The 67,735-nt window shown below is 40.2% G+C and overlaps 1 protein-coding gene across 1 annotated transcript; it reads left to right on the top strand.

Moving 5' to 3' along the window:
• The first annotated feature begins 636 nt into the window (after positions 1–636).
• Positions 637–47,487, top strand: LOC126291897 (persulfide dioxygenase ETHE1, mitochondrial). Its single transcript, XM_049985626.1, has 7 exons — positions 637–653; positions 1,215–1,392; positions 1,578–1,722; positions 14,307–14,492; positions 15,733–15,915; positions 27,713–27,829; positions 46,708–47,487. The coding sequence occupies exons 2-7, from the start codon at positions 1,219–1,221 to the stop codon at positions 46,824–46,826; spliced, it is 924 nt and encodes a 307-aa protein (XP_049841583.1). The 5' UTR covers positions 637–653; positions 1,215–1,218; the 3' UTR covers positions 46,827–47,487.
• Positions 47,488–67,735: the final 20,248 nt, after the last annotated feature.

Genomic DNA, 67,735 nt, shown 5'->3' on the forward strand with positions numbered 1-67,735 from the left:
TTGCACGAATAATCATTATGATGTGGAACTAGTCACTTTATATGCACATCACTAATTATTTGGTAAATACGGCTACATGCTGATCGTTTACATGCAAGTGAGATTTTGTTTTTAAGTGCAATCCGGCCCAAATTTCCTTTCTTTTATGTGTATTTATCACTGTAATAATAAATTATAAAATTTGCGATATTTGACGAAAAAGTACTGCGCATCAAGTTCCAGGACATTTCTATAACAATAACAAGCCTCTACAGGTAAATATTATTTTTGGGGTGGTATTTACATGGATGGCGCTAAAGATATTACGTTTAAGGTCAAAGAAGAACAACAAAAATCAGAAAAAAACGCTCAGAATTATCCTAAGCGTCACAGTTCCAACGGAGAGAGCCCGTATACAGCTCGCACGTCACACTCCCTCGGTTCCTGCTATATTTTTAGTTGTCAAACGTAAACACAGCAGTTGTCTGAAGACCAAATTGCGAGGGACAGGGCAGTATTCTTGTCAGTCTAATTGTATAAGACAAGCAGGTGTGTAGTTGTCTTCTTTTAGCGATACGGTAGTTTAATAAAATACGTAGGACAGTGAAATACTAAGGAGCGATAATTAACTGGTCGTCTCACCACAAGTTGAGACTATATGTTTACTTAAACGAGTACGTTAATTATAACTCACTTCATTTCGTGTGTTTACATTTTCACCTTATGCTTCCAAAGGGTAGCCACCATGGCACAGTCATCCAATACACTGTATATTCGTGAGGATGGAATTTACTCTATCTGGCCACCCTGGTTAAGGTTTTTTCATAACGTAAATAAATATGTTAGTTCACTCACGAATCAGAGGCGGCCGTGACGGAGCCATACTCTAAAAAGAGAGACCAGTCACCTGTTAGCCCCTTTGATCCCACTTTACCACTAAGTAATCCACCCACAGACTGAGGAAGATAATTTACTTTCTGCCTGTCATTCGTGACGTCTTATCTATTCCGAGAAACAAAACACAACCTAGCTAGTCATGCTAAATAATGCGTCGAACGTCGTTTGTTTAGGTACATAGCGTGAACAGTTCACACGAAAAATTCTAAGTGTGATGGCATGATATTCATGCTGTCCCTTCGTTATCTGCCAGAAAACATGACATGATAAATTCCGGCTTACTATGTTGTTACCAGATAATATATAGAGGTGTTGACACCGCGATTCTGCTGTTGCAGTGAAATGCTTTTTAAGAAAAGCTATCTCGTCGTTTGTGTGGGGAAACGGGTTATTCATAACAGCATCAAGAACGTAAATAGTGGACCGAAACGTTCAATTTTTGGAACCGGTCTCGACACTACTTATATAAAAATGACGGAAACGATACCATTATCGAAGGATTTCTTTTTCCGACAGGTGAGAGACACAGAATGTGTATATATCGTACATATATATATATATATATATATATATATATATATATATATATATATATATATATATATATATATATATATATATATGTAAGTTAGTCATTTTAGATGCTGCTCAATGAAATGTTTTGATACTCATGATTAATACTTTTTCTCCAAAATATCTAGTTATATGATCATGAAAGCAGTACATACACATATCTACTGGCTGACGTAAAGTCAAAAGAAGCTGTTCTTATTGACCCTGTACTGGAAATGGCCGAGAGAGATGCAAAGCTCATTACAGAGCTAGGACTCACATTGAAATATGCAAGTAAGTAAAGAATGAGCTTAGTGAATGTGAGACAAACTATCTTCAAACTAACAGATTCCATCAAATGTTCGTATTTATGTCTATCAGGAAATACCATTAAACATTAAGAGACAAAAATTTACCAGTAAATGCTGTGTAGGAACAGACATATGGTTGACTAAAATTGAGAGACATTAAAAATAAATGTAAATTCTTAAACTTCTTGATTGCTTAAGCTAATTACCCTGTAGAAATCAGGAATGATATGTTACTTTTATGTTTAATTCAAAGTAAGTTTGCTTGAAGTCAGTACTACAGATACTGTAAGATATGACATCCTTTTTTAATTACTGTGAACATAGGATACATTTTCTTAAGATACATTTGGCATAACTCATTTCACGGACAACTCTTTTTAATTCCAATATTTTTTGCAGTACTATGGAAAGTGTCCCCTTATGTATTATTCAACATGCAAAAAAAGCAAATTGTAGTGAGAATGAGAATGAAACAAGACAAATAAAATGTTATTACAACTTTGGAGATATCGTCTCCCTGCCACCCGGATCTACAACAAGCAGTCACATTCAGTTTATTTACAGTATAAATGCTGGTTGATATACACAAATCCAGTAACATGTAAACATAGTTATATAACTGTATAAGCACACTAGCCTACAGAATTAAAATAAGAAGGAATATTTGGCTTGTAGGCTTTTGTATCTTCAGGAGGTGAAATTGTATTTCTTTTGATAGAGACATAAATAACAAAAGCTACCCTAGCTTGCGAAACTATTGGTTCCATGCTCAGTGAGGAAAAGTTAGAAACAAGGGACACATGAATCATATTCCTCTTTTCTTCATGAGAAAGGAACTAACAGTTCTAAAAAGTAAGATAATTTTTGCACCTTTAAATGTGTGTATTGGCAGTAGGCCTACTGGAGTTTCACCTCATGAAGATAAGCCATTCTGCCTCCTTGTAATTTTGTAGTTTTCTTACATTAAACATAACTCGGCATACAAAAATAATTTTAAAAAAACTGGGCTATTAGCATCTTTATGGAATAACACACTTCATATTGTGACATTACCCCAATGTGTACTTCAGCATAATATATTTTTCATAGCATTAATTCTTTATAACATTTAATTTTTAATACATTACACTATCTTCATTGAAACATATAAGTACAAGCAGTCAGTGACAAATTTTGCCATGGATACGTGTTTTCATATCCAGTTAAACTAATAAGCTCACTTATGAATGTGTTTCAAAAAACTTTCCTGTTTTTGAAGTCAGAAAAATGATGTAGAGTAAAGTGTATCTACTGAAAAAGTTGCAGTTATTTCAGTCACTGTTGTCAGTGGTCGAATAAATGAACTAACAAGATGGTTGAATGCACATACGTTATTTATTAGTTGAATGTTACATGCATGAAAAACACATGCAAACAGAAATGTGGAATAACATAGACTAAAATCAAAAAACATAGTCACATAAGTTTTGGTGGAAAGGTGATGTTTGGCTATTGTTAGTCACCTCAAAGTTTAAATTTATTAATTACATTAGAAAAAGTTAGCAATTCTCATGTGACAGAATAAAAATATTTGGACAAAATTTCATCTGTCGCAGTTTATACAGAAGATGCTGCCACAGTTTACCGACACACTTTCATGTGCTGATCGTGAGAATTTTTTGTGTGAAGAACTCATCACAAGTCACATATTATAGAGTAATCTAGCTTATTGGTGCATTGTCTTTTATGGCTGTATTGCACAGACAAGTCTGCCCAGCTGCATGAATGTATGTATTACAGAATGTGTAGTATGTCTGCAAATAAAACGCATCAGTTGACTCGTGTTACTGTGGACAAATTAGTTAAATGTGCTTCTGGCTTTTCTTCCTCGAACTTCAAATTATGCCCTGTTCAGATGTTTTTTTTCTGTTGGGTTTATATATATGTCATTGGCTAATAGGAACCTTTTGTATGGGATGGACTAGAAAAGAGGCATGAAAATATTATGAAGTGCTGGTAGTCATGCAACTTTGTCATAGTACATTTGCATCTTTATACCAGCATATATGAAAGCCACATAATATTCCATTTAATGTGGTCAGAGTGAGGTATATCAAAACATTGTATCCTGAAGAGTGTGTGTTAATTCACTCGTTCCCCTTAATATTTTGAATACCTCCTATAAATAAATGGTTGTTGTTAGCATTGAGTACCACAGTTAAAACATTTATTTATTTATTTTATTTATTAATTTAGGGACTCTGTCACACACCGTCAGGTGGCTTTCGGAGTATGGATGTAGATGTAGATATATGATTTGTCACCATAATAAAGTGAAAATAAATGCTCAGAAATATACAGAAACATTGAGTATGTATGAATGCTTTTAGGAGGATAGGACAGGTGGTCGGACATGACCTTTATGAAGGAACCATCCCATGATTTGCCTGAAATGATTCGGGAAAACCTCAGTCAGGGTGGCCAGATAATGTAAACGCCAGCGCCCTGTATAAGAAGTCAGTGTATTAACAGTTCCAGTGCCTAATTCCATTGTTCTCTATTGTACAGCGTTCTTTAATATATTCAGTTTGCTCCAGGTAAATTATTTTGTAAACAAAAGTTTTGCTCTTTGTCACTGCACATATCAGGGATACCAGCCGATGACTGCTGAACCCTGAACGTTCAGAAAACTGATTCCAGGTTTGTAAACATGCCGCTATAACCTATGAATGTCTTCATGTCCTCCCCTCAGTCCTCCTGAAAATCTGAGTCAGCAAGAGGAAGATGTTAAACTCTGGAGAATGATGAGGTATTATTATTGTGCACTACAGATTATGGCACTCATTTTTCTTGCAAAAGTATTATAATGTGACAGGATGGTGTAGTTATTCCTTTTATAAAGATTAACTACTACTCTTGAGTCCACAAGTAGTATTTGATCATGTATTATGCATAACTTATGAAAATTGTTGTAGCTGTTTCTATTTTTATTTAAAAAACAGTTGTTTTAGTTATATTTTTCATTTCCATGGGCAATTTTTACACAATTTTACTCCCTTATAGAAAATACTGTTTTGAGTTTTTTGTTCATTATTCCTTGGCAAATGTAAATTCCTTGATGATGAATAGAACTATTAGTGAAATACCTAGTAATATTTTGTAACATACCTCATGTTGAGAAATGTGGCGCATGTTCTACACATCAAAAAAAGTTTTGTATCACCCCGGTTCCCAGAACTCCTGGAGATAGACATTGACTGTGGATGTTTTGCATCAAACACAGTCCCTTTGACTGTTCAGAGATGTCATTAAAAACTGCCCGAAGATGTCAACAACCATGCATGAGCAGTGCCTATCAGCCAGAGGGGGCCGATAGCCAATCAGTTCCAAACATTCTACCAGGAAGGAGGTACACGGCTTGTGTTGTCTGTAGGTAAATCATGCCTAGACAGACAGTACTGTGGTTCGATCATGTCCACATTGTTACTTTGTGCCGGGAAAGGCTCTCAACAGGGGAAGTGTCTAGGCATCTCGAAGTGAACCAATGTGATATTGTTCAGACATGGAGGAGATTCAGAGAGACAGGAACTGTCGATGACACGCCTTGCTCAGGGGCTACTACTGCAGTGGATGACCGCTACCTATGGATTATCGCTCAGAGGAACCCTGACAGCAATGCCACCATGTTGAATAATTTCTTTTCGTGCAGCCGCAGGATGTTGTGTTATGACTCAAACTGTGTGCATAGGCTACATGATGTGCAACTTCACTCCTGACATCCATGGCAAGGTCCATCTTTGCAACGATGACACCATGCAGTGCAGTACAAATGGGTCCAGCAACATGCCAAATGGACCACTCAGGATTGGCATCACATTCTCTTCACTGATGAGTGTCACATATACCTTCAACCAGATGATTATCGGAGACGTGTTTGGAGGCAAACTGGTCAGACTGAATGCCTTAGACACACTGTCTGGTGAGTGCAGCAAGGTGGAGGTTCCCTGCTGTTTTGGGGTGGGGCCGACGTAGACCGCAGGTGGTCATGGAAGGCGCTGTAATGACTGTACTATACGTGAATGCCATCCTCTGACGGATAGTGCAACCATACCGGCAGCATATTGCTGAGGCCTTCGTCTTCATGGACGACAATTCACACCCCCATTGTGCACATCTTCTGAATGACTACCTTCAGGGTAACGACATCACTCGACTAGAGTGGCCAATATGTTCTCCAGACATGAACCCTGTAGAACATGCATTGATAGGGACTCTTTATGAACAACATGATCCACCAACCACTCTGAGGGATCTGTGCCAAACTGCCATTGAGGAGTGGAACAATCTGGACCAACAGTGCCTTGATGGACTTGTGGATAGTATGGCACAACGAATACAGGCATGCATCAGTACAAGAGGACATGATACTGGGTATTAGATGTACTGGTGTGTAGAGCAATCTGGACCACCACCTCTGAAGGTCTCGCTGTATGGTCGTACAACAAATAATGTGTCATTTTCGTGAGCAATAAAAAGGGTGGAAATGGCATTTATGTTGATCTCTACTCCAATTTTCTGTACAGGTTCCAGAGCTCTTGATGAAATTCAGATGTACACGAATGTGTTGCGTAAAAACTATAGTCTTAGAAGTTTGGGTTTGTTCAGATATAGAGGACTAATTGTTTTTCTGTGCACCATTCAGAAGTGTAACAGGAGTGAGGAGAATGTACTGTGCATCATAGTGTGAGTTATGGGTCTCAGTTCTAGATGCAGTTAAGGTTCAGCAACATTATGATCTGGATTATTTCACCATAGACTGTGTATTCAGTATAAAAGACTTGAATATATTCATAGTGTGTGAGTAAAGTTGTCATTCTGTTGTCTAATATTACTGCAATTGTCAAAATATTTAAGAACAAGGATGTATTTTATAAGTAGCACTTGCAGTACCATCAAGCAATATTCTTAGGGGACACTAGAGCACAACTGGATCCTAAGTCTGAGGGATTAAGCCACGTCATTAAATTTGAGAGACTAAAAGTTGCTTGGTGTATGAGACACAAAAAGACGTGGAGAAACCAGTCAAGAAAACTTGTGGATGAGGCATTGTGTTTCGGTGTGCCATCCCCCTGCATACCATCACCCCATTTTCAGATAGAATGATCATGCATCGGTAGGAAGACGAGTGGTCAAAGGTGGTAAATAACGAATTGCACACGATCAAATTGACCATCCAGGCACGGTGAGCCTCCTCCTAGACATACTGACGGAAGGAAGTTACAGTCACTGGGTTGAGAGTAGGATACTGTCCACTCACATAGTGTTTCATCCTCCAGTGAGATGATCAACCAATATGTGAAGCTTCTGGAATGTCACTTCTGGTACCACACATTTAAACTGCAGGTATATCACACGCTGACATAAAGGTAACCCTCAGTTTGGCTGGAGATTTGTCTGCCATCCTAGCTCATAATGGCAACAGTGTGACTCGCATTCTAAAAATTTTTGCAGTGTCATACCAACTACCTACAGGTTGATAAGAGGTTAATTCATTGTTAGTGGATGAATGGGAGCCTGGTCAGCTGCCCAAATATAACAAGCAGTTTTAGCATTTTTATTCAGCTGTTAATTGTTCTAGTAAGTGTCCACTCAAACTAGAAACAGTATAGTTTTCTTCAACTATGAAGATACCAGTAGATACTCTAACTACTCACCATGAACACTGTGAGGTGAACATTTGTGTCACAGTTTAAGATACTTAATTCAGCCCAGACTAGATATTCACAAATAAAGACAGAAGCCCTCGCCATTGTTTATACCATAAAGAAGTTTTATGTTTTCCTGTATAGTGCAAAATTCCATCTTATAATGGGTCACAAGCTGTTATTTTTGCTGTAACCTCTCAGCATTGTTGCCAGACAAAGCAGCACATTGCCTTCAATGTTGGGTGCTGTTCCTCCCTCGGTACAGCTACTAGGTCAACTTCTGCTCCAGGCTAAACGTGTGAATTCTGACATACTTTCCTGTTTTCTGGCTGGTCCAGACACAGTGTGCATCATGGCAAGCTGCCCTGAGGACAGTGTTGCCTCCTTGGCTGCAACCTTTGCAGGCCTGGGACCATCTCCTCATCAATTTTGCCAGCTGTTTCCTTAATGTATACTGGCTAATAGTAATTGATGCATTTTCTCGATTCCTATATGGTCTCCATTGCACATCAACTTGCCCTCTGCCAATGTGGCAGCCATACTGAATTTTTTTTCCATTAAAGGACTTCCAGCACAGTTGGTCTCTGATAATGGCCCTCAGTTTGTGTCACAGTAGTTTGCCTCCTGCTGCAATGCCAGTGGCATTCGCCACATTTTTGCCCCACCCTTCCACCTGCAGTCCAGTGGTGTGGCCGAAAGGTGAACACAAATGAACGAGTACGTGAGTCGGTCCAAGTCCAACGTTGCCTCAGATCAGTTTCTATCTTTCTATCGGTTCACACCATTCGGCGACAACAGCCTCACTGAAACGCTCCATGGGCGTCATCCCCGGACGCTCCTGCATCTCTTGTGGCCTGGCCAGGGATACCGACCCGTGTAGCCATCATCTCATTTCCAGCCTGGGGTGGCTATCTGGGCACAGGGGTTTGGTCATCGCCCAAAATGGATTCTCGTTGTCATCTCCTGATGCCACGTGCACTGTCTCTGTGATGTCTATATGGAGAAGGACCTCTGTGCATGTTATTATAATAAGTTGTGCCTGTGCAAAGATGACCGGACAACCCCAGCTGGGACATCGATGTTGCCCACCAGTCTGTGTCACTAGATGGATCACCTGATGCGGCTGGGTCCTTGCCACGACATATGAGGGGTCCCCCATCACCAGTGGACGAACCAAGCACAGCTTTTCCACTATTGCTACCAGTACTGATGCAGCTGCTATCTATGTCGGAGCCTTCTCCTCTGCCTCAGCCAGCAACTGTGGGAGCACCTTCAGCACCAGGTCCTGAACCTGATGGGGGCACGGAGCTGGTGCCATCGTCACCCATCTTACCGTACGGGTTGACTCGAGAAGGCGGACTAGTGTGCTGCCCGTGCCGCAAGTTCTTCCGACCGTATGCTCCAGTATCGACATGTCATCTCGGTCAGGGTCTCTCAGTGGAAGACGCCCTGGACATCTCACAAATTTGAGTTGTTCCCTGAGGGAAGAGGAATGAAGTGTGCACGCATTAGCTGTGTGTTGTCACCCAGTTAGTGCGCTGCAAAAGAGCAATACTGTGAACTTCTTGCCGGCTGGTGTGGCCGTGCGGTTCTAGGCGCTTCAGTCTGGAACCGCGTGACCGCTACGGTCGCAGGTTTGAATCCTGCCTCGGGCATGGATGTGTGTGATGTCCTTAGGTTAGTTAGGTTTAAGTAGTTCTAAGTTCTAGGGGACTGATGACCACAGATGTTAAGTCCCATAGTGCTCAGAGCCATTGGAACCTTTTGGTGAACTTCTTATAGAGCCTGCCACAGGCAAGGGTCTATTTAAACCCTGTCAAGCTACACTCTTGCATTCATCTGCCTTGTCTTATTGAGTTCAGTGTATGTTATGGTGAGAGGCGTACATGCGACGGTATCATAAAGTTGTACTAACATTCTCGGTTGTGTTGGGTGTCTGAGTTACAACAGTTGACTCACTCAGTAATGGTACCTATTGTTTCAAAGTATGGGTGACTTCTGAAAAAGACAACCTTCACTATTGACTGTGCAATGCTGCAGATTACATTATTGTTTGGCCACTAAGGTGGGTAGTGGTTGGGAACTAGGGAGCAGGGCATTAACAAAAAAGTTTAAGAGTTAATACTGTCATCTTGACAGAGGCGGTGTATTTTACTAATCATACAGTTTCATTTGGCCCCTCTCTTATTGGTGAAAGTCGGCCAGTTTTGTGCTGCTTCAGAATGTTTATGGTTGCCATCAACCTTAACGTACATAACAATATTGTGTGCTGGAAAAGTAAGTAGCTATTCTGAAAGTAGTGTTTATTCATTTGTAGTGTCACATATAGGGTTTATTGTTGTTGTTATTATTATTATCATTTCTTTCTTATCTCAGACGTTATGTCTGGTCAAAAGTAGAAAGTGACGTGGACCTTGATCAAGTGTCACTTCCTTTTAACTGTACGGTATATGTTATATTGCATTTAGGAACTTTCGGGTAATTGAACATGTATCAATAATTATGGATTTCTGTAGTTGTATATACAAGTTTGGATGTAGCTGTATTGCATTGATGTACTGGTGGATATTGTGTGGTATAATGTCAACTTTATCCTGATGCCACATATCCTTGACTTCCTCAGCTAATTGGATGTATTTTTCAATTTTTTTTCTCCTGTTTTCTTTTGTATATTTGTTGTATTGGGTATGGATATTTCGATTAGTTGTGTTAATTTCTTCTTTTTATTGCTGAGTATGATGTCAGGTTTGTTATGTGGTGTTGTTTTATCTGTTATAATGGTTCTGTTCCAGTATAATTTGTATTCATCATTCTCCAGTACATTTTGTGGTGCATACTTGTATGTGGGAACGTGTTGTTTTATAAGTTTATGTTGTAAGGCAAGCTGTTGGTGTATTATTTTTGCTACATTGTCATGTCTTCTGGGGTATCCTGTATTTGCTAGTATTGTACATCCGCTTGTGTTGTGATCTACTGTTTCTATTTGTTGTTTGCAAAGTCTGCATTTATCTGTTGTGGTATTGGGATCTTTAATAATATGCTTGCTGTAATATCTGGTGTTTATTGTTTGATCCTGTATTGCAATCGTGAATCCTTCCGTCTCACTGTATATATTGCCTTTTCTTAGCCATGTGTTGGATGCGTCTTGATCGATGTGTGGCTGTATTAGGTGGTACGGGTGATTACCATGTAGTGTTTTCGTTTTACAATTTACTTTCTTTGTATCTGTTGATGTTATGTGATCTAAAGGGTTGTAGAAGTGGTTATGAAATTACAGTGGTGTAGCCGATGTATTTATATGAGTGATTGCTTTGTGTATTTTGCTAGTTTCTGCTCATTCTAGAAAGAATTTTCTTAAAATGTCTACCTGTCCATAATGTAGGTTTTTTATGTCGATAAATCTCCTTCCTCCTTCCTTTCTGCTTAATGTGAATCTTTCTGTTGCTGAATGTATGTGATGTATTCTATATTTGTGACATTATGATCGTGTAAGTGTATTGAATGCTTCTAGGTCTGTGTTACTCCATTTCACTACTCCAATTGTTTCTTGCTGTCAATTCTGTTTTCAGTATTTTTGTTAGTCTTTGTCTATATTTTTCTTTTAGTTCTTCTTTAATATTTGTATTATCTATTCCTATTTTTTGTCTGTATCCTAGATATTTATAGGCATCTGTTTTTTCCATCGCTTCTATGCAGTCGCTGTGGTTATCCAATACATAATCTTCTTGTTAAGTGTGTTTTCCCTTGACTATGCTATTTTTCTTACATTTGTCTGTTCCAAAAGCCATATTTATGTCATTGCTGAATACTTCTGTTATCTTTAGTAATTGGTTGAGTTGTTGATTTGTTGCTGCCAGTAGTTTTAGATCATCCATGTATAGCAAATGTGTGATTTTGTGTGGGTATGTTCCAGTAATATATTGTATCCATAATTTGTATTATTTAGCATGTTGGATAGTGGGTTCAGAGCAAGGCAGAACCAGAAAGGACTTAGTCTCCTTGGTATATTCCACGCTTAATCTGTATTGGCTGTGATGTGATATTATTTGAATTTGTTTGGATGTTAAGTGTGGTTTTCCAATTTTGCATTACTATGTTTAGGAACTGTATCAATTTAGGATCTACTTTGTATATTTCCAATATTTCTAGTAACCATGAGTGGGGTACACTATCAAAAGCTTTTCGGTAATCAATGTATGTGTAGTGTAGCGACCTTTGTTTAGTTTTAGCTTGATATGTCACCTCTGCATCTATTATCAGTTGCTCTTTACATCCTCGTGCTCCTTTGCAACAGCCTTTTTGTTCTTCATTTATAATTTTGTTTTGTGTTGTATGTGTCATTAATTTCTGTGTAATGACTGAAGTTAATATTTTGTATATTGTTGGTAGGCATGTTATGGGGCGGTATTTAGCTGGGTTTGCTATGTCTGCTTGATTTTTAGGTTTCACATAAGTTATTCCATGTGTAAGTGTATCAGGGAATGTGTATGGGTCTGCAATGCAACTGTTAAATAATTTATATTCCAAGACTTACCAAGCGGGAAAGTGCCGGTAGACAGGCACAATAAAATAACACACAAACACACACACAAAATTTCGGCTTTCGCAACCGGCGGTTGCTTCGTCGTCTTTCCTGATGAAGCAACCGCCGGTTGCGAAGGCTCGAAATTTTGTGTGTGTGTTTGTGTGTTATTTTATTGTGCCTGTCTACCGGCACTTTCCCGCTTGGTAAGTCTTGGAATCTTTGTTTTAATATATTTTTCCCATGTGGAAGTTTCTTTCTATTTTATTTACATCATTATGTTAAATAATTTAGTTAGATGTGAATGTGTTGAGGTGAACTTCTTTAGCCAGAAATTTGCTATTTATCTTTTCCAGGGGCTTTCCAAATGTGAGTAGAATTAATTGCTTTGGTGACTTCATGTTGCAAAATTATCACTTCAGGCATTTGTCGTATCATCTTGTATGTGTCTGTTTCTGCTTCTGCTTCTATCCTCCGTGCATGCCTGTTATGTTGTACCGTGTTTGACCATATATTGCTCCAGAAGTGTTCCATGTCTGTTATGTTTGGTGGATTGTCTATTTTAATGTGTGTGTTATCTATTGTCTGGTAAAATTTCTTTTGGTTTGTGTTGAACGTTTGGTTTTGTTTTCTACTGTTTTCACTTTTTTTTGTATCTTCTAAGTCGTTTGGCCAATGCTTGTAATTTCTGCTTCTTTTCATCTAACTGCTCTATCGCTTCTTGTTGTGAGATTTTACCTTACCTTTTTCGTTTGTTTTTTTCTGACATTTGATGTCTTATAAATTGTGTTAGCTGTCCAATGTCTTTTCTCAGTTTTTCTATTCTGATCTGTAGCCTGTGTTGCCATGCTGGTTTTGTGGGTTTCTTCTGTGTGTTGGTTGGTTCTGATCTCTGCCTAGTGTGTATATTTAGTGTAGTTATATAAACCAGTAGTTGTAACTTTTCCATAGTTCTGTTTTCATTTATTTTGTTGTGTATGATTGTGTTGATGGTTTTTATTGTTGTTTCGACTTGTGGGTTATTTGACGTCCTATGCAAGAATGGTCTAATGTCTGTATTTGTGTCTTTGTATTCTATATATGTCAGCTGAAATTTTTCTTCTATATCTAACATGCGTCTCACTTCGTGTTCTATTTGTACTTGTTCTGGTGGCAGTCTTAAGATTTCGTTTTCCTCTGATTGTTTAATTGATGTGTGTTGTTCTTTGTTTGTTTGCTCTGAGAAGTTTGAGTCCATTACTGTATTTTCTTCTTCTTCTTCTGATTGCACATTATTTTGTTCCAGTATTTATTGTACTTGTTGTTTGATGTTTTGTAATTCTGACTGGGGTATCCTGTTATTTTTGATTATTACACAGATCTGATCAGCTAGTTGTTGTTCTGTTAAAAATTTTAATTCTGTGTATTTGGTAATAAATGTTGTGTATACTTGTGATCTGTATCCAGTTGTGCTGGTTCGTAGGTTTGTTGCTTGATAACAACAGAACATAAGGTGTCGATTAACTTCATCTGACCATCTCATCCTCTGTCTTTGTTTTCCTTCTAGGGTGGTTGCAGGAAGCATATCCTGCAAAACAACTCTATTTGGATTTAAATCATTTTCCAGTTGGCTAGCAGTGTCGTTACCATTGTGGGCGGGCATAGGGTTCAAGCGTTGTCCCCGACCATGACAGCACTTGTCCGAGACTTCTTTAGGTGTGTCCTGAACCAACTAATCACACTAAAAGGAGGGATAGCCCTATTAGTGGTTTGTTCTTTTCGTCGCCTTTTACAACTGGCAGAACATACCGGAGGCCTATTCTTTTCCCGGGCCTCCACAGGGTTTATTATTATCCAGGAAAATGAGGGAAAAGACTTCCTAGTCCATATAGCAATTCGCCATCGACTTTCGTGTCACTTCTACAACATCTTGACACATTACATGTATTTTTCTTTTGTAAGCTGTAAAATGGCTGCCCATGGATGAGGTGGTGGGACTTGTCCCAACAGCCAATTTGCTACAAGCCAGTCAAAAACATCACTCCCAGCACTTTCCACATGGGTATAGGGGCCACGTGAAAGTGTGTGATTAGTACAAACTGTGTGTGTGTGTGTGTGTGGTTTTTTTTTTTTCCCCCCAGCATAACCCGCCCCACACCTCTGTTCATCCTTCCCTGTTAATTTAGCGTCCTTTCATCTATGAGACAAATTCAACATGTGTGATGTGCAGTTGCTTCAGTTAGGTCTTGTGAGAAATTCAAAGATGGGATGAGGAGACATCTGTTAATCATAGAGAAGAAGACAGGCTAAAATAAAGTTTTTGAACTGCTGTTGTCCTCAATTGGTTTCGCCATACTAAAGAAATTCCATCTTTTGTTGCAGTGAATACACATGTACATGCTGACCATATAACTGGAACTGGCCTTCTAAAGAGACTCCTGCCTGGTTCTCGTAGTCTGATATCACGTGCCAGCGGTGCAATGGCTGATGTGTTCGTTGATCCATACCAGAATGTTGAATTTGGGAGGCACAAACTTGAAGTCCGACCGACTCCAGGGCATACCAATGGTTGGTAAAATTTTAAACATTTGTTGTCAAATGTTACTGCAATTTTTGTTTTCTATTTTGTATTATGTAGCCTATGTTCTTATTAATAACTGATAATTGGCTCATGGAAACAATTGTTTATGTTAAATCTTGAGCTAGGCAGTACAGGTACGCATTAGAATATGGTTTTTGTGTGTAGTACTCTGACCTGGTGTCCAAGACTTGCAAGTAAAGTGACAGTTACTTACAAAGGTTCACCTGTATACAAGACAGCATGACCTTGAAAAAATATTTTAGAATCATATCATAGTAACACAGTGTCTTTGCATATAGTTGTCAGCTTCCACAAGGGCTATGGAGCTTAAGCTGAGTTCAGAAATCTTTGAAGTGCCATATGATAAACTGCTTGTACCCTTACAGTAATCTCGTGAATCTGTGATTGAAGGTCTTACATAGTTATATTGCAGTTTCAAGCAAACAAAAGTAACATATTTGTACCACAAATTTAACATTAATGATTACATACTAAATTATCATCACATGTAAAATTCTTGGAGAGACCAGCTGTGTAAGGTACTAAAATGGAATCGGCATGTTGATAAAGTAGTCATTTAGCAGCATTGAGCAGTGAGGCTACTTTGTATAGTAGACAGCTGTACACCTTGTAAAGGCCTCTTAGGAGATATAGAATTCTTACATTTAATGCACAGTATGTTTACTTCTTAATACTAGTGCTGGAACTGTAATTTCCAGACACAAATAATTTCCATGCAGACTTGGGCCACTGAGTAATGTCCTGTGTGGGGGATATATATTCTTGTTCAAAGGCCATCAACAAGTTCCTATCACACACAAGGCAAGAAAATTCAGAAGAATTATATTGTCATGTGGAGTGAAGAGTTGAGGATTTGGTGAAATACATGATAAGTGACAATATTCTCTGTTAACAGACCTGCCTTGTTGCAAGTGTAGACAACTGCTATTCTATGATAAATGCCATTGTGTGTATTAAGTATTAAGAAAGCAGTAAGACATTAAACCAGTTGTTTAACAAAACTGAAGGAACAGGAGCTGTTTTCAAAGTGGCAGTTACCAGCTGAATTTTCTACGTAAAATGTGCTCTGAGTAAGCAGCAGCAGTTCAGAGTAATTTAATGGTAATTGTTAATGCAATTTGTAACAGTTTATTTTCAGTGTTAATGTCCACATCTGTAATTGTAGCTATGGAACACCGTGGTTGACAAATAGTTTTTTCTCTACAGGGTGTGTTACATATGTCAGCCACGATCAAGGGCTCGTGTTTACTGGTGATGCTGTCCTTATCCGTGGTTGTGGGCGGACAGATTTCCAGGAGGGTAACCCCCATACATTGTACCACTCAGTGCACACGCAGATCTTCACTCTGCCAGATACGTTCCGCATCTTCCCTGCTCATGACTATAAAGGTAAGGAACTTGTCATATGATAAGAGACTTCAGTGAAGCTGTAATAGTATCTTACTTACTCATCTAAAGATGCACCCATTTACACAATATAACACATTTGTCCAGTTTTGACAAAATCCTTAATATACATTGACAGAAAATTCCAGATGAAATAAAATATGCTTGTGGTGGTAGGTAACAACTAGTCATCTAGAGCATTCAGTTGTGAAGCCTGCTGTGCAACATAATATAGTTGATGGCCACTCCTTACCATGAGGAGATGAAATGTGTAGTTTTAATTAAAGTTTTGCAGGATGTACATCTAGGCCTTACATGAAACTGTACCAGATTGCAGCTCGGTATGTAGTACAGTGTGGTCAGTTTTTCTCTATTGTGACAGATACGAATAAATCACCCAGTTTGCTTTACTGTTGCTCGTGATTTAGGGGATTCTCACGCTGAAACTTGGTGATTTTCCTCAACTTCTTTTGGGTCAACAACCTAGTTGCTGAAAATTGCTCAGTGTCCAGCAGATTTATCACAGGTGCTCAGAAATCCTGTCGTGACAAATTTTGATCATGTTTTGGCAGCTTTCATTATATGATAGAATGACTTTCTGATAGTGATTTTTTGCTCGTTTGCAGCCAGCCAGCACGATATTAAAGTTAATTCAAAATATGTATTCATAAATTTTTTGTGGTCTTCAAATCTCAGATTCGATTTTTGGTTGCACAACTGAAAAGAGATTTTGTTTGATCAGGAAAAGCTTATTTTATTTTTACGACAAACCAGTTGAAATAAAGAAGTTCAAAAACATCATAATTGACTGCCATTACAAGCAAAGAATGTGTCGACTTTTTAAATATGCACCTTTGGAAAGATGTAAAATCTGTTAGAGCTGTCACTGATTGGCTTTATTTTCCTCAAAATAAAAATTAATTACCTCTGCCTGTGACTTTCCAGAAATTTATCTGTTTATTTAGGCTCTTTCTCACTATTTTGGAAATTCACCCAGCTTGATGGATATTCAATACAACATTTCAGTACATTGCAGCATTCATTTTGCAGGTAATTCTGCAGGTCACCTGGCAACATTTGCATCTCAAAAAGATGTCAAAGAAATAAAAGAATTTTTAGCACAAAAGCAACAATTACTTCATCGAAGAAGTGAATTATGTCTTGCCCAAATATGTTTTTTTCATAAAGCGTTGCTTTTGCAAAGTATGAACTTCTACAGAAATTCTGTTGTAATCCTTTTAGTCTGAAACACCATTCCGTATAAAAGATATTCTCTGTTGTTACTTTGCAACAGTGGATCATTTGAAAGCTATGGCCGGCCAGGGTGACCGAGCGGTTCTAGGCGCTACAGTCTGGAACCGTGCCGCTGCTATGGTCGCAGGTTCGAATCGTGCCTTGGGCATGGGTGTGTGTGTGATGTCCTTAGGTTAGTTAGGTTTAAGTAGTTCTAAGTTCTAGGGGCTGATGACCTCAGAAGTCCCATAGTGCTCAGAGCCATTTGAACCATTTGAAAGCTATGACAAAGGGTTCGAGGACAATTTACAGCTAAAAAACAATTACAACAGGAGTTGGATTCGACATAGTCATAAAATGAAACAAAGGAAATACATTCCTCATAACCCACATCTGATCCTTCATCGGGTGTCAGTTAGGGATGCCAGAGGTTAAAAAAAAAAGTGCCTGCACAGAACATTTATGCTGCTGGGGAGACTGATCCAAAAGATTTTCAAACACCTTGCAAGGTAAGGCATGTCCTGAATGCTTAGAACGTAAGCTATTGATTAAAGAACTGAACGAAAAGATGTAGTTGTCAAAGCAGTCAGCAATATTGAAGATTTTGATGTTATCACCTCAAAGGTGAACTATAAAAGAAGTAATGCAGGATTTTGGCGTCTCAGAAAGAATGGTAAAATGTTGCTAGATGTCATGTAGAATTACCTGCAAAACCAATGCTGCACTCCCTTGAACTATTGCCATTAACATCCATCAGGCTACAGTTTGATACTAATTTCCAGTAGACTTTGTTCTCAGCTGTTAAACATAAAAACACGGCATACTTTCATTTGAAAAACATTAAATCTTTATTGATGGTGAAAATTGTTGTTGTGAATTTCAAAAGAGCCAAGAAACAATGTAAATGAAGAAAGAAACATTTCTAAAAGTCTAAGGTGGATCAAATTAAGTTTTATTTTAAGAATATCAAAGACAAGCAATAACAGCTTTAACAGATTTTACATTGTTTTGAAATGTGCATATTCAAAAAGTCCACGCATTCTTTACTCATAATAGAAGACAAAGCATGATTTTGAACATTATTATCTTTGAAGTGGATTGTCTGAAAAATGAAACAAACTTGATGACCAAACAAAATGAGATCATTTCAACAGTGTGATGAAAAATCAAATCTAAACTACACTGTTGAGAGTAGCTCATTTGAAAATCAGAGAAAAAACTAATGATCAATTTATTTGAGTTTATTTTAATTTTGCATGACTCAGTACTTAATTGGGCAGTCAAGACACCACTTGCACAGCCTTACAACAAGCCGGCTGGCTGCAAACGAGGAAAATATGAGCACAAGAAAGTCATTTAGTCATAAGATTCAAGATGCTAACATGTGAACCGAATTCGTCATGTCAAGAGTCATGAGTGGATTGTGAAAATCTGCCATACGCTGAGAACATGTTGTTCAGCAATCAGGCTGTTCCCAAAAGGTTGAGCAGATGTACGAAGTTTCAGAGTGGGAGTCCTCTTGTCATGAGCAACAGTAAAGCAATCTTTGTGATTTATTCATGTATGCTGCAGTATGGAAAAAGCTGTGCATGGCTAGGGTCCCACCATATTACTTGTCAAGCTGTAATTTGGTATGCCTTCATACAGAGTGCATAAATACATCCTGTAATGATTTCATCAAAATTGGAGAGGGTCGAGTAAGGACTGTTTAAATTTAGATCCCGTAACATTGAATGATTTTAAAATTAGGTCCCCTAACATTGAATGATCCTAGTTTTGTATCATCGTTGCCACTGTAGAGTCTTGTACCATGGGAAGCAAGGAGAGAATGTTGTTTGATGGCCAGTATCCTCTTTCTATAACACAACTGCACACATATATTAAATGGTTCTTTATTCACAAGAACAAGAATCTATTTATCTTAAACTGGTCCATGTGTTGTAGTACAAGCTTTTCCCTAATAATCCATGTTTGCCTCACTGCTGGTGAAGTACAAGTCCCACTACTAACACTACACTGGTCCCTATGTACTGACTGAGACTCTGACTGGCTCTGTCTGTGACTAGGCTGACTGTGACTGACTGGGCCCTCTGGTCCACAGCAGCAATCTAAATACTGGCAGTCGAGAGGGTGTTGGCAGCGCGTTGTTTGCGAGTCTGTCTTTGGCCTCTCTCCTGATAGGCACACTTTATTCAGCGCCTGTTATTTATCTTCTTGCAACCTCTTTCCCGACAGAGTGTGCTGGTGACAACTTATGCCAGCACACCTAGAACTACTGATAGACACATAAAAGTAAAAGTGACAATCTCTCTGGCTTTCAGAAGTAACACATGGACCAGTTTAAAATAAATAGATTCTTGTTCTTGTGAATAAATGCAGAACAGGGAATCAGTGATCATAAAGCGGTTACTGCATCGATGATTTCAGCCTTAAATAGAAATATTAAGAAAGGTAGGAAGATTTTTCTGTTTAGCAAATGTGACAAAAAGCAGATTACAGAGTACCTGATGGCTCAACACAAAAGCTTTGTCTCAAGTACAGATAGTGTTGAGGATCAGTGGACAAAGTTCAAAACCATCGTACAATATGCGTTAGATGAGTATGTGCCAAGCAAGATCATAAGAGATGGAAAAGAGCCACCGTGGTACAACTGAGTTATAAAACTGCTGCAGAAGCAAAGGAAACTTCACAGCAAACATAAACATAGCCAAAGCCTTGCAGACAAACAAAAATTACGCGCTATGCGAGAGGCGTTCAATGAATTTGAATGTAAAGTTCTATGTACTGACTTGGCAGAAAATCCTAAGAAATTTTGCTCTTATGTCAAAGTGGTAGGTGGATCAAAACAAAATGTCCAGACACTCTGTGACCAAAATGGTACTGAAACAGAGGATGACAGACTATAGGCCGAAATACTAAATGTCTTTTTCCAAAGCTGTTTCACAGAGGAAGACTGCATTGTAGTTCCTTCTCTAGAATGTCACACAGATGACAAAATGGTAGATATCGAAATACACGGAAAGATAGATCCCTTATCATTTAGCTACAAAATAGCAGGTCAGCAACTGGAAGCAGTTAATTCCGTAAATTATCTGGGAGTATGCATTAGGAGTGATTTAAAATGGAATGATCATATAAAGTTGATCGTTGGTAAAGCAGATACCAAACTGAGATTCATTGGAAGAATCCTAAGGAAATGCAATCCGAAAACAAAGGAAGTAGGTTACAGTACACTTGTTCGCCCACTGCTTGTATAATGCTCAGCAGTGTGGGATCCGTACCAGATAGGGTCAATAGAAGAGACAGAGAAGATCCAACGGAGAGCAGCGTGCTTCATTACTTTCAGTAATCGCGAAAGTGTTACGGAGATGATAGATAAACTCCAGTGGAAGACTCTGCAGGAGTGACGCTCTGTAGCTCGGTACGGGCTTTTGTTGAAGTTTCGAGAACGTACCTTCACTGAAGAGTCAAGCAGTATATTGCTCCCTCCTACATATACCTCGCGAAGAGACCATGAGGATAAAATCAGAGAGATTACAGCCCACACAAAAGTGTACCGACAATCCTTCTTTCCACAAACAATACGAGACTGGAATAGAAGGTAGAACCGATAGAGGTACTCAGGGTACCCTCCGCCACACACCGTCAGGTGGCTTGTGGAGTATGGATGTAGATGTAGATGTAGATGTACTTGGATGGTAGGGGGAGGATGGGGAATAGATTGAGGAAGGTTAAAAAGGGCAGGTTGCTCCACAGAGTGACAGGGGTCCACCTGTAGTGTGAAGCACAGCAGGGTAGGGGAAGGAGGGGGGATGGGGGGTGAGAGAAAGAGAGAGAGAGAGAGAGAGAGAGAGAGAGAGAGAGAGAGAGAGAGAGAGTGGTGGGGTTGGAGTAAGTGCTAGTCAGGTGAAAAGGGATTACATGGGACTAGTTTAATAGTGGTGGTGAACACACAAGAGACAATTTGCTGCAGGGATGACAATTTGAGAATGTCACAATTTTGACATCATCGTTTGGAGGTTAGAAGGCCAACAAAAGGCAACAGTGGGTGGTGTCTATAGGATATCGTATAGAGTGGATCTTGTTTCAAGGCTTGACATAAGAAATTGATAGCCATGGCAGAGTGGTGTGTTGAGGCATTTGAGGCCTCAGTGGTATTGGGTGTTTAGGGAGGAGCATAATGGAGGTGTAATTCTGAGTTTATTGGAAATGGGAATTGTGTATGTCAGTGTGTGAGAGGTGGACAGCAGCCAGGGGATTTGCTTGTAAGGTCTTGTGTGGTGGTTGGGGGTGAGGAAAGCCTGGATGATGATAATGACACTGACAATGGTAGTGGTGGTGGTGGTGGTGGTGGTGTGATGATGAAGGAGCTGAGGGATTTGATGGTAGTTTTCTGGTTAATTTTTTCTTTCATAGACTTAATATGTTTGACCATTTTTTCCATGTTTATAGTGAGAGCCAGTTACCAATTGAGGAACAGTGTCAATGTGGAAAGCAGAACCCCAGCTGCAATAAAGCCTCAGTACAATTGGTTTCAATTGTGATTGGAATATCACATTGTTGGTACAGTCATCAATCATAAGGTCTTTATGATGCAGTTCCCCAGCCCTTTTGCTTGCCAGCTATCCTTTTCATTTCTGCATAACTGCTGTATCCTACATCACCAGTGGCCTGATACATTCCTTCCACTATTTTGTCGACTACAGATGTTATCAGTGACATGTGTCATATTAATGTTCCTATCTATCTCCTCTAGTTGATGGTGTTCTTTCTTACAGTTTTTTCCCTCCAGCTTGACTCATTGTAGGCCATCTTCATTCCTTACTCAGTCATCCACCCAGTCTTCAGCAGCCTCCTCTACAGGGGTTTCTGTGGTAAGGAGCAGTCAAATGAAAACAAGACAGACGGAAAAAGTAAACTGTTTATTATTTCAATAACAGTATTTACTCTGCTGTGGGACAAGACACTCAGTGCCTTCATAGAAAAATGTTTCCAGTTTCCTGTGAAACTATGATTGTATGAGGGCTGTGCAGAAAGTTTTTGGCCTCTCTCAAACAGGAAGTCTGATGTCAATGGGATTGTTTCAGTTTGTTCAGTTTGAAAGAGCATTGTATCTCAACCTTGGAGTGTGGGCGCCAGTTCCCCCACCACTGGATTTCAAAACATACTGTGTATGGTAAGCAAAGACACAAGCAGTGCAGAATCTGACACAGTGTGAGATGGATCTGTTGCTCCGTGATTGCAGTGCAATGATTTATTATGACTACAGAAAGAAGTTAACTGCAGAAAAATGCCACTATTCTCTGGTACCTGTTTTTGCTGACTCTACCTCTTCTAATGCCACCATTGTAAATTGGTTTTGAGAGTTTTCCAAGGGTCAGGAATATCTGTCGCAGTTGTTTGAAGATGAACCCTGTCACAGTCATCCAGCAGTGGCAGTGATCCAAGAAAACACTGATACTGTGAGGAAAATTATCGAAGATAATCCTCATCTCACATTTTGTGACATTGAAGGGACCTTAAATATTGGATGACTGTGACACAGACTATTATTTATGATCATTTAGGTCTAACCAAAAGATGTGCCTGTTGGGTGTGACATTACCTGGCAGAAGACCCAAAACACAGAAGAATGGGTTGGTATTACTTTACGCTTGAAAAATTTGACAAAGGGTGGCCCAGACACTTACAGTATTGTCACAGGTTACAAAACATTGGTGTACCATTATGACCCTGAAGGTGAGTGGCAATCTTCACTATGTTGCTTTTGTGGTAAGGAACCACCCACAAAAGTTTGGGGAAGTAGGAGCTCTGGAAAGCCACTGGTGGCCACTTTCTTCACCAAGATGGGTCATCTCACCTCTGTGACCTTTGACGTAAGTCACACAGTCACTGACGAGTGGTATGTGACTGAATGTCTGTCGAAAGTCATTACCACATGAAGGTCACTGCACCTAAAGTCGAAGAGGGTCACCTGATCTTGCACCACAACCATGCCTCAGCATTCAGGTCTTCCAGAGTAGTGGACTTGGTGGAAAAGGAAAAAGTTTGTGTGTTCCTGCACTCACCCTATTAACCTGATCGTACTCCGTATGACACCTGTTCCCAAACACGAAGAAAAGAATTTGTGGGCAACAAAGGGACTATCACAACATACAACAGTGATCCAAGCAGCTTCCCCGAAGAAGTTAGGACTGAGGTATTTTTGAAGTGATTTCAAAGGATGGAAAAATGTATAAATGCTCATGGAGAGCATTGTGAAAAATTGTTAGTTATATTATAAACATAAAAAAAACATTGAATTTCTGCTAAAAATATTTTGCATAACCTTGGTACCAAAGGTGTGTACCTCTTAGTCCAAAGCAAATTGATGGCCACAAAGACTTTCTTCAGGGCTCTAAAAGTATGAAAATTGCATGAGGAGAGATTTGGAATGTGTGGAGGGCGTGTAAGGGATTCCCAGCAAAACTCAGCAGCATAGTCAAAACATCCATGGTAATGTGTGGATGAGCCTACATGCTGCTGAGGTTGTTTTGACAATGCTGTAGAAGTTCCGCTGCGAAGCTGTTACGCATCCTCCATACAGTCCCAATCTCACCTGATGTGATATCCGTATTTTTGGACCCCCTGAAGAAAGATACTAAAGGCTTTGGACAAAGAGGTGCACACATGGGTACAATCATGGTTCTGAAGGCAGTGCAAACATTTTTCCATCTCACAATGGGATAAAGTTATTAACAGTTATGCTGATTACTTTGGAAATAATAAACAGTTTACTTTTTTCCGTCTGCCTCGTTTTCATTTGCCTGCCCCTTATAGTTTGATTTCTGTTTTCCACACTGGCTGTATTTCACAACCAAGTAGAGTGGTTCTCCAAAGATAACTTTTCACGAGTTGTTTCTGTTCCTAAAGTTTATGTTTTTGGATTAGCAGCTTGTTCAATTTATAGAAAACCCTTTTGCCATATGTAATCCTTGTTTCTAAGCCTTTTTATCAAATTTATGTAGAAACGAGAACAACTCAGTGGAATATAAATAATTTAGGGAGTAAAGATAACTACTCGCCAAATAATGTAGGTTCCGAGTTGTCGATAGGCAGTTGTAATCCTCCTGGCCTGGATCTCCGGTAGCTCCTGTCCCACAACTGCCTCGTCCAGGATCCTAACTTCACTCATCTTGCAGCCAGACACTCTTACCTGCAGTCTCCCCTTCCTGTGTTGTCTCTCCCTCTCCCAGTCCACTCCTCCACAACACAGTGTGTTATGCGCAGCTCTGTCTGCATGTAATCAGAGTGAGTTCATCAGTGTCACATCATTCCCATCCAGTGCACCTGCTGCTGCCCCCCCCCCCCCCCCCTGCCATCAGCCACTTAGCTACACTTCCCAGATCCTCCCTCCCACTCCTCATGTACCAGCAAGCGCCCCCCCCCCCCCCCTTTTGCACATTCACCCCAATCAAGCAGCTGCAGTGTGGGCACAATGATCTCATCCAGGATAAAGTTTCCATATGGGTGCTTGTGCATGCGTGCAGTGTATTCTGCCTCTATCTACACTGGTGAACCGAAGCATTACAGCCACTAGCTTAATAGTGTGTCGGTCCAGGTCTGGAATGCAATAAAGCAGTGATTCTGCATGGCACGGATTCAAAAAATCCTTGGTAGATCTCCGGAGGTTTGTGGGCCTAGATATCTGTGCACTGGTCACTCAGTTTCCTTAGATTACTGGCCAGTGGTTTGTGGGTGCAGAGCTGGCACCTGATAGCTTCCCAGATATGTTCCTTAGGGTTCAGAAGAGTAACTTTTCTGATAAAGGCATGAATAAAAGTTCACTATCATGCTCATAGTACAGTTCTGGGCTTGTGACATGAGCAGTTATCCTGCTGGAAGATGCCATCAGTGTCGGGAAAGACATCGAATTTGATGGGAAGCAAATGCCCCCTATAATATTCGCACAGTCTGCAGCTGTCATTGTGATTTGGAGTTTTGTGAGAGGTCCCATGGGAGCTGGAGTGAATGTTCCCCATAACATAATACTGCCCCATCAGCCTGCATTCCTGGCACAGCGCAAGTTTCAAGCAGCCTTTCCCTTGGATGACGGCGTCTCTGAATACAACTGTCTACGTGCTGTAACGAGGGGTGTGTTTCATCTGATTGAGTGACACATTTCTGTTGATGCACCGTCAAATCTCATTGGTGCCATGCCCACTGCAGTCGTAATTGGTGACTTTGTCATGTTGACATGGGAACACGTTCGGGTCATCTGCTGCGAGCCCCGTGTTTGACAGTGCGTGCTAAATACTGTGCTCTGAAACACTTGTTTGTGTACCAGCATTGTATTCTTGTCATCAGATCTGCCACAGATCGATACCTATCCTGCTTTACAGATAGTGTTGGCTTCAAATCTCCATGTCCAGTTATGATGCGAGGAACTCGGGCAATTTGTTGCCAATTCGTAGCTTCACTATTCTTCACCACTTTCCTTAGAAACTCCAGACAGTGGTACACAAACAGCCAACTGGCTTTGCCATTCCTGATATTTCAGTTCCCGGGCACAAGGCTGTAACAATCTGCCCTTTCATTACAGTCATTTATGTCAGTGGATTTCCCCATTTGTAGGTTATATCAACACTAAAATAATTCCTAGTTCATCTCTGCTGCACTTATATATTTTCTTATCATGACACGTGTCTGCATTGCTAATAGACAGCATTTGATCTGATGATGGGAATGGTCGTAATGTTTTGTCTCATCAGTGTATTGTAAAATTCATTCATCTCTTCCAAGTGTCTTGTCCAAATTTAACATGTATCCATCCAGCTTGTTCACCTTAATGCACACTATTATCGTAGTTTTCTTTGGGTGTATGTGCATATTTTATCCTCCAGCCAGAACATATTCTATTTCATTTGGCACCACGCCCAGTTCCCATTCACTTTTACTGATACTGAGCGAGGTAGCACGGTTGTGAGGCACTGGATACTCGTTCGGAAGGATGGACGTTCAAATCACTGCCTAGCCATACAGATTTAGGATTTGTGTGGTTTCTCAATGATACATCCAAAATATGCCTCTTTCTCTTGTGCGTGCGTGCGTGCGTGCGTGTGCGTGTTCGTGTGTGCTTGGTGCTTTTGACAAAGAATGAAGACTTGCCTGTTTTGTCAAAAATGGAAGACAAGTGTCAAAGCACATTAACTCCTGTCATTGCTTATAATCTTATTTAATGTTTGACTGGCAGCCAAATGTGATCAACCTGGTTACAAAACACAGGAGTACTTTACATTCTCAAAACCACAGCATGCGTCAACAATTAAAAACAGGCTGAAATCCTTAGAGCATTGCATGTTTATTTTGGAAAACTACTGATTAGAGAAACTGATGGATCTCAAGTCTAATGAATTGAGAAAATTTGCGTGATTTCAGTTTGTTAGAATGTATATCCAATTCCCATATGTATTACAAACATGTGCTTTCTATTTTCTTTCTCTTCCATTTAAGCAGACTGAGCCACAGTAAAGTGTGGATAGGTATGGCTACTAGCATGTAGATTACAAATGATGTTATTTTATACTACTTATTCATTTTTCTCCATCAGAAAACACTGCTGTGTAACAATTTCATTGTGCAATGAATGTATTAAAACATAACTGACCTTTTCCATCATATGTAATTTACTCACAAAGAAATGTTTTGTTATCAATCATGAAATTACTGTCTCTGACACTGATATGTGTAATAGATTACCAGCTAAGGAAGTATTATTACTAGAAACTGCTGTAGAACACACAACCTTATCTTGCCTAGAAATATTCATTACAAGTTTTCTGAGCAGAATGCCAAAATGAAGTTGGGACATTTGATTGCATGGATGTTGTATGCAACTAGTGGATTCCATAGTGCACATGTGGACATTGCATGTGTTCAGTCAACATTGAAACTCAGTCTGGATGTAATTTTAACATTTATTATGCCAGTCATGCACCACTTATCTGCCTCAAGCATATGTTTCACAGATGATATTTTCTTCTTCTGTGGCCTCTTCTTAATAGCATTCACCTAATGCATGTCCTTTCCCCATCCTCTCTTGCACCACAGCAGTTATTAATTTTGTTTATATCATACAACTGGGTAAGTCATAAACATTGAATGCTGATGAATTTTGTACTTTGGGACAAACTGCCTGTGTGGTCTTTGGTCATTCCTTTAGTGTAGTATTATCTGTTCAACTGTTCTGTGACTGTCATTCTCATGGATTACTACTCCGAATCGGTGATAATTGCTTAAGTCATTCAGGTATACATTTTCTTCCCTGTTACATAAATCGACCACAGTAAAAAAACTATGTTTATCCTTCCGTGTACAAGAGTAGTATTAATTAATCTTCCTTCTCTTATAACACACACACACACACACACACACACACACACACACACACACACACACACACACACACAGAGAGAGAGAGAGAGAGAGAGAGAGAGAGAGAGAGAGAGAGAGAGCGAGCCACAGATACACATTACCTTTTTGATAAGCACTAATATACTTGTGAATTCAAAATTCATTTATATTTCAGGTCAGACTGCATCTACTGTAGGAGAAGAAAAGAAATTTAATCCCCGCTTGTCAAAAAGTGAGAAAGAGTTTGTGGAGATTATGAACAATCTGAACCTGGCGTACCCAAGACAGATTGGTATGTACATACACGATTTTTGAATGTAGATGCCTAAAGTCACTGAGCAAGCTGAGATTAAGAACCAGTGGACATGACCATTCGTACTGCCCTTTTTGTGTACGTTCTATATTCTGTGTTAATTCTATTTGATACAGGTCCCACACAATTCAGTATTCTAGGGTGGGTCACATAAGTGTTCCACCCCCCACCCCCCAAAACTTTTTGTAGACACTTTGTGTTTTTCCAGTTTAGCAATGAACCCCTTGGTTTGACAACTGATTTATCTATGACAGAGCCTATGTGATTGTTCCATTTCACATCTCCACAAACTGTTACCCCAAGGTATTTGTATGAACTGACTGATTCCAGATGTGACTAATTGGCATTATCATAGACTACTACATCTACATGTGTCGATGATCACCCATCCGAGATTACACACTAAGTCCTTCTTCATGAAAGGAACTAACAGTTCTAAAAAGTCACAGCCACAAAATCCTCAGTACAGTTATAAATTTTATTCAAAATCTCATGTCATTGTAGTTTTGATAATAACTGTACGTGTGGTACTGAGACATATGCTTTCCAGAAGTCAAGAAATACTGCATCTACCTGAATGCCTTGATGGGTGGCTTTCAGGATGTCGTATGAGAGAAGCAAGAGTAGAGTTTCGTGCAGTCGGTGTTTTTGGAATCTGATTGAGACAGAAGAGGTCACACTGTTAGAGATACCTCATTACATTTGAGCTCAAAATATGATCTAAGATTCTACAACAAACAGACATAAGTGACATTGAGTAGTAAGTTTTTAGATGATTTTTGCTACTCTTCTGGTAGACAGGTGTGACCTCTGCCTTCTTCCAGCCATTGGGGTGGCTTTTACTTCAAGGCATCCATAGTATGTTTGGCTGAAAGAGGGACAAACTTATCCATAAACACTATATAGCATCCGATAGGAATTCTCTCGGGCCCTGGAGCATTGTTCACTTCTAGTGATTTAAGCTGTTTCTCAGTATCACTGGTACTAATTAAGCGTCACAGATTAATATGCTTTATGTAGTTGAGTAATATTTTGGAGTCTTTGCCTAGTAACATCAGAGACAAGCAAAGCAGGCCAGTACGCAGGAGCTGACTGGAATGCCAACAAGGAAGAACTGCTGACGTTGCATATTGCGGCAGAAATTATTGCTACACACTGTAAGAGCTGGATGTCCAAAGCACCGATGCAGCAGAACGACATCACACGAATAGGAGGATGTCGCCATTGTGTTGACCACACAGAGTGGAGGCATAATTTGGATGCAAGAATAACTGTTTAGTATACTGACTCTGCAAAACTGCATCTGCTGCTGCTTTTGAAAAGTGAAGTACACATCCATTTAGCAGAAACTGGGGCGACCAGAGAAGCTGACCAGGTGGTCATGGCTGCCACAAAGTGGCAAAATACAGGGCCATCCGGTATAAATATTACTCGTGTTCCAGTGTAAATATGACTCTGCAACTGGCCAGCCTGCAGGCTGCTCCTATGTTGATTTATCTACTGCTTGTCAAGACTGTCTCTGGTGGAACAGAAACTCTTGCCTGATGGCATTGCCACTGCAAGCATCAGTGCCGCCGTTCGAGCCGAGACTGAGGAAGAGCTGTGAGCGGCGTCAACCGACAGGTCTTAGAGTGGCTTCACCGACCGGTCAAAAGAATGGTCGACATTCGTCATCACAGGTGGCATGCCATGGGCACCATCTACTTTCTGCTCCTGTGGGAATACTTCGATGTTGCGCGCTATACTTCTGTTGGAAGCTGCAGCGTGCCTCAGCCCGACTTCACTGCTCTGTGCAGAGCCAGTGAGTGCCTGTCGGGTTGCCGTGTACGATGTCAGTGAGAGCACTACGGTTACCCACTTCCCCAAACTATTAGTGCCTGAGGTTCCTCGGACAACATCGACCGAGTTGTGGCCAGTGACCCTCAACGTTGCCGAGCACCAATCCTCGTCTCCATTACTGCAGTGACTGAGATGGTTTTGTACGTGCGAATGTGAGCACATTCTGGCATGATGAGTTCTGCCCGCTGTTGCTGCTGACAACATTGAATTACTTTGGAGCAATAAATGCTAATTTATAAATGGTGTTTCATTAGCAACTTCATGCACTAGACGACCCATCTTGCACCTAGCTTCTGCTCGCCTGCGCCTGGGGCTGAAGGTCTATCGAGATCCTGACCTCGATCACCCACTGTAGGATCTGGTGCTCTGAGTATTGCAGTAATATCTATGTATCTCATCTCTGCAGTGGTGGAAGAATTGAACTGGGATACTCCCATGTTTGTAAACTGCTTACGTTTCATAACAAATGTCTACCTGTTGCACCATCTTTGGTGGCACTAACTTGGTAAACAACACACAATCATTTACACTGTATACACAGTGGATTATTCTATTTACAGTTCATGACTGTGTGATGGAAATGGATCATTAATCCTTTCAAAAACTTGTAGATGGACATTTAAATGTATGGTGTTACTGGATGTAGTGCCTGGGAAGCCAAATCAGTAAACAGACCAAGGGTGTTGTCCTAAGTGAAAGTGTGTGTTGAAACTAGTGAAAGTGTGTGTTGAAACTTACGAGAAACTGAATTTCAGAGAACTCATGTTCCCAAGAAAGAACTGTTAGTATAGTAAAATTTGAGATTGTGTTGAAATGTGTGGGAGAAGATCCATTATACTAATGAAATGTCACTTCACACTTTTAACTCTTTGGCTGCTGCAGACATACTGCCTACATCTTGACCTGAGCATTGGGTCACTATAGCCTAATGTGTCTACCTGCACGAAGTAACCTGCATCTTGGCTTCTACCTTGGCCAGATTTTCCTGAACAGCCTACCTCACACTGTGTCGATTATTTCTGCGAAACCTCCTTATATCGCTCTAAAATTTGTCACCACTGAGATGAATGTTATTGTAGGTGTAAAAATAAGTTTCTGGCATTGAAGGTTCTCTGATAAATTATAGTTATTACAAATATGCAGTGATGTAAAGGTTGTCTCTGTGAATTTACAGTTGCTACAGTTCTGCAGATGTGAAGATGGCTTTTCCTTCAGTTGTTTCTGATCTAGTTTTGGTAACCCCTTCCTAAAGTTACTATCACTTTCAGATTCTTTGGAATCAGAAGTTTCTTGTTGAAACATGACTGATGTTACACCTTCTGGTGTAGACAACTTTGGACTGTTGCTATCACAATCTGTGGACGAGTTATTAACAATGTCGAAATCGGGTAACTCATCTTTACTGTCACTCTTTGTATCTCCATTATCCTTTTCAAGTGCAGCTATGATGCCTCGTCATTTTATTTGTAGAGTAGATTGTCAGAAAAATACTGTGATGGCAATCCTGATGAACAGTAAAAGGTAAAGTGAGATTGATTACAGAAAAATGGGATCATGACAGACAAAGCACCGAAACACATCTTAGCAGCCACTGTGAAAAGCTACTGAGATGTGGGACAAAACAGCACTCAGGTACCTGAGTGGTAGTAACATTTGTGTTAGTCACAGGTACTCAGTGTTTGGCAAGGAAGGCAGAGATAACACATCAGTAGCACTGAAGAAAAACTCTGAGGCCACACTTATCAGCAGCACCTGGGGACTGTGGAGCACAAGTCAGTTTGTCAACAGCAGTGGTGGAGAGTACTGATGGAGCAGCTATGGGCCAAATGATTTCTACATTAGAGTTATTTTCTGCCAGTGGATTATCCAATGAAGTGAAGTGTTGAACCTTCTACTGTCACTATTGTTCCCAGGGAACCCTTCTGTCAACTGTGATGGTGTTTTGATCTGATACGCACAGCCACATCTGGGGTGACATAATTTATACATCTCATTCACCACAGATTACAGCGCATGCAAAATAAATTGGCACCTAAGCAGAAAGGCATTCTTGACCTCAGCACTGGATGAGTGCACCCATTTGATCTGAATGGGCAGTCAGTTAGTTTGCTGTTACCTGCTGTGCCGCATGTTTCGTCCATTAGTTTCAGTTGATTACTGACTGATTTTGTTATCTGATACTCTAATCAGAGACTACTGACTTTAGAATTATTGGTCATACTAGTGTAAACTTAATATGATCGTTTGCAGATCATAATTCTTGAAGTTTTCCCTGCATAATGGGTATTCTGCATGAATTTGCACTTATCTGAAGATTACTGAATGGTTGTCAGCCAAAATATTGTGGAAAAATGTCAGTATCATCTAGCTGTAAGAACAAAACCTCATACACTAGCTGTAGTTCAGAAGTTCTACTTGAAAAGTAGGCTTCAGCTGTCAAACTGCACCATCCCCAGTGTGCAGTGGCTTCATGCAATAGAACCCCCACCACTACCGTTGTGCCCTCCTCTCCCCTACTGTGCCGTCTGCACAGATATAGATAAAGTTATGTAGTGTGAACCCTACTGGCAATGGTTCTCTTCTGACTTGAGTGTTCAGGTTGTACAGGAATACACCTATATGTGCTGCCACCACATATAAGTGGTACACATTACCCGTTGTTTAAGATATGCTGTCACAGTTGTAGGAGGCTGCAGTTCTTGTTGTCTGTGATTTCAAAATGAAGATTCACCATTGCAGTTTTGTTTTGACATCTGAGCAAAAGGTACCCTTATTTTCACTCTGATAGAGTAGCTCCTGTCAGATGGTCCTTGCAAATGTCATGTCTTACTCAGCAAGATTTACTTTGAGATTACAAGAAGTCATCAGTGTATGTATCCTGAGTGGAAACTGAAGAGGTTGTATTCAGTAGGTCCCTATCTGCCTGCCTCATTGTACAACAGACAATACAGAAATTTGAGAGAGTGCACTGTTGTAAGTCTTGAACTGGTGCCTATGCTCTGAGTTTACATTTATTGTATAATGTGTAAGCTATTTGTCAGTAACAAAAATCAATTTTTATTTAAATTTGTTCCATATCTCAGACTACTTAGTTCAGGGTCCTTAGTCACTTAGCTTCAGTAGACTGAAAGATGGCAGGTAGTGTAGCAGAGTTACTGAAGTTGCTAATTTTTTTTCTAAATTTCTGAATAATTATGATAACAGAACAGCAGTTCCTGCAGCATCAGGAATATTCATAATTGATCTAAAATTGGAGGATCATATGCCAGAGTGGTCAAACAACAAAATGCATGTTTGGAGATATTCAGGTCTAAAGTTCATCTACAAAATCTGTTTAGGTATTGAGGATAATAACTGACTTTTAGCAGATTCCTAGAATATATTCAATGTCATTTATTTGCTTTTTACACAAGTCACACACATTACAGGTCTGAAAAATTATAGCCTTTACAATTAAGTGTAATGAAAATTGAACAGTAACAATATCTCAACATAGATGTTAATCATACAACAGTTATTTTTCATTTGACCAAGAACAGTGTTTGTGTACTATTAAGAGACAATGTCTTTGAATAGAATTTTGAGGATAATTAGTAATCTACTGACATTTCATGATAATTAGAGTCTCGAACATAGTGAACAGGGGGAACGAAGCACAGCATTCTTCTTTACATTCATAAGTGGTTTTTCTGTGGGGAATTTAAGGTCCTTAAGTTGAATTACATTTGACTTACATTTGCTGATTGGGATGTATTTTGTGTTCATCTAAGCTACAGTTTTTCCAGCAACTTCCTCCAGTTTCTTTAACTGGTGTTAAACTCCACCACATGAAACTTTTGGTTTTTAACTCTGCATGTTTTGATTATTTTCTGAGTTTCTTGTGTAGATGACTGTCACTTTTAATAAAAAAAGCTCTTTCACAATTCTTGTATGCTAAAGTGCACCAACTATGTTCCCGATGTTTGTGATGTTCTCAGTGTTCATCAGCTGTAACAATCACTTATGAAGGAATCCGCTTGTATGGGTGTGTGCTTTCCACTGTACAGTTCTCACTTGATTCTCTAGATAGTACAAGAGGACACCTTCATGCTGTTAGCTGATTCAATTGAATGCTGCATGTTCAAACTGTGACCTTAATCTCATACAACTGTAAGCAACTAGAGAACATTTTACACCTTTTTTACCCAAGTTTGTATTGTTTTAAGTGTAAAACGCGCCTTTGCTTACTGATTGACCATAAGATGGCATGTAGTAATCATTAGAATCACACTAGATATCAACATCACTCATTGGTCTCGTAACCTTACATCTAGAATTTTGTCCCATATCTAGTCAATGTATTCTGTTCACTTCACACCAGAAATATGTCAGTTTGACATACGTTAGAAATGCAAACATGATAAATGTATTCTGTTCACTTCACACCAGAAATATGTCAGTTTGACATACGTTAGAAATGCAAACATGATGAATGTTCCTCATTGTGTAACCATAGTCTTCGATCAGTTTACCACATCAATATTTATGATATTCAACATCAGCTGCCACGGAAAACTCAAAATGTCGAAATCTGTAGGTGGTTCATTCTGACATAAGACCCTGCAATTAATTCTTTGTTAAACTAACCAATGTGACTCAATGACTGAGGTTACAGGGTGGTCTGGAATGTATTTGTTGACCAGTAAATGTATGCCAGCTTTGTCCAGACAATAAGTTTCGACTTGAAATAACTGGTTATAAATTTCAGTAATGGTAATTATTATTTATCCAATGGTAATTATATTGGTTAGCTATAATTAAACTAACAGTGTTCTAAATGCTGCTGTGTAGGCTGTGTTCATCACAGGACAGTGAAACATTGTAGGTTTGTTTATTAATCGGTGCACTCAAGTAGTATGCTGAGAATAATAATAGTTCCACTTTCCACCACCAGATGAATATATGGCACTGTAAGCAGTCAGAATATGAAATGTGTCCCATTTTGATGTCAGTATGCTGATTGTCTGCACGAATTCCACTGACAGAAACTGCTGCGAAGGGACGCCATGCCAATAAATGGTCTAAAAAATATTATCAAGAAATTTGAAGAAACAAGTGAATTAGGTGGTACAGCACAGAGAAGGTGGAGGCCCATGGCACTTGTTGATGGAATTGCTGTAGCTATGGTCAGCTTTGCAGCACATGCCTCAAATTCTGCAGCCAGTGCTCGAGGTGCATCAAAGGAATTCTCTCTTCCCTGGTCAGCAATTCAAAAGATGTAGTGTTAGATTTTACACTGGTATCTCTAAAAGATTCAGAATGTCCACAGAAAAAAGCCCCAACACAGGCTACAACACCATGACTTTGCTCTTCATTTTTTGGCACGCACAAAAATGGATGACATGTGGTTGGGGAATATTTTTTGGATGGACAAGGCGCATTTCACTCTATGGCGTCATGAGTGCACAGAACTGTCACATATGAGGTTCTACTCCACCACATTTTTGCAGGAACATCTACTGCAGTCAGCTTATGTGGCTGTGTGGTGTGGTTTCACAAGTTCCTTCGTACTCTACCTGTTTTTCTCCGAGAAGATGACACCTTGTGGGTCTGTTAGGTATGCAGTGATATCGGCGTGTTATAATGACTTCCTTGTGCAACACGTGATTCCAGCTTTGCAAGAATGTAGCAGTCCACACCATTATTTTCATACACGATGGGACACCACCAGGTGTCCCTCCTACGTATATCTTGCGAAGAGACCATGAGGATAAAATCAGAGAAGTTAGAGCCCACACAGAAGCATACCGACAATCCTTCTTTCCATGAACAATACGAGACTGGAATAGAAGGGAGAACCGATAGAGGTACTCAGGGTACCCTCCACCACACACCGTCAGGTGGCTTGCGGAGTATGGATGTAGATGTAGATGTCACCTGCCACATGAAAGATTTGGTTCAGAGAACCTTCATTTATCTGCATCGATGTGACTTCTGGTTGTGGGGAAAAGTCAGAGATTGTGTCTATCAAAGGTATACCTGGACTCTTCTTGATCTGAAGGATTGCATATGATAACATATTGTTCTAATTGCTCCAGATATGCTGCGAACAACTGTCAACCATGCCATGTTATGGATGCAGAATACTGTTATGTCGGGAGACCGTATTGCACACATGTTATGACTTGTGAGCCTATCCTAATAAACGTGCCATGTGCTTGATCATTCCCCCATTTTTCCTGCACTGACACCACATACTGACTGCTTACAGTGCCATATTTTCATCTGATGGCAGAAAGTGGGATTGTTATTTCTTCAGGAACTCCATGAATGCACTGATTGATGCACATATCTGTTTTGTTTCAGCACTCTGCAATGTATGCAGTCCGTACTGCACCACTCAGAACACCAGTTGAGTTATAACCACCTGCTCCTATCAGAATATTTATCTTTAGTTTTGATATCAACTTAACAGACAACATTTGATTGCATTATATTCAATCAGTGTGCATACTTTCAGTATTACTGAAAAATCCTGAATCTCATTCCTTTAGTTGCTCTGTATTTAATATTCAAAGTCTTGTTTATGAAATTTAATTTCAGCTGCTATTTTATTTACAAGGGTCGACTGAAAAGTAATGCCTCCACCTTCGTAACTCTTCAACAGTTGGCAGCATTGGTATGCGGCAGGTACTGTCTTGTTCTGTAGAATCTTCTCTACAGCTCCAGTTGGTGGGAAGCCTTAGCATTGAACAATTGTGTTGCCGCAGTGTAAAGTATGGAACCCTGCTCATGCAGTCGGTCAGTTCTATATAAGCAATGTGCAGTCATTGAATTCTTGACAGCAGAAGGTGTCACCTGTAAGGTCATTTATCAGATAATGTAAGTAGTTTGTGGTGATTGTGTTGATGTGAGTACTGTGCGTCATTGGGCAACTAAGTTTAAAGATCTGAGGCAGGAACATCAGACCTGCATGACAAACGAAGAGTTGGAGGTCCCGTGACAGCAACCACCAAATTTCACAAGCAGAATGTTGACAGATTGATTCAGGATGATCGTCATATCACTCAGAGAAATTGCAAGCACAATTGGCAAAATCAAAAAAGGGAAATGTTTTCCTGGAGCATGACAATGCCGAACCACACACTTCACGTCACCACAGCAGAACTTTAGAGACTGAATCTCACTACCGTACGGCATCCTCCATACAGTACAGATTTAGCACCATCTGACTTCCATCTGTTTGCGATACTGAAAGACGGTCTGTGCGGACATCATTATGCTTCTGATGAAGACGTTGAGAGAACTGTGAGATTTTGGTTGTGAAAACTGCGTCGACTTCTTCCATGACGGCTTCAGAAAACTTGTTAATAATTGCCAGAAATTTATCCAATTACCTGGTGAATATGTGGAAAAGTGAATATTGGTAATTAAAGATCACATTCTAAGGATTATTTGTGTTTTATTTATTAAAATATTCCCACCCAAACCCAATTAACGAAGATGAAGGCGTTACTTTTCATTCAATCCTCGTATGTCGTAAATGTACTCCTCTACTGTAGTGACTGTAGTATATTCAAGCTCGTATTCAGTATCCAATATCATTGCTGGGTGTAAGAAAATAATATCAGATAATATAACTGATGCAGTTACTCAGTCTGCTGCATCTGAATACAGTGGGTTACACAAATAAATAGAGAAGAGCTAAGGAGCAATAGTACTGACTGTCCTGAAGGGTAAATATATAATCATATGAAACAGTGGAAGGTCCTGGTAGAAATATCAACAATTATGGAAAGGAAAAATTGCTACTCACTGTAAAGATGGCACATTGAGTTGCAGACAGACACAATGAAAAGACTTTTATACACTGAGCTTTTTTCCAAAGTCATTGTGGGTAAGGTGTGCCTGCTTTTGTGTGTGTGTGTGTGTGTGTGTGTGGTTTTTTTTTTTTTTTCTGAAGAAGGATCGGCCAAAAGCTTAACAAGTCTTTTGTTGTGCCTATTTGCAACTCGGCGTGTCATCTTTACAGTGTGTAGTAACCTTTCTTTTCATAATTGTCGGTACAAGCATATTATCCATTTTCAGTGGTGTCCGATATCTAGCTGTATGACAACAGTGTATGTTTCTCATTGTATCTACAGATCGTTACTTGTTGCGTTTTGTTGTTGATTTCCCTTTTCAACTTGCATTCAAAAACAGCTTGTTTAGACGGATTTTATATTATTGATGAGAGCTAGCGGTTACATTCTTTAGGATGCACACAACATTTAAAATGCTTGTAAACAATTATTTCCTTGTTACAATTTTAGCAAATAGACATCAGTTTTTAGCAAACCTGGCAAACAATAATCTAGTCAGTAGGGTTGACCTTTGTAACAAAGCTACTAAGGATCTGGTGCCAAGGGTATGTCTCATTTAGTTTGTTACACTTGTAAGAATGTGCAAGTGCTTCCTCATGTGCAAGTTGCAGGGCTAGTAACAGTGCAGCTTATCTTTTTCATTAAGGAATATGACTTAAAAGTGCACCTTGGTTAGTAGCCTGCAGTATTACACATATTTCCGATATGATACATCTCTTACCAAGTTCGTGTTGGAAACATTCTTTTTAATTTAGTGATTCCAGATACGTGTACTTCTTTCAGAGGTGTTCATCAGTGGCAATAAAGGTTGAAAAATAACGCTCCTAATTTCATAATTCAATCACTGATGTAAGCCAATACTCATTTATTGTCACAGCTGCTCAAGGTCATTTACATTTAACACATTCTCTAGTATACTACCTCATACAAAGGCAGCACAACTCACATTCCCTCAGGGGCTCAGCATTCATTGGCTGAGAACGGGCTTGGTGACTCCAGGGTTCCTGAGCTGGTAACTGGTAAGCACTGCCAGCCCTGTGTCACGGTAAGCTGTAGGCATACTTCAGCGACCACCGTGTGCTGCGGTGGTGGAATGTTGTGTGTCTCGGACAATGGAGGTCATGGCTTCACCGCCTGGACTGTGAGGAAGGTACACACCTCTATTTAAAAAAAAAAAAAAAAACACCTCAAACTCAAGGTGTGCTACGTGCTGCTGAGATGAATGGCTGTTGAGGTAAAACAGTATCTAGTGGGTAACCTCTGGGGCACCTGCCACCCCCCAAGTTGTATTAGGTTTGTTTAGGCATGCAGGACTGTGCTTGAGTTAACAGTTGTTTCCCTAGAATCTCGTGGGACCTCTGTGGAACAGTCTTGTCAAACTAATACTCCCGGCGGGATGGGTGTACCGTCAGATAGTACCTACACCCAATCCTCAAAGAGAGCTCGGTTTGTCAGTCTTCCCAAAAAGAAATCTCAAAATCATAGTGACAGGACATCAATGTGCCATAACATTTTCATTGTAATCAAGTGAACAGGGGAACCTTTGACAGTATCTCCCCTTTCTATATTCACAAGGCATTGGAAGATATTGCTGGGTCTGTAGAAAAGTGTCAAATGACTTCGTAATGGAACTTTTCTAGTTGAAACTGCTAATTCAAACCAAATATCTAAGCTTCTATGATATAAGGCCGTAGGTGACTACCCAATCGAGGCTGACTTGCATAACGCCCTTAACTTTAGTAAGGGGTTGGTTACGTGTGCAGATATAGCGGAGGTGACCCCACGGAGTTGCGTGAAGAATGGAAAAATATGGGTGTCGCGGAACTGCAAAATTATATGAGGAGAGTCGATGGCAAATTGACAACATTTATTCTAACTTTAAGTACTCCAGAATTACCTAAACACATCCTTGCAGGCTATATCCAGCTTAAGGTTCACCCATTTGTTCCTTACCAAATGTCAACGATTTGGTCATAACCACCTGGAATGTAATGGGAAGGCTATGTGTGGCAGTTGTGGAGACTCAGCTCACGAATCAGGCAATTCTTGTACACTTCCTCCGAAATGTGTTAACTGCTCCAGGGATCACCCAGTATGGAGCAGAAAATGTGAGGTTTACAATGAGAAAAGCAAAATTCAGGAGTAAAGAGACACATGCTCTGTGGTGAAGCTAAAAAAACCTTTGAAAGCTATGCAACCACCGGTTTTCACTTCTTCTTTTGCATCAGCCCTTAAGACACCAATCGCTAAATGTGATGCCTCCACACAAATTAAGACCATAAATTCAATTACAAGCACATGCACATGTCTATGTACCTGTGGGGGAAATACTCCACTTTAAACCGAAAGTCATTCGAAAGCCATTGGCAATAGGCTTGCCACCTAAGCTACATTCCACTACCCAGGCAGCCACCTCCTCCCACCAGTAAAGAAAAATGTCTGTCAAAAAAGTAGTTCTAAGTCCAAGAATGTGGTAGTTAAACCCTTGGACCAGCGAGCGCTCTTCCTTTCTGATGGGAGCTATGCTCTTGAGGATACGGACTTCCAATCGGAGGAACCGGAGAGTGAGAACCTGGCTAATGTTCCCCCTGACCTTCCGGTAAATCACTGCCTCTGAGGGAGAATGACAAGAACAACCTGTGCTAACGTGGCTTCCACAGAGACTTCTGTGTTGCAGTGAAATTTGAATGGATATTGCTCCCATTTGGAAGCATTGTAGCTACTGATCCAGGAGAAACGTCCTGCAAATGCTTACAAGAAACGCACGTTAAAGTTACCGACACACCTCGCATACGGGAAGGACGATTCTGGAGTGGCTGTTTTTATCGGTGACAGATGCCACTCCTCTCCTTGTCCCTCTTACCACTACCATGCATGCAATTGCTGTGAAAGTTCACACACCCTTTAATATCACAGTGTGTTCTTTGTACCTTTCCCCTAATGATGCTTTGAATGCAGATGCACTGGCAGAACTCTTCTGGGCACTCCCACGCCAATTCCTTCTTGTGGGAGACTTCAGTACACACAATGTGCTGTGGGGCTCGGCTACCACTTGCTCCACGGGTCGGATGATCGAGCGACTTGTCCAGTCTTGAGAGTATCTACCTTCTGAATGCAGGTCAGATGACTTTTCTAGAAATTCAGGGTCACTTTTCAGCCATTGACATTTGTTTTTGTTCCCCAGACATTGCAGACTCAGTTCAGTGGGATGTGGATGCAGATTTACATTCTAGTGACCACTTCCCAGTGTGGATCCGTCAGTCAGCTAGGACAGTTGCCGACAGGAGACCACACAGTGAATGATACAGAGGGCAAATTTCTTATAGTACGGTTGACAGGCTAGTTTTGAACAAAATGGCTGTGCACAGGATGTGATGGCCCATATCATTTGTGAGATCCAACGAGCTATCTCAGAGTCCATCCTCGAGTCTGGCAACCACCTTAGATGATGGCCTGTACCTTGGTGGAATAACAACTGTCGATTGGCAATCGGGGCCAGACAAACATTTCTGCGAAACTTCGAACACTATCCAACTACTGACAATCTTCATGCCTTCAGATCTGTAAGAGCACATGCGAGGTGAGTGACAAAAGAACGGAAGAGGGCTTCCATTGTTCGGTCCACTTCCACTGTGCAAGTTTGGGAGTCAATAAGACGGATTTCAGGCAAGATTAGTACACATCCCCTTATGGCCTTGTCAAGTGATGGAGTCTTGGTGTACATGCCAGAAGATATGGCGCAGGTTTTAGCTGCACACTTTTTTACTGTTGCTATGTCATCCAAGCAAGCTCCTGCTTTTCAGGTGTTCCGTAGGACTGCAGAGATAAAGCGGCTCAATTTCTTCTCACATAACATGGAAGTCTACAACCTTCCGTTCTCCATGTGGCAATTGGAATCAACTTTTTTTGCAACCAGACACTGCTCCAGGACCTGATGAGCTCCATTATGCCATGCTTTGTCACCTGTGCCCTGAAGCTCTTGTTTCAGTCAGATCTTGTTTGATGGACTGTATCCCACAACTTGGAAGGAGGCAATATTGATTCCATCCTGGAAAATAAGTAAGGATTGTAGTGCCCCTCACAGTTACTGGAGTGTCGCCCATACCAATTGTATGGGTAAGACTCTTGAACGCACGGTCAACTGCCACTTCGTCTGGCTGCTCGTATCCCGTGGTCACCTGACGTTCTTGCAGTACAGTTCCAGGTGGTACTGTTCCACCCTTTGACAACTTAATGCTACTGGAGACAATGGTATGGGAGTCTTTCTTACACTGAAACCATTTGGTAATAACACCAAAAGAGCTACCCTTCTCTGAACTTTTTCAGTGTTTTCATAGAGCCTATCTGGTACGGATCCCATACTGAGCAGCAATACTCCAGAAGAGACTAGATACTCCAGAAGAGACTAGACAACTGTTATGAAGGCAGTCTTTTTAGTAGACCTTCTGCATCTTCAAGTCTTGCCAAAAAACAATATAGTCTTTGGTCTGGTTTCCCCACAACATTTTGTATATGACCACTCCAATTTAAGTTGGTTTAATTGTAACACCTATGTATTTAGTTCAACTGACATATTTGGTACGTTTTATCATAGAACCAAAATTTAATGAATTTCTTTTAGTATTCATATGGATAGATTTACACTTTTCATTATTTAGAGTCAGTTACACTTTTCATGCCACACAGGCATCTGGAGGCACATAGTTCAGTGAGACAAGCCAAGTGTGCTGATGGCCCAATGTGGCATTTAACCTAGTATGTGCGGGGTGTCTTTTAGGTTGTAAGATATGACGACTTGGGATCACTTGTACAGGATGCTGTGACCACAAACCTGGTCGAAACTTCCTCGCAGATTAAAAATGTGTACTGGACTTGTACTCAAAAACAGCACCTTCAATTTCGCAGTCAAGTACTTTACTGACTGAACTATCCGAGCACGACTACGAACTGCCCCCACAGCTTTACTTCTGCCAGTACCTCATCTTATACCTTCCGGAGTTCACAGAAGTGTTCCCGTGAAACTTTCGGGAATAATGCTCTCGAAAGAAATGATATTGGAGCCTGGCAGTCTATTTCCAGAAACAATTTTCACACTACAGTGGAGTTTGTTGTTTTTCTTGGTCAAGCGCTTTACCGACTGAGCCAGACAACCATGACTCGCCGCATGTAGTCCCAATTTGACAAGCTCTCGAGCACACTCTTGCAACTTGACTGGTAGTTTAGCATCTCTTACCTGGATCTCTAAATGTGCCAAATTTAAAAGAAATCTGAGTGGGTCAGGTTGAGTGATGCATTGAAGTGACATGGAATTACCCACTGATAACTTCTGGGACTATTTGGAACAGTGAGTGAAATGCAGCAATCAAAGTCTCAGGAATTTGGTAGTTCTATGGGACCTAATCATCATTAAATGGCTTTAGTTGGATACGGCAAACCTGAAGAAACTTGTGGGCTCTCTTCATCACGGAATTGAGGCCATTATCAAGGCTAGAGGTGTTACATTACACAGTATTAGCAAGTTGGCTCCTGGGGGGCTGACTAATTTTCTTGTCCATCGATCATATAAATGCACCGCAATTGCTAAATATGAATAGGAATTGGATATATGTCCTAATTTCCTCCTCCCCTCTTTGCTCATCTCCTCCTTCCCCTCCCCCTCTCTTTGCCCATCTCCTCCTACCACCCATACCTATCCTCCTCCTCCAATCCCTCCCTCTCCTCCTCACCCCCCCCCCCACTTCATCATCTGTCCATATCCTCTTCCTGCCCAACCCCCCTCCCCCCTCTGACCATGAGTCTTGTTTATTATTATTGCCCATGAAGCCTCAACTGGGTAAATCAGATGGGATCATTGGTTATGAGGTACGAGATACTTCTGCTGCCCAATCTGTGAGGATAGTACTTTCAATGACAATATTTTGAATACTTTTAATCTGCAAGTGGGTATAATCACTAAGTTTAAGATGGTTCAGATTCCATAGCAGTATTCTAACCATAAGCCAGTAAGCCATAAATATTTATTTCTTGCTTTCTGTTAAAACTGACTGTGAGGAAGAAAACAAAACAGAACATAGCTGTGTATACAATTTTTATTTAAAATTACATATGAGGCATTCTGGCAGCCCGAGAGATGGCTCAATGCGGAGGTGTGACATAATGACTTGCTAGTGACCACATGAATCAAACTGGCTAGATTGTTGGAGTATCAAAACATGATGGTCCACATACAAACATGGCGTAAGAGGGATGATAAAAAAATCCTAACAGACAGGGACTGAAGGCACGTATCACATCACTTCAGTTACAACCAATTTCAAATCTGGCAGGGATTGCTACAGTTGGTGAATGCAGGCCTCTTTCAACCAGTCTCTGCGTGAACACTGTGAGGGGAACTGCATGATGTGGACATTTGGTGATAGGTATTTTACAAAAGGACATTGATCACAATGGTACAAAGTTGCACGTCTTCACTGGGCAGAACAACAGAGAAATTGGATGGTAGCTGGCTAGATCTATATCTACAAGTGTTCTCTGCAATACACATTTAAATGCCTGGCAGAGGGTTCATTGAACCACTTTTAGACTATAATTCCACTCCCAAATAGTGCAGGGGATGGGAGGAGAAGACAAACACTTAATATTTCTGTGTGAGCTGTAATTTCTCTTATTTTATTACGCTAATCATTTTTCCCAATGTAGGTTGCCATCAACAAAACATTTTTACATTCAGAAAAGAAAGTACATTATCAAAATCTCGTGAAAATATCTCACTGTAATGAAAAACACCTTTGTTTTAATCATTGCCACCCCAACTCGTGTACTCATCCGACTGTCAGTCTGCTGTACAGCTGTGGTTGTTTTCTCTTGTGCCCAGCACCTCTGTTGCTATATTTATAACATTAAATTTTGAGTATTCATGTATTTCTTCCGTACTTTCTTCAAATGATTCTTCTTATGTCCTTTCCAGTCTGGCAGCAAAGAATGTTTATATGCTTTCATCGCATATGCTTTCAGCATTGAAGTGTAGATTTCGAGCTTTCTCAGCACAATCTGTTTTAGTGTTGTTAGTATCATTCTTTTTATTCTTCCATGGTCAAAAACTTGTCATTTTCACTAGGTAATGGTCTGATCCTTAGTGGTTCCTCTGTAAGATCTAACATCTGCTGTCTTGAAACTACTTGTCTGTCTAATGATAATATAATCTATTATAGAACAGAGTTCTCTAGTATTATGTCGCTAAAAATATTTATGAATATCCTTGTGTGTAAAAAATGTGTTGATAATTTTCAGATAACACAGTTCCCAAATTCCAATCATTCTCCATTGTCTTATATTGTGTGTCTCCATGTTTTCCCACTATCGTACACAATTCTGTAATTCCTACTCTTACATTCATATCCTGCATGATAATCACTTCCTCCTTTCTTGGGATTTTCTCTATAGTCTACATAAGGACTGCCCAGAAAGTAACTTTCTCCAATAATTACAACTTCCTTGGCAAATAGTGTCATTTCCACCAAAATAATACAGTCATTAGTAAACTTCTAATTTGTGATTCTGTTTCTCCATGATTTCATTATCATAATGGAGACTCCTGCTTTGGCTCTTATCACTTAAGACACCCACTCCAAACATGTACATAATTACCAAGTTGTCGTTCTCCTTTGCCTTTCCTCTTGGTCTCGGTCTTCGAGAGTATGTTGTCATCCATTTTGAACCTGTCAAGTTCTGTTGGTAATGTATTTAATTTTGTGTAGATACCTTGCATGTTCTAGCATCCAAATGTCATTTTCCTTTTTCCTTTTTTCTTCACCAGTTCATTGCCCAAGAGTTTTTCTGAGGAATATTATTCGGTTTTTTAGCATTTTAATTTTTTCACGCGAGAGAGGAGCTGGCTCACTGCAAAACCCCCAACCTGGGGGAGCAGCTAGTTTATTCTCAAGGGTTTCTTCCTTTAGCCTTTGATAACCTAGTATTTTGTTACCAGGAAGCAGCGACTAGTTTTGATCCACCCCACATATTTTATTTCCTGGATACCCACCATATCTGGTGAGTATTCCTCTACCTGCCACTTGTGGAGATGCCCAACCCATTGGGAGACTAGCAACTCCACAAGAGAGAGTCTGTATTTACAGATCTTATTATCAGCATATTTTCTGAACTATGACTTTAACAGAGTACATTCTAGCCCTTGTTGCCAAAAGAATATCTTTTAAGTAGTCCAGCAACAGACTCTGATGAACACTTCAAATGGCCAACAAAACAAAGACTTTGAGTTTCAGACAACTGCATCTTAGAAACATTGAACTCATTGTTACCAAAAATACAAAAAAGTTTTTGATCAGCTTACAGATTTTTACATGAGACTTTAACAAACTTTTGAGACAGACATAGGGTGTATTTTTTTAAACAACTTTGTACAGGTTTTCTGTTAAAATTGATGGCAATGGAATTGTGTTGTGCTGTGAAAATGTGTGGTTTTATTTTCTTTCTTGCAGTCTGTTTTAATTACAATAGCAGGCCATTTAAAGCATTAGACAAATTGTTTCTTCTGTATATATTCTCTCTCTTTATTTCAACAATGTAAGAAAAGATAGATCGCTACTCACCATAAAGATAACAAGCTAAGTTGCAGACGGGCACAATTAAAAACACTTACATATAAGCTTTCAGCCTTAGCCTTCGTCATTCGGGAGGATAATGTTTCAAACCCGCATTCGACCATCCTGATTTAGATTTTCTGTGATTTCCCTAAATCGCTTCAGGCAAATGCCAGGATGGTTCCTTTGACAGGGCATGGGCAAATTCCTTCCCCATCCTTCCCAAACCTAATGGGACCTGTGACCTCACTGTTTGTTCCCCTCCACCAAATCAGCCTCAGCCTTCATCATAAAAGGAGAATCATGCACCATTGATTCACACAAGCAAGCACAGCTCACATGCACATGACTGTCAATGTGTTACCAGTTCTACCCCTTATACAGTGTTCTAAAACAACTAGTGTGTTTAAGGTGATGACTAACATTTTGTCTGCTGAGCTTATTCTTTGGAGAGAATAAATATGTGAAGAATGTGATGTTCATTTTGTTTGTGATTTTTGTGGTCCAGGAAAGCAGAAGATTGTTATTCAGGTGCTTTTCATTATGAACACATGCCTCATACCTGACATTCTTTCAGATCGGGCTGTGCCGGCAAATCGCGTGTGTGGCCTTCACGACCTGCCACCTCTTCCTGGTGATAAGAAGAAGCCTGTTAAAAGAGACGATACTCCACAGGAGGCACCTCCTGTGCTATAATCTGCATGAAAATTTTCAATATGTAACCAGACATACAAAACTGTACAGCTTCATTTAGGTATATTAGAAATAAAAGCATGAAAATTAGTTCAAGTTTATTTTTATTGAAGTAACTAAATTTTAATAATCTAGACAATTGTCATTGTTAAAAAGAATGGTGGCTAGCATCAAACTTCCACAGAGTACACATTGTTTACATGAAAAGTGAAAGCTATGTACTTTGCGTGCTCTGTTGTGCTGTAGCTTTTTCTGTGATTCAATAATGGTGCTATTCAGACTGTAGAATACCTAGTCTTAGGTGAAGGGTTTCCTTATACTGGCTCCAGCCGACAGTGCTTGAAAATGTACTTAGCATACTTAATTTCCATTCCAAAGTATCACCTGTATATGATAAAATAAGTGATACAAAAACAAGTACAGTTATAAACTTTTGTGAGGCTGATTTATTTCTAGCAAATGAGTATCATGATTATTATATTGCTGGTGATATATTTTATAAAGTACATGTAAATTACTGTTTTACAAAAATGGTATATTTTTATAAAGTAAACAAGTACAAGTTTTACAGATTAGACTGAATAGTGGTATGCTTTATATTGTTGTAATGAAATACTGTTTTTATGAATGTTAACAATAAAATTTACAAAGTATTGAAGACAGACATTACCATCTCATTCTCAGACTGATTGGTTGTCAACATGGATCCTCTTCCAACATGATGTCAGGGATCAATCATAACATGGTAACTGTCCCAGAAAAATAATTAATAATAGTAGGTATGCAATTAACACACAATTGATGGGCTGGATTGTCAAGGAAAATTTCTCTTCTATTCAGTGATATGCACCTACTGCAGTTGCCGAAGGAGAATTAAAAGATGCATTTTGTTCAGAGCTAAATGGAGTCCTGAGACAAAGTAATTGTGGAAACATGAAAATTTTAATTAGGGACATGAATGCAAAAGTTTGTGCATAAATGGGGTGGGGGGGGGGGGGGCGCTTGAACACATCATGGGTGTACACAGCACAGGAAGTAGAAGTGAAAATGGTGAACTGCTGATATGCGCACTGAGCAGGCTCTAGTCATTGGAGGCACACTGTTTCTACATCACAGATCAGATTACTGAAAATGAGATATAACACAGTCATTAGCTGCAAGTTTTGACACTCTGTTAAATGTAAGAAATAAGAGAACAGCGAACATTGGCAGTGACCGTTACTTCGCTTTAGGTGAGTTCATGTTGGAGATAGTTGCAAGTGGAATAGATCTGCAAGGTTACAAGACCAAATATAAAAGAAAGATTTTCCCTTGAACTGCAAAACACATTCCAGATCCTCCCTGACCAAACCTTTATGCAGGCAAGAATTGAAACAAGCTGGAAAAAACTTAAAGCCAGCTATCTAGATGCTGGGAAGAACATATTAGGATTTAAGGCACATCAAGAAAGAATGGATCTCTGATGACATGAAATGAAATTAACTGCAGGAAAGCACTAACACAAAAGGTAAATGTTTGTAAGACAAGAGCACAGAAGATCGAAGTGTATAAAGACTACATGGAAGCAAACAAAAGAGTGAAGTGGAGGTAAGTTGACATAAAAAGAAATTGATAGATGAGCAGGCACAGTTAGCCGAAGAGGTGACAAGACGGAAATATAAAGGTGTACAATATCAACAAACGACTCTCAATAGAGAACTTTAGATGTGACCAGTTAAGAGCAATGGTGGGGTGATGATTACAAACCAACAGACACAGCTACAGAAATGAGAGGAGAATTTTAAAGAGTTGTTAAATTGTAAAGACAACCAAGAGAAAGTGGCAAGTTTTGTTCCAGAGGAATTCAAAGCAGATCAAGATATAAATCTGCAGTGTCCCACAATGGATGAAATTAGAAGCACTCTGAGAAGCCTAAAAATGCAAAGGCTCCAGGCATAGGCAACATAGCATTGGAGCTGTTAAAAGCCAATATCGAAAGTACTGTTAAAATGCTTTCTCCCTCGCTGAAGCATATCTGGCTCAAAGAGAAATCCCCAAAGGAGTGGAAATGTTGACTGGTCGTAAAGCTAGTAAGGTCCTCAAGAGAGTTATTTTAAACAGGATTAAAGATTCAGTTTAAAATCCACTGCATAAACAACAGGGCAGTTCTCAGGCACTGTGCAGTTATGTCGATCTTATCCATACTCTTAGGGCCATATTAGAGCAAACCACAGGATTTCACGTACCTGGCATTCATTTATTTCGAAAACGTCTTTGATTCTCTGAAACATCAAGTGCTGTATCAGGTATTGTGGAAGTATGGTATATTACAGAAGATTCTAAACATCATCAAATATGTATATGATGGCTACAAATGTTGTGTGCTCCACAAGGGAAGTCTCACTGATTCAATAGAAACAACAACCAGAGTTTGGCAGTTTTGTCAGCAGTGCTTTTCCGATTTGTCCTTAACTCAGTTATGAGAAGAGACACAGCAGGCAGGAGATGAGGAATCCAACGGGGGATCCATGAATGTCAGGTGGTTTTTGTTTTTGCACACGACATAGTCTTATTACCTCGAAGGCTGACAGATACGAAAGCTAAATTAAAATCACTGCAAAAAGAAGCACAGATTGCTGGGTTCAAGATAAACATGGATAAAACAAAGGAAATGAAAATGGAACATGGAAGTGCCACTTCTTGTAGGGGTGTAACAAGTGGAGATTGCCGATTCATTCCTGTATCTCGGTAGCGTGCTGACAGAAGATGGTGGAGCCAGAGAAGATGTGAAGAACCACATAAAGAAGGCAAATGCTGCCTTCATACAACTCTATCCAATATGGGGAAACAGAAACATCACATGCAAAACTAAAAGTAATATTTTTAATACAAATGTGAAGGCTGACCTGTGTGGCAGTGAAAGCTGGAAAGTAGATAACATCACAGTTACAAAATTTCATAAATAGGTGTGTCTGGTGCATAATGGAATATATGGTGGCCAGAAAAAATAAGTAATGAGGATCCTGGAGAAAAGCATACCAGACACCAATAGAAGAACAGATACTTGAGAAAAAATGGAAATGGCTGGGGACACATTGACAAAGCCAGATGAAGCAGTTGAAAAGAAAGCATTTGAATGGATCCCCAACGAACAAGAAAGAGAGGCAGGCGTAGAGGTACATGCAAGAGAATGGTGGAAGGGGAATCAAGGTGAGTTAGGAAGACCTGGACAGAACTGAGGGAAACGGCCAAAGACAGAGACGGATGGTGACTTCTCCTGGATGCCCAATGTCCTCGTAGGGGCCAAAGGAATTAACTTTAGTCTATGCTACTTATTTATAATGCAATAGACAAATATGAGGTGTCAGCTAATGAAGTTTGTAGGGATATTGTTAACTGGTTTAACATAAATGATTTTCTGTTAAGTACAGTAAAACAAACTATATGCACACACAGCCTCAAAAGGTGAAGAAATAGGAGACTAACTTATGTGACCTGCAGATAGGCAGGATGGATAGTTCAAAATACCTGGTCTTACATATTGATAGTGAACTAAACTGGTCAAACCACATCCTGGATCTATGCAAAAGACTGATAAACGCTGAAACTTAAGCTTTATGCATTGTTTCCTCTTACAGAAATATGTAACCCATTAAATTAGCTTACTATGGTTATTTTCATGCCATTAGGTCATATGGTATCAGATTCTGGGGACCTTTGACATTTGCCAGGAAACTGCTATGTGGACAGAAAACATCAATAAGAATCATGAGTGGAGTCCATCCTAGAGCTACATGTAGAAATATTTTTAAGGAACTTGATATCTTCACATTCATTGTAGAATGTATATTCTCCCCAATGTGTTTCTTAAGGAAAGACTATGAGCATGCAGACAGTGATATTTCACACACTTGTTCTAAAGCATGTGGTTCTTATCCTTTCTGACGTTGGTTTCCACTCCAGCAAGCTCCTTTTGCAGTTTTTAGGTAGTAAGAACCTTACACCATTCCTACACAATGCATCTTCACCTATTTGTCCTACACACAGCAGCAGCATTCCTCCATTCTGGCCATCTTATTTCACGTAGTCCCAACATATCCAATCAATAATTCTTCATCTCCTTCTCAACCTGTCTTAAACTCCCTGTCTCTCTCAATGTTCTTCCATTCCAAAATCCAATAATGGTTTTCCATCTCAGATCAAAGGTCATATCTTTAAGATCTCACTGGCTGTTTTTTGAGGAGGATATCAGCCCACAGCCCAATAAATAAATAGCAAAGTATCATCAGCAAAGATGGTGAACTGGCAATATTCTGTACAAAGAGGTAGAGCCTTAATAAAAATACATAATAAGAAGTAGGGGGCCTAGAATGGATCCCAGAGGCACTCCACATGCGATGGTACCCCATTCTGATGATACTGAGACACCTCCTCGATTGTCCAATACGATTTCCTGTTTTTGTTTGAAAGAATCAAGTCATTTAGATGCTGCACCACTTGTACCTAGAAATGTAGCTTTATGCAAAAGAATTTGGTGACTGACACAGTCAAACACATTTGATAGGTCAAAAAATATTTAAACCATCATAATCTTTTTGTTGGTAGTCTCCAAAATATTGGCAACAAATGCAAATATTGCATCTTCTGCCAATAACCTCTTTTGAAATGCAAACTGACTTTACCTGATGATATTACGTTCACTGGTGTGCTTAACAATCCTGGCATGCATTCATTTCTCTAAAACCTTGGAAATATTTGTCAATAGTGAGACTAGTCAATAGTTTGCAATACCTTTCTTATCTCCCTCCTTATACAGAGATTCCACAACCGCACACTTAAGCCCTTTGGGAGCTATTCCTTGCTTTAGTGATGCATCAAAAATGTGGCAAAGGATTTTACTTATATGGCAGCACTATTACTTTAATAATTTGACAGATATGCTGTCAACTGCAGTAGGGTTTTTATTTTCAGAGATTTAATGATTCTTTCGATTGCCAGAATAATGACTGTTTTAACTTTGATCTGTTGTACTGTGCTAAGTACAATGGCTTGCAAAAAATTAATGGCTTGATTTATGGAGCCTTGTGGTGCTTGTCGTTCTGTTAGTGTTAAACATGTTTCTTGAATATATTGGCAACTGTGTTTGGGTCACTAACAAGATGATCCTCATTTTTTATTTGGATATTTTCACTGCAAACTGCACTTCTTCCTGTTTGCTTCTTCACAATATTCCAAATAGTTTTTACTTTATTGCTAGAGTTATCAGTTCCTGCCTTCAAGAACATGTTCTTCGATGCCTGTGTGGTTTTGTTAAGACTTTTATTGTGCAATTCATAATGCACAATCTTATTCAGATCATCTGATCTCTTTGCTGTATTAAGCTCCCTTTTTTTCTACAAGAAATTTTGATGCCTTTACTAATCCAAAGCATGTTATCTGTTTTGAACAGTTTTTCCCTCACTAACTTTTTAGGAAATGTTTTGGCAAAGACTTGTGACCTCATTGATAAATATATTAAATTGGATTCATCATTTTGATTTGCAGCTCCTTGTGTTGGCTGTGTTTGCAGTTAAAATTGTTGGATGTGAGGTCTGCCAGGTGGTGTTTTGCATAACTGGCAGACCTCATATCCAACAATATTAAATTAGAGTTTACATCAATAGCAGCATATACAGAAGACCAGTACACATCCTGTAGCTGATGTTTAAAGTTTTCCATGATTTGTCAGTTTATAATCCTAATGCTTTTGTCAAATGAAATTTACTTTTCTTTGTACAGTTATTTGGTTTCCAGTGAGGAACTGCTATCACAATCAGATAGACCATTTATAATATTTTTCACAGTTCAATTATTATATGCAACCCTATCTATGAATATGTTATCTATTAAAGCACTAGAACTACATCAGGTATTCAAGATCTGTTCTGTTTCTATTTTCTGTTAAAAAGTCCATACTAAAGTCAGCCATTACAGTGAATGATTTAATTTTTCTAGACAAGTGGGACACAAGTTATTCAGTATGTCTCAGTCAAACATTCAGACATCCAGCAGGTGCCCTGTAAATTGACAGTACTGTAACTATTGCTCTGTCTGCTGTAACCTTGATGCCACATACCTCGAAATGCTGTTCCATGCAATGTTTGCTTAAATGTAGAGGTTAATACACTGAATTATTTGTAACAACACTATCCTTTCCTGTATTAGATCTGCAGTAATGAGGAGATAAACAGAAGTTTTCAGTCAGTAACATGTGGATTTCATTTGTGATATGATGTTCTGAGAAACACAGTATATCAGGTTCACTTCCATGTTCTTCAAGTGTATTAGCAGCTGGTCTATTTTATTCTTCAGACCTTTTATAGACAAAGTAACATAAAATGTTTAATTCAGTGTCAAATAACATCTTATTTAAAAATAAGAAAAAATGTGTTTGCTTCATGAAACTTTTTATTCATTAAATAAATTTGTGACAGTGATGTACTTACCTTTTTGCTTATATTTTCACGATTTGTTTATTATTTATTGACCAACATCTGTTAACCCTTGTATCATGTCTTCATTTCACTTTTCTTCTGCTTTGTTCAAGTTTTATGTTTTTATTTTCCCTACAACAATTTTAGTTAATTAACTGTTCTATGTTCTATATAATCTACATTTATGTATTCTTTAACTCGTTCCACATCCTAGCATCTCACATGCTTAAAGTGATATATGGAATGTGTATGTTGTTGTTGTTGTGGTCTTCAGTCCTGAGACTGGTTTGATGCAGCTTTCCATGCTACTCTATCCTGTGCAAGCTTCTTCATCTCCCAGTACCTACTGCAACCTACATCCTTCTGAATCTGCTTAGTGTATTCACCTCTTGGTCTCCCTCTACGATTTTTACCCTCCACGCTGCCCCCCAATACGAAATTGGTGATCCCTTGATGCCTCAGAACATGTCATACCAACCGATCCCTTCTTCTAGTTAAGTTGTGCCACAGACTCCTCTTCTCCCCTATTCTATTCAATACCTCCTCATTAGTTACGTGATCTACCCATATAATCTTCAGCATTCTTCTGTAGCACCACATTTCGAAAGCTTCTATTCTCTTCTTGTCCAAACTAGTTATTGTCCATGTTTCACTTCCATACATGGCTACGCTCCATGCAAATACTTTCAGAAACAACTTCCTGACACTTAAATCTGTACTCAATGTTAACAAATTTCTCTTCTTCAGAAACGCTTTCCTTGCCATTGCCAGTCTACATTTTATATCCTCTCTACTTCAACCATCATCAGTTATTTTGCTCCCCAAATAGCAAAACTCCTTTACTACTTTAAGTGTCTCATTTCCTAATCTAATTCCCTCAGCATCACCTGACTTAATTCGACTACATTCCATTATCCTTGTTTTGCTTTTGTTGATGTTCATCTTATACCCTCCTTTTTATGACACTGTCCATTCCGTTCAAGTGCTCTTCCTTCCAAGTCCTTTGCTGGAATGTGTATATAAAAGCAAATTAAATTAGAGAGAGAGAGAGAGAGAGAGAGAGAGAGAGAATGTGTGTGTGTGTGTGTGTGTGTGTGTGTGTGTGTGTGTGAAAGGAAAAGAAGAAAAAGTGAAGTGGTTACACTCTGGAAGGTTCACAGGAACTATTATCAGGTAGGAAGATCTAGAAATTCAATGTGGTTTAGCAGGCACTCGGGTGCTTTGAATCATGCTGTAGGGCTGATTCAATTTTGGGTTTTGGGTGTGCCCAAGGCAGACAGTTCTTCTATGCTCATTCATGCACTCAGCCAGTTTAATGATGGTCATTTCTATGTAAAAGGCAATGCAGTGAACAGAAGTTAATTGGTAAAGAAATTGTGTTATCACATGTTGTTCTGGCTTTTGTGTAGTACGATTTCCCAGTGATGGGACCAGAATAAGTGGCAGCGACTGACTGCAGAGGGCACATTTTACAAGGAACCTTGGACTAGGAATAGTGGATAGACAATAAATTCAGAAATTTCAATTGATCACAGCATTTTTTGCTCAACAGTTAATATGACTTGCACCTACTATTGTTTGTAAGACTGAAAAAAATCAAGCCACACTATGTTTGGAGCCCATTTTAAACTATTGCCTCCTGTATAATTGACGGATGAGTTGAGTTTTAGGTTAGAAGAAACCAAAGCTATTCTACTTCAAAGAGAACAACACCTAGTCAAGCACTGTAGTGATGAAATTGTACTTCAGGTAGAGAGAACTGTTTGATTTTTACTCTATAATGATATTCAGAGGATCTGATGTCATTACTGTAGTGGAAAAGGTTAGGGATGTTCCATACGCATTTCAAATTAACTGTCATAAATATATTAAAAACAAAGATTCCAAGACTTACCAAGCGGGAAAACGCCGGCAGACAGGCACAAGAACAAAACACACAAACACACACACAGAATTACTAGCTTTCACAACCGATGGTTGCTTCTTCAGGAAGGAGAGGGAAAGACGAAAGGATGTGGGTTTTAAGGGAGAGGGTAAGGAGTCATTCCAATCCCGGGAGCGGAAAGACTTCCCTTAGGGGGAAAAAAAGGACAGGTGTACACTCGCACACACACACACACACACACACACACATATCCATCCCTTTTTTAAGGAGAGGGAAAGACGAAAGGATGTGGGTTTTAAGGGAGAGGGTAAGGAGTCATTCCAATCCCGGGAGCGCAAAGACTTCCCTTAGGGGGAAAAAAAGGACAGGTGTACACTCGCGCACACACACACACGCACACATATCCATCCGCACATACACAGACACAAGCAGACATATTTAGGCAAAGAGTAAGGGCAGAGATGTCAGTCGAGGCGGAAGTACAGAGGCAAAGAAGTTGTTGAAAGACAGGTGAGGTACGAGCGGCGGCAACTTGAAATTAGCAGAGGTTGAGGCCTGGCGGATATCGAGAAGAGAGGATATACTGAAGGGCGATTTCCCATCTCCGGAGTTCGGATAGGTTGGTGTTGGTGGGAAGTATCCAGATAACTCAGACGGTGTAACACTGTGCCAAGATGTGCTGGCCGTGCATCAAGGCATGTTTAGCCACAGGGTGATCCTCATTACCAACAAACACTGTCTGCCTGTGTCCATTCATGCGAATGGACAGTTTGTTGCTGGTCATTCCCACATAGAAAGCGTCACAGTGCAGGCAGGTCAGTTGGTAAATCACGTGGGTGCTTTCACACGTGGCTCTCCCTTTGATCGTGTACACCTTCCAGGTTACAGGACTGGAGTAGGTGGTGGTGGGAGGGTGCATAGGACAGGTTTTACACCGGGGGCGGTTGCAAGGGTAGGAGCCAGGGTAGGGAAGGTGGTTTGGGGATTTCATAGGGATGAACCAAGAGGTTACGAAGGTTAGGTGGACGGCGGAAAGACACTCTTGGTGGAGTGGGGAGGATGGATCTCATTTCGGGGCAGGATTTTAGGAAGTCGTATCCCTGCTGGAGAGCCACATTCAAGGTCTGATCCAGTCCCGGGAAGTATTCTGTCACAAGTGGGGCACTTTTGGAGTTCTTCTGTGAGAGGTTCTGTGTTTGAGGGGATGAGGAAGTGACTCTGGTTATCTGCTTCTGTACCAGGTCGGGAGGGTAGTTGCGGGATGCGAAAGCTGTTTTCAGGTTGTTGGTGTAATGGTCGAGGGATTCAGGACTGGAGCAGATTCGTTTGCCACGAAGGCCTAGGCTGCAGGGAAGGGACCGTTTGATATGGAATGGGTGGCAGCTTTCATAATGGAGGTACTGTTGCTTGTTGGTGGGTTTGATGTGGACGGATGTGTGAAGCTGGCCATTGGACAGATGGAGGTCAACGTCTAGGAAAGTGGCATGGGATTTGGAGTAGGACCAGGTGAATCTGATGGAACCAAAGGAGTTGAGGTTGGAGAGGAAATTCTGGAGTTGTTCTTCACTGTGAGTCCAGATCATGAAGATGTCATCAATAAATCTGTACCAAACTTTGGGTTGGCAGGCTTGGGTAACCAAGAAGGCTTCCTCTAAGCGACCCATAAATAGGTTGGCATACGAGGGGGCCATCCTGGTACCCATGGCTGTTCCCTTTAATTGTTGGTATGTCTGGCCTTCAAAAGTGAAGAAGTTGTGGGTCAGGATGAAGCTGGCTAAGGTGACGAGGAAAGAGGTTTTGGGTAGGGTGGCAGGTGATCGGCGTGAAAGGAAGTGCTCCATTGCAGCGAGGCCCTGGACATGCGGGATATTCGTGTATAGGGAAGTGGCATCAATTGTTACAAGGATGGTTTCCGGGGTTAACAGACTGGGTACAGATTCCAGGCGTTCGAGAAAGTGGTTGGTGTCTTTGATGAAGGATGGGAGACTGCATGTAATGGGTTGAAGGTGTTGATCTACGTAGGCAGAGATACATTCTGTGGGGGCTTGGTAACCAGCTACAATGGGACGGCCAGGATGTTTGGGTTTGTGAATTTTAGGAAGTAGGTAGTAGGTAGGAGTGCGAGGTGTCGGTGGGGTCAGGAGTTTGATGGAGTCAGGTGAAAGGTTTTGTAGGGGGCCTAAGGTTCTGAGGATTCCTACAAGCTCCGCATGGACATCAGGAATGGGATTACCTTGGCAAACTTTGTATGTAGAGTTGTCTGAAAGCTGATGCAGTCCCTCAGCCACATACTCCCGACGATCAAGTACCACGGTCGTGGAACCCTTGTCAGCCGGAAGAATGATGATGGATCGGTCAGCTTTCAGATCACGGATAGCCTGGGCTTTGGCTGTGGTGATGTTGGGAGTAGGATTAAGGTTCTTCAAGAAAGATTGAGAGGCAAGACTGGAAGTGAGAAATTCCTGGAAGGTTTGGAGAGGGTGATTTTGAGGAAGAGGAGGTGGGTCCCGCTGTGATGGAGGACGGAACTGTTGCACATATATGGATATGTGTGCGTGTGTGTGTGTGTGCGCGAGTGTACACCTGTCCTTTTTCCCCCTAAGGGAAGTCTTTCCGCTCCCGGGATTGGAATGACTCCTTACCCTCTCCCTTAAAACCCACATCCTTTCGTCTTTCCCTCTCCTTCCTGAAGAAGCAACCATCGGTTGCGAAAGCTAGTAATTCTGTGTCTGTGTTTGTGTGTTTTGTTCTTGTGCCTGTCTGCCAGCATTTTCCCGCTTGGTAAGTCTTGGAATCTTTGTTTTTAATATATTTTTCCCATGTGGAAGTTTCTTTCTATTTTATTTATAACTGTCATAAATACACTCCTGGAAATGGAAAAAAGAACACATTGACATCGGTGTGTCAGACCCACCATACTTGCTCCGGACACTGCGAGAGGGCTGTACAAGCAATGATGACACGCACGGCACAGCGGACACACCAGGAACTGCGGTGTTGGCCGTCGAATGGCGCTAGCTGCGCAGCATTTGTGCACCGCCGCCGTCAGTGTCAGCCAGTTTGCCGTGGCATACGGAGCTTCATCGCAGTCTTTAACACTGGTAGCATGCCGTGACAGCGTGGACGTGAACCGTATGTGCAGTTGACGGACTTTGAGCGAGGGCGTATAGTGGGCATGCTGAAGGCCGGGTGGACGTACCGCCGCATTGCTCAACACGTGGGGCGTGAGGTCTCCACAGTACATCGATGTTGTCGCCAGTGGTCGGCGAAAGGTGCACGTTCCCGTCAACCTGAGACCGGACCGCAACGACGCACGGATGCACGCCAAGACCGTAGGATCCTACGCAGTGCCGTAGGGGACCGCACCGCCACTTCCCAGAAAATTAGGGACACTGTTGCTCCTGGGGTATCGGCGAGGACCATTTGCAACCGTCTCCGTGAAGCTGGGCTACGGTCCCGCACACCGTTAGGCCATCTTCCGCTCACACCCCAACATCGTGCAGCCCGCCTCCAGTGGTGTCGCGACAGGCGTGAATGGAGGGACGAATGGAGACGTGTCGTCTTCAGCGATGAGAGTCGCTTCTGCCTTGGTGCCAATGATGGTCGTATGCGTGTTTGGCGCCGTGCAGGTGAGCGCCACAGTCAGGACTGCATACGACCGAGGCACACAGGGCCAACACCCGGCATCATGGTGTGGGGAGCGATCTCCTACGCTGGCCGTACACCTCTGGTGATCGTCGAGGGGACACTGAATAGTGCACGGTACATCCAAACCGTCATCGAACCCATCGTTCTACCATTCCTAGACCGGCAAGGGAACTTGCTGTTCCAACAGGACAATGCACGTCCGCATGTATCCCGTGCCACCCAACGTGCTCTAGAAGGTGTAAGTCAACTACCCTGGCCAGCAAGATCTCCGGATCTGTCGCCCATTGAGCATGTTTGGGACTGGATGAAGCGTCGTCTCACGCGGTCTGCACGTCCAGCACGAACGCTGGTCCAATTGAGTTGCCAGGTGGAAATGGCATGGCAAGCCATTCCACAGGACTACATCCAGCATCTTTACGATCGTCTCCATGGGAGAATAGCAGCCTGCATTGCTGCGAAAGGTGGATATACACTGTACTAGTGTCGACATTGTGCATGCTCTGTTGCCTGTGTCTATGTGCCTGTGGTTCTGTCAGTGTGATCATGTGATGTATCTGACCCCAGGAATGTGTCAATAAAGTTTCCCCTTCCTGGGACAATGAATTCACGGTGTTCTTATTTCAATTTCCAGGAGTGTAGTTAGAGAGGAGAGGAGAGGAGGGGTAAAAAACAAAAGCTTTTGTTAAATGATAATGAACAAGTACATCTACATCTACATCTACATCTACATGACTACTCTGCAATTCACATTTAAGTGCTTGGCAGTGGGTTCATCGAACCACTATCATACTATCTCTCTACTATTCCACTCCCGAACAGCAAGCGGGAAAAACGAACACCTAAACCTTTCTGTTCTCTTATTTTGATGATCATTCCTACCTATGTAGGTTGGGCTCAACAAAATATTTTCGCATTCGGAAGAGAAAGTTGGTGACTGAAATTTCGTAAAAAGGTCTCGCCGCGACGAAAAACGTCTGTGCTGTAATGACTTCCATCCCAACTCGTGTATCATATCTGCCACACTCTCTCCCCTATAACGCGATAATACAAAACGAGCTGCCCTTCTTTGCACCCTCTCGATGTCCTCCGTCAATCCCACCTGGTAAGGATCCCACACCGCGCAGTAATATTCTAACAGAGGACGAACGAGTGTAGTGTAAGCTGTCTCTTTAGTGGACTTGTTGCATCTTCTAAGTGTCTTGCCAATGAAACGCAACCTTTGGCTCGCCTTCCCGACAATATTATCTATGTGGTCCTTCCAACTGAAGTTGTTCGTAATTTTAACACCCAGGTACTTAGTTGAATTGACAGCCTTGAGAATTGTACTATTTATCGAGTAATCGAATTCCAACGGATTTCTTTTGGAACTCATGTGGATCATCTCACACTTTTCGTTATTTAGTGTCAACTGCCACCTAACACACCATACAGCAATCTTTTCTAAATCGCTTTGCAGCTGATACTGGTCTTCGGATGACCTTACTAGACGGTAAATTACAGCATCATCTGCGAACAGTCTAAGAGAACTGCTCAGATTGTCACCCAGGTCATTTATATAGATCAGGAACAGCAGAGGTCCCAGGACGCTTCCCTGGGGAACACCTGATATCACTTCAGTTTTACTCGATGATTTGCCGTCTATTACTACGAACTGCGACCTTCCTGACAGGAAATCACGAATCCAGTCGCACAACTGAGACGATACCCCATAGCTCCGCAGCTTGATTAGAAGTCGCTTGTGAGGAACGGTGTCAAAAGCTTTCCAGAAATCTATAAATACGGAATCAACTTGGGATCCCCTGTCGATAGCGGCCATTACTTCGTGCGAATATAGAGCTAGCTGCGTTGCAGAAGTGCGATGATTTCTGAAGCCATGCTGATTACGTGTCAATAGATCATTCCCTTCGAGGTGATTCATAATGTTTGAATACAGTATATGCTCCAAAACCCTACTGCAAACCGACGTCAATGATATAGGTCTGTAGTTAAATGGATTACTCCTACTACCCTTCTTGAACACTGGTGCGACCTGCGCAATTTTCCAATCTGTAGGTACAGATCTATCGGTGAGTGAGCGGTTGTATATGAGTGCTAAGAGGAAAGTAAGCTTGATACTATTTCCCTTGTCATAAAAAATTAGGCTGCAGACACGGACTCTGTCAGGAACATCAATTCCTGTAGCACGCACATAGCATTTACTTCTGCCAAGACTGTATAAGGAAATGATAATGAATAAGCCAGCTTACAATTAAGATAGTATATAATGTGTGTGAAACTGGAAACAATTTCTTGTGATGGAGAAATGCAATATACACTAGATAATTTATTTTATGTGAGATTGATGACTCATTAGAAAGATGAGTTGGAGATGGGATACAACTACTTTTTTTGTTGCTATTTAGTAATTTCTTTGCTCAGATTTTAGGACAGCAGTTCATTGTCATAGCCATTCTCCATTTGTTGGCATTATTTACACAAGACTTTACTATCATGGACAGAAAGAAAAAAAATTATTTCAACCTCATCACCAGCGCACAAGTCCCCAATGTGGCGTTGACTGAAATAAGACAGAAAGAAAAATATAAGCAGTGTTCAAAAAGAAAGTCTGTTTCCAACAGGCAGCTGTCTGTCACAGCATTGCTTCAGTGCCTGGGAACAACTGGCCATTCACAAGCTGACAGCTTGCTTGTAACAGAAATAGACAGGCAGTGTTTCTGACACCACATGGAACGATTAGCACAACAGTCTATTCTTGTACTTTAACTGCAGCTCTGTAGTCAATAAAATATTTATTCCATAAAATAAGATAAAAAATATTGTATAAAGCAAATAACTGCAATTTTTGTGAAGTTAACTTTGGGATTTATACACCCATTTTCTGATTTACTCATCAATGGCATTTGCAGATAGCAATAAAAATTAGTTTCAGGTGAACTGGTGAAGTCTTTTGGCAGTTAGTTTATTTTTATGTGACATGTGCACAAGGAGATGTATAAAAAGACTGAATGAAGTGGCGCAATGGTTAGCACACTGGACTTGCAGTTAGTGGAACATCAGTTCAAATCTACATCTGGCCACCCATATTTTGGTTTTCTATGATTTCCATAACTTGCTCCAAGCAAATAAGCAAATGCCACACAGCCGATTTCCTTCTCCATCTTTCATAATCTGAGTCTCTAATGACCACACTGTCGACAAAACTTTAAACTTTAATCTACCTTCCTTCCTTTTGACAGAAAGGTACATAATGATATGGCACAAGTCATACAATGAAGCAATGGTTGGTGTCATGAGGTGACGTGATTAATACTTATATATACGTGTAGCTAACAAGATTATACAGAAGTACATCCAATAACATAAGCCAACAATTTATTACATTTATGTCAGTAGACCATTCTGTACAATGGCACTGGACAAGTTCACATGAAGTTTGAAACATTACATGTCTCAAAAACACACATCTACATGTGTATATAAGTAAAATGATTTCTTAAAAATTGCCTCTAAAATACAAATAAAAAAAAAATACTGCAGTATATAATTGCCAAAGGTTAAAATCGATTTATGATTCCTAAAAGTTTTTTACATATTTGCACAGTTGCATGTGAAACATTACAATTATTTTTTGCTCCAAGGTATTCTTTAACACTGTATCAACAAGTTTTAATAAAGTGACATTTCTGTTTATTTTCTATTATCTTTATACAGTTTGGCAAACTACTGTATATAAGGCATCCTGCTATTACAGGCTCTTTGTTGGCTAATTTCCTTCAATATGATAATCGTTTTTATTTCTTGTGTTATAGTTATGGATATCTCTGTTTAAAAAGCAGTGTGTTTATTTTTTACATAAATAATTGTTTCATATTTGTAAAGTGACGCTACTGTTAATATGTTTGGTTTCCTGAATTTTTTTGTGCGGAAATCTCTAGGAGATAATTTTGTTATGCATCTTACAGCCTGCTTTTGTAGCTTTAGTACTCTTTGTATGTGCACACTTGCAGTATTTCTCCAAATCAGGTTACCATATGAACTTTGAGAATGAACTAGCCCATAGTGTACTGTTAGCAGTGTTTGTGTTTTTATTGTCCTTTGCATTTTTGTCATTAGAAATTTACCTGAACTCATTTTATGACAGATATTATTTGTATGCTTCTCCTATGTCAAGAACCTATCCACTGTCCTGCCCAGTCTCTTTTAGAGCAAAAATTCCAAGGTTGACATTAATATCGTTGAAATTAGGTGTGTTGTTTTCGTGTATTTGCATGTATGTCATTTTCTTTACATTATAAAAGGATTATTTCCTCTGAAATAATGGTTTCCACTTTCCATATTTAGGGAAGCTAGATTCTGTAAGTTGCCTGTTGAAACAATACTTATAACAAATGAAGTATTATCTGCATACATGACAACATTTTCACCTAATATTTTGGGTACATATAAAATAAGAAGCAGTGGGCCCAGCACTGATCCTTGAGGCACTTCATATTTAACAAATTCAGAATTAGAGTACACGTTTGTAACAGTATTCTTCACATTTTGTTTGATTTCTACACACTGTTCTCTATTTTCCATGAATGAATTTATGATATCGGCTGCTTTCCCCCGTATTCCATAACACTTAAGCTTCTCCAATAATACACACATCAAAAAATGTTTTGCATCACCCCAGTTTCCAGAAATCCTGAAGATAGACATTGACTGTGGATATTGTATCACACAGTCCCTTTCACTGTTCAGAGATGTCACTAAACGCACCCAAAGATATAAACCACCATGCACGAGCAGGGCCTATTAGACGGAGTGGGTCTGACAGTCGATCAGTTCCAGTCATTCCATCAGGACAGTTGTCTGTAGTTCAACCATGCCTAGATGGACAATATCATGGTTGAATTACGTCCAATTTTCTACTTTGTGGCAGGAAGGGCTCTCAACAAGGGAAGCGTCCAGCCGTCTTGGAGTGAAGCAAAACGATGTTGTTCAGACATGGAGAATACACAAAGAGACCGGAACTATCAATGGCATGTGTCGCTCAAGCCACCCAAGGGCTACTACTGCAGGGGGAGACTGCTACCTATGGATTATACCTATACAGTAATACCACCATGTTGAATAATGCTTTTTGTGCAGCCACAGGACGTCGTATTACGACTAAACTGTGCGCTATAGGTTGCATGATGCACAACTTTATTCCTGACGTCCATGGCAAGGTCCATCTTTGCAACCATGACACCATGCAGTGCAACACAGATGGGCCCATCAATATGCCAAATGCGCCGCTCAGGATTGGCATCACGTTCTCTTTACTGATGAGTGTCGCATATGCCTTCAACCAGACAATAGTTAGAAATGTATTTGGATGCAACCCAGTCAGGTTGAACGCCTTAGACACACAGTCCAGCGAGTGCAGCAAGGTGGAGGTTCCCTGCTGTTTTGGGGTGGCATTATGTGGAGCTGACGAACACTGCTGGTGGTCATGGAAGGTGCCGTAATGGCTGTATGATCCGTGTAAGCCATCCTTCGACCAATAGTGCAACCATATCAGTAACATACTGGCAAGGCATTCGTCTTCATGGATGACAATTCATGCCCCCGTTGTGCACGTCTTGGGAATGACTTCCTTCAGGATAACAACATCGCTCGATTAGAGTGGCCAGTATGTTCTCCAGTCATGAAGCCTATTCTACAGGCCTGGGTTCAATTGAAAAGGGCTGTTTATGAATGTCGTGACTCACCAACTACTCTGAGGGATCTACACCGAATCGCCATTGAGGAGTGGGACAATCTGAACCAATAGTGCCTTGACAAACTTGTTGATAGTATGCCACAATGAATACAGGGATGCATCAGTGCAAGAGGATGTGCTACTGGGTATTAGAGGTATTGGTATATACAGCAATCTGGACCACCACCTCTGAAGGTCTTGCTGTATGGTGGTACAACTTGCAATGTGTGGTTTTCATGAGCAATAAAAAGGGTGGAAATGATGTTTATGTTGATCTGTATTCCAATTTTCTGTACAGGTTACAGAGCTCTCGGAACCGAGGTGCTGCAAAACTTCTTCGATATATGTATATTGTGGTGTAAAGTTTTTATGGGAAAACCTGATGGGAGAAGGAGGTAGACCCAGGAAAAGGTGGCGGGACAATATGGAAGAAGATCTAAAGGTGATGGAAATATGAAATTGGAGAAGGAAGACAATGGAAAGAGAAGAATGGAGGCAGGTGGTACAGGAGGCCATTTCTTCAAGGACTGTGGAGGCTGCCAAGAAGAAAGAAGAAGATATTGTGGCATACACAATCAAAAGTTTTTGAAAGCTCTAGGAACATACCACAAACTTTCATCTTGTTCATCTAAAGCATTAGTTATACACACCATAAATTCAGCTATTGCTGTACTGGTGGATTTATCCTTCCTGAACCCATGCTGTGCATCATTCAAAGCATTGTATTTTTCTATTGAATTTACTATTGTGTCTTTAATTACATATTCTGTTATTTCAGGTAAGACAGGCTTAATAGTTATTGGTCAGTAATTCCCTTGATCTTCCTTGCTGCCTCCTTTGAAGACAGGGGTCACTTTGCTTTTTAGAACATGTTGGTAATATTCCTTCTTCCATGGATAAGTTTATGAGAAAGTCAGAGGCTTTACCAACTGTCGCATGCAGCATTTAATTAGTCTTGTAGATATATCACCTAGTCCATCACTATTTTTTGTTTTTAATCAGTGTATTATTTTTACTAATTCAGGCTCATTTGTTGGAAGAAGGAGCAAACTTTTTGTCTCATTAGGAGTACTTTGTGTGCATTTTGTGTCAGGAATGTTTAGCTTTATTAATTTGTCCACTACCTCAACATAATGTTGATTTAAATTATTACTGACTTCTTTAGGGTCCCTGATTTCCTTCCCATTTTTCTTTGTAGTAATGTTCCCATTGCTTTTTCATGTCTACAGCATCCCTCTCTTTCTTTATGTGTGACCATATGGTCTTTGTGATACTATTAGAAGCTGTAATTTTGTTTATGTAATAATTGGATTTGGTTTCTTTTTTCAGTTTCGTATATGATATCTTCTTGTCCCTATAGGCATTACAGTTTGCTTGTGTTGGATTTGTGTGATATTGTTCATACATAGTTGTTAGATCTTCCCTCTTCCTCTTTACATCTGCTGTGACTCAGTCTTTATTGCACTTAATGTTTGTATTCCTACATACTAACAGACATGTAAGATCTAGGATAATGTGTTGGAGAATGATTCCCACCCCTTATTTATATTTGCTGTTTGGTATACAGAATGTTTCAGAAGTGATCGTCAGTATTTAGGTGTATGACAGGAATGATCATTTGAAACAAAAAAGTCAGTAAACATGAGCTCTAAAACACATACCTAAAGAGCTATGAGCAATTTTTGATCTTTGATACTGTGAAATGAACATCTTCTACTGCAAGCTCTTTGCTTTCCATATTTTGGGAAGTGGTTGTATGGACCAAACAAGAGAAAAAAAATTCCAGTAAACATGTGCTCTAAAATGAATACTGGTACCTTGAAAGTTATAAGCTATTGTTCATTAGAAGAGTTGTGTTTCAAAATAGCGAAGGTGAACACGTGCTCATAGCTCTTAAGGTATGCATTTTAGAGCACATGTTTACTAGACATTTTTTGTTTTGTTTTGGTCCATACTGCCACATCTCAATATACTGAAAGCAATGAGCTTGCATTAGAAGAGATTTCTTGCACAGTATTGAAGATCAAGAATTCCTCATAGCTTAAGGTATATGGTTTAGAGGCCATACTTATTGGACTTTTTTGTTTCGAATGATCATTCCTGTCATATCCAAGAATATTACTTGCTTGTTGCAACTCTTTAAAGATTTTTTCGTGAATTTCTTATATGCTAACACTATTAATTCCTCATAGTGGTCACCAATGGCTGTGTTTAGGACCTGTATTTTTGTCTGTATTGTGATATATTGGTAATTACATGACTCATTAATGGTTCTCTGTATCTTTACTGCACCTTATGGGACTATTTACTACTAGATTTAGATCACAAGTGGTGATCAGATCACTAAAGCTCCTTGTATAACAGCTTTCTTTCAGTATGTTTTTTAGATCGTCTGCTACTATTATGTATGTATGCCTTGCCTAACAGAACTTCTAGCTCTTTTAGAAAACCATTTACCTGACTGTTTGGTGATCTGTATATTCATAATATCAAACACTGTTCCCCTTCAAAAATTGTCTGTATTGCTGCTGATTCAAGTTGCATTTCTGTACAGTTATCTACTGTCCATGGAATGCAGTCCTTCATTTCATTGTGTACCTAGACTTCAACTCCTCCACCTTTATGTTGACATCTGCAGAAGTAAGCCACTTTTTCATAGTTCTGTATTTTGTAAACGCTTATTTAACTTTCTTTTAAACCATGTTCCATTATAATAAATAATGTTATAGTTCTGCTGCTATTGGTACTTCTATTTCATCTAATTTACTTGATAAATCCTGTAAATTTTAGTGTAGAACTCTTAACAGTAGAAACATTTATATTAATTTCTAAATTTTTTCCAACTGCTGGTACATTGATGAAACTACATCTCTGAACACTTTTTTATGGTCATTTATTCTGTGTGAGTACAGAGAGATAATTTGTTTTGTCAAGTTGGTCATAGAGGGGTTGGTTGTCTGCACATTTGTTGATAGAGGTAAAGAATGTACTGCACCTGTATTTACAATTTTGATGGCACTGGTAGGGGCATGTTAGTTCATAAAAAAATCTTTTCTGCAGCTACTCACATCCCTGCATCTGGTAGATGAACAAGTTGTAGCACTGTCCTTTCTGTTGGCCACTGATGCTTTATCTCTAGTTTTGACCAATCCACTGCTGTTGTAGTCTGTTGAAGCGGGAGCTGCTGTTGGTTTTAGTA

The sequence above is a fragment of the Schistocerca gregaria genome, chromosome 9 (genome assembly GCF_023897955.1).
Source record: "Schistocerca gregaria isolate iqSchGreg1 chromosome 9, iqSchGreg1.2, whole genome shotgun sequence".
NCBI lineage: Eukaryota > Metazoa > Arthropoda > Insecta > Orthoptera > Acrididae > Schistocerca > Schistocerca gregaria.

What these genes read in the sequence shown, in the direction of transcription:
- LOC126291897 (XM_049985626.1), top strand. Translation starts at nt 1,219, where the DNA reads ATGCTTTTTAAGAAAAGCTATCTCGTCGTTTGTGTGGGGAAACGGGTT. An exon ending in CCCTGCTCATGACTATAAAG is followed by an intron (nt 15,916 to 27,712) that starts GTAAGGAACTTG and finishes TTTATATTTCAG; the next exon opens with GTCAGACTGCATCTACTGTA. An exon ending in GGCGTACCCAAGACAGATTG is followed by an intron (nt 27,830 to 46,707) that starts GTATGTACATAC and finishes ACATTCTTTCAG; the next exon opens with ATCGGGCTGTGCCGGCAAAT.